General features: G+C 43.3%; 1 protein-coding gene across 2 annotated transcripts; it reads right to left on the bottom strand.

Annotated features, from left to right (window-relative positions):
• Positions 1 to 32,699: 32,699 nt before the first annotated feature.
• On the bottom strand, positions 32,700 to 69,711 carry LOC126456774 (hemolymph lipopolysaccharide-binding protein-like). 2 transcript variants are annotated; one of them, XM_050092544.1, is made up of 5 exons: positions 69,592 to 69,711; positions 53,193 to 53,326; positions 52,991 to 53,117; positions 40,409 to 40,705; positions 32,700 to 32,949 (listed from the first exon to the last, which is right to left on the bottom strand). In XM_050092544.1, exons 1-5 carry the CDS (start codon positions 69,602 to 69,604, stop codon positions 32,792 to 32,794), a joined length of 729 nt encoding a protein of 242 aa, XP_049948501.1. In that variant the 5' UTR covers positions 69,605 to 69,711; the 3' UTR covers positions 32,700 to 32,791. The 2 variants fall into 2 exon arrangements, with proteins under 2 accessions (XP_049948501.1, XP_049948502.1); XM_050092545.1 differs by having other exon boundaries at positions 40,409 to 40,702.
• Positions 69,712 to 72,089: the final 2,378 nt, after the last annotated feature.

The raw sequence follows: 72,089 nt of genomic DNA, 5'->3' as shown, positions 1-72,089 counted from the left end.
CCATTTACAGTCAGTCAGTATCAATAACATTCTCGATACAGCACAATTTTTATCCTGTGCTCCACAGTTGTCAGGATGTAATTCAGTGAACTGACGGAGGAACGCTCTGCAAAATCTTATAGAGGGATGTGCATACTTCTTTGGAGCCTTTTTTGCCAGTGCCTTTATGAGCTATGTACACAGGTGCATTACTTTTTTTAATGTCATGAATACAAAATACATGTAAAGTTTGGAAGGTAGGAGACGAGGTATTGGCAGAAGTAAAGCTGTGAGTACGGGGCGTGAGTCGTGCTTCGGTAGCTCAGTTGGTAGAGCACTTTCCCGCGAAAGGCAAAGGGTCCCGAGTTCGAGTCTCGGTCGGGCACACAGTTTTAATCTGCCAGGAAGTTTCATATCAGCGCACACTCGGCTGCAGAGTGAAAAATCTCATTCTGGAAACAACCCCCAGGCTGTGGCTAAGCAATATCCTTTCTTTCAGGAGTGTTGGTTCTGCTTTGTTCGCAGGAGAGCTTCTGTAAAGTTTGGAAGGTAGGAGACGAGATACTGGCAGAAGTAAAGCTGTGAGTACGGGGCGTGAGTCGTGCTTCGGTAGCTCAGTTGGTAGAGCACTTGCCCGCGAATGGCAAAGGTCCCGAGTTCGAGTCTCGGTCGGGCACACAGTTTTAATCTGCGAGGAAGTTTCAAAATACATGTGTTTTCAACTGCCCCACATAAGGTGTATCCTGAACAGCAATATATGGAATACGGACATGTTACATTGTAGTTAAAACTAATAGAAAGTACATGGAGCTCGTCTGGCATTTAAGCTTCTTCTTTAAGCTAAGAATAAAAGAAGCTCTGCAGTGGCACATCACTTTGCAACACCGTTAAGGTCAGGACTTCACATTCTCACGTTCAGCTCTTCACATATGCAATAGTGGTCTAATTCAGAGGATCCGAAATAAAAATTAAATTTTTATTGAAAAATATTGCAGGCAACGACCTTGCCGCAGTGGATACACCGGTTCCCGTGAGATCACCGAAGTAAAGCGCTGTGGGGCGTGGTCGTCACTTGTATGGGTGACAATCCAGGCCGCCATGCGCTCATTTTTCGGGTTGCACTCAGCCTCGTGATGCCAATTGAGGAGCTACTCGACCTATTAGTAGCGGATTCGTTCAAGAATACCATCATAACGACCGGGAGAGCGGTGTGCTGACCCCACGCCCCTCCTATTCGCATCCTCCATGAGGATGACACGGCGGTCGGATGATGCCAGTAGGCCACTCGTGGCCTGAAGACGGATTCCTTTTTTTAAATTATTTTTTGAAAAATGTTTCACAGGGTGTCATTTATCTGACGACGTTTCTCCTTAAACAACTTATGTATCGCTAGAATGTTAAGCCTGGCATATAAATATTTCAAATGCTTGCCAGTATAACTTCATTTTATTAGAAAATTTCGATGTGTTGCCGACTAGATTCTCTTGTTCCTGTTGAAAGGGCTTTCTTGACTTGCTAGAAGAGCTTCAGTCGCTGAGTGAAGGCCTAGTAACGTGATTTCTGTAGCATCTTTCCTACCGTAAGCAAGTATGTGAGTGACTGCTGCCTAACGTGATTCCAGAATTATCCCAAGACCCTCTTAGCATCTGTCTTCAGTGAAGGTATTTTAAACTCGTGATGCGTACAAAATATAAATAGTGCGTTACCTACATCTTCTTTTCTCATTGAAACTTTTCTCAGATCCACTTAGGAAATTATGTACTCCTTTCGAAGATTCAGTCCGACAGGAAACTGCCAAAATAAACCTTATCATGTCCTTCCTGCGCTGTGTATCTGTTTGGATATGATATTTGCTTGAATTTGTTTCAATTCACCATTGTCTTTTTAATACCTGGGAAAGTTTGTGAATGTAGCACAAAAGTCCAAACTGTAGCACAAAAACAATGTACATTTCATTATTTCAATACACACTGAAGTTTTCCAGGAATACTTGACATAAATGTGCGGTTCACATCTTACAGCCCTGTTACTGAGGCTCCGTTTGTGCCTCAGTGACGTCATATTGTCCGCCGACAGCAGCGCAAAAGCTTGCTGCCTAACCTTATTTCGTTTACAGAGCTTGATTTTATGTCTTCTGAGACAAAATGCGGCAGATTTATTTTTGAGGCTGTTGTGTACCATGTGCATTCGTTACTGAATAGTGAGTATTCCACGAGACTCAAAGCACCATTCCGTTACGGTCGTAAATATTTCGTTACTAACAAGCTCTCTTTCGCGCACGATCGTACCGACTCGACAGTTTTGCTATTCCTCCATTTTGCTATTCCTAACGGAGCTAGTTGTCAGTGACACGGTATTCCGAATACAGTTTCCAGTTCGCCATGTTTTCTTTCCCCTCACGAAATTCGTGCGCGATTCGGGTGGAGTCTGGAGCGTTCGTAATATTTTTAATTTTAGCGCAAAAATTATGGTTATTTGCTAAACTACTATATATCTACTGAGTCAATTGGATGTAGTTTCACCAAACACAAGCTGTTGGACATTGCTGACTCAAGTTTTGGTATTCTACAATACTTAAGGTTTCTTACCTTGTGATTGCAGCTAATGACGACAGTTGCTTTGCCTGATTGTAAAACTGCACTCACCTTTGGCGGATCGATTTGGTTGGTAACTGGGAACGGGGATGGTTCTGACAGTTTATAATCAGAAATAAAATCTTCAAATGCCATTCATTTTTTATAGCCAACTATAAAAAACACAAAACTCTTCCCAGAACAATTGATTTCAATATTAGGAAGGACTGTTACTACGGGATCCTTGTCAATTAAATGGGATCTTGTAGAGAAGGATGATGCCCACGCTGGAAGTTACATACTGTTCCAGTTAACCTATCGCTATTTTCCAAAAAAAACTGTCTGTCTACCGAAAACATTGCGAAAGAGAAGCCATTCATGGTCCACCTACGGCTACCAAAAGGGAGTGCGGTTTTTCTCTGCACATGAGAAGCCAAGATCCCTGCGTCACTTAACATCTGAGGTCATCAGCCCCTAGAACTGAGCACTACTTAAACCTAACTAACCTAAGGACATCACACACATCCATGCCCGAGGCAGGATTCGAACCTGCGGCCGTACCTATCGCGCGGTTTCAGACTGAAGCGCCTGGAACCACTCGGCCACACCGGCCGGCTCACTCACAACAACCCACAATGTAATCGCACAGCATTTCAATAGCATCCATTTATTTGCCCTATTTCTTGACAAATAATGCTTTTCGAGTCACTTCACAGTTACGAGAAATACTTTTTCACTCAAACTCACGGTTGTTCCTGTGTGGCGCCGCTCTGGAATGTTTGTTGGAGCGAGCGTCTGGTGGCTCCCACCTCCCGGCACCCGGCCCCCGTTCGCCATCGTGGTGTCTCGATCGTAGCCACGTTTCTCCCCTCGCTTGCAGCGTAGAAGCTTTCCACTGATTCTCCTCCGTAAGCCAGTTTTCAACAAATAATTCTGGACCGGAGTGCTATTGTCAGAACATTTATATATCCTCACATCACATTTAAGATCATGTCAAATATTCTTTCTTCACACACCATTACGAATGTGTTTTCACGGCGGACGCTTCGACCAATCAGTCACCCCTGCGACCTACGGATTTGGCCTACGTCTTCACGCCCACATGTGGCCACGGAAAAGTCGTCTACGATTTATGGCGTATCACAACTCATTATTTGGCTTCAATGCCACCTCGCCTTTGAGCATGACTACCAGCCAGAGAACCATTACAAAGTCACGCACCACATGCTCCACTGGTAGCCCACGTATATTTCAAAAGGCCAAAATTCACAGCTCCACATCTGTTCCTGCTTACACCTCCGTCAAGCAATCATCACACTGAGGCAATATGCTCGGTTTGGCATTCCGGTCACGCTGCAGCCACAGTTCCTACAACTACTCCATCAACTGCAGTGGCGGACGTCGCAGATGAAGACCCAGGCTCAAACGAGGACGCCGAAGCCGTGGTGTGCAACTGCTCGGCTTCTGACTGGCATCAGTTAACATGGGCCCCGCCTTTCGCCTCTTCGTCCGGACCCCATCAGCCTTATTGACGCATTCATCTGGACTTCGCAGGCACATTTTTAGGCGCTATGCGACTACTGCTGCTGAGCAGCTACTCGAAATGGTAAGCACAGCGTCCGCCACACTGGAAGCCTCAGTAAATTCGCTAGTCCTGATCCCAGATTTTGAAGTACGAATATTTTCCTAAACTTGCAAGTGGGACTTGCACCTTGCAAGGGGGACTGATTCATGGTATCTACAAGGATCGTTCAACAGAAAACCAGAAAAATTGTTTTGGACACTCTGTTATGACGATGCAATACAACACATGTATATTTAAGGAAATCCACATCAAGTTGTGTACACCTATGTCAGCCTTGGACGAGCTCCTCAGTTCCACAAGCAAGGAGTTCTTGGGGGCGTGTGCGTAACGTGTTATGCAAAGCTGCCTGGACTTCATCATCATGAGCGAACCTGAGATCTTATTTCAGCGGAATGTAACTGCACCCAACTTTCATCTGCCGCGCGATACAGACCATCTCTTCTAGTCGTGAGGCCGATGGTATCGCACCGCTGTCTGGGGCGTCTCCAGACACGTCTTCGGCCTCAAATCTCTTTGACTGGAGTAGAACTGAGCTCCGATGGCCAGCGAAGATGTGTCTGGAGACTTCCAGACACTGGTGGGATACCAAACTGACTATCGCCGCCACACGGCCAGACAACCAGGACTGATGGTCTGGGGTCCTATTTCTCCGATTGTCATCTGCAGCGTCCTTACAGCACAGCGGTGCGACGACGATATTCAGTTCCCCATTTTGTTGCCCTTCGTGACAAGCCATCCTGCGCTTACATTTCAACAAGAGGATGCCCGCCCGCACACTACGAAAGTTACTACTGCTTGTCTTCGTGCTTGTAAAACACTATCTTGTCCAGCAAGGTCACCGCATCTCTCCCTGAATGGAAATCTTTTGAGCTTACCAGGCAGTGGCCTCCAACCAGTTTGGGAGTTTTACGATCTAACATCCCAATTGCACAGAATTTGACACGATACTCCTTTGGAGGACAGCCAACAACTCTGTCAGTTAATGCCAAGCTGAATAACTGCTTGCATAAAGGCTAGAGGTGGACAAACACGTTATTTACTTTCTCGTTCTCCTTAATAAATCGTCCAGTTTTTCTCAAATTGTGATAGTTTGTTTGTACGAGTACATCACATCTTCCGATTTCCGTTACCCGTGGCATTGAATCGTTCTTTCGCTTAGTGTATTTGTAGATGAGTATAACATGTAAGTTTTAACTAAGGGATTCTTAACTAGATCAGACAGTGCCGCGCCTTAGCACGCCGCTTTCGGGATTCATGCAGGCGCGCCAACCGCAGATCCAATCCGCCCAGCGACGAGGCGCGGTTTGCTGGCCAGCTTGGACGTTGTTTTTAGGTGGTTTGCCACATCTGATTAGGTGAATACCGTGCTGGTACCCACGTCCCGCCTCCATCATACAATTCCAAGAAATTTATAAAACGTTCTCATACTTTCATGTGAACAACGCTACAAGTAAAAGTTGGAATATACAAATTCTGCCCCGGGAAATAAGGGGGTGGCTACTGAATATGTATCTGGCCACCTCCTAACGTTAACATTGTCAAATCCGGTAACAACCATGCCGATCCCTTGTAGGTACTGGATTAAGGATATAGAAAATGAAGAAAACAGAGGATGAATCAAGTGATTACCTATATCGTAGAAGTTTTAAATAGTGAGTAGTGATCAGAGTGGAAAAATATATGGCTTTTGTTTTAAAATATTTGGTCCTGGAGCTCTCATATTAACTCCGATTATCCGAAAATAACTGTAAAGTATGTAACGTGGAAAACTTTTAATTTCAAATTGAACTGATAGCGCTATCACAGTGATTCACAGAGTTTAGTGGAGCATCAAATCAAATATCATCGTTGGTAGTTACGAATAGAATAAATATTGCGATGGTTTGTGGTAAAGGCTGCGTAGAAAAGATTTTCCTTTCACACCTGTTTATCAATTGAGGCGTACTTTTAAGGAATTATCGATAAACATTGAAAGGAATAAATACCACATTAAGTTGAGTTGAAAATGGGACAGGACAAAGCCAATTAAAAAAAAAAGAAATATTCAAATGTCTGTGAAATCTTATGGGACTTAACTGCTAAGGCCATCAGTTCCTAAGTTTAAACACTACTTAACCTAAATTATCCTAAAGACAAACACACACACGCCCATGCCCGAGGGAGGACTCGAACCTCCGCCGGGACAAGCCGCCAGCCAATTCACAATTCGGATCTGATCGAAAGAGTTTTCCTCTGCACCACACCGTTACACTTCTCAAAGTTCATCCTTACCTTTCCAGACCAACGATCCTCCGAAGGTGAGGTGGAGTGTATGCAGCTGACATTTCAGCAGCAAGTGTTTAAAGCATTGGGATCGCACCTCCACAGCACTCACGAGCTCCCTGACCTCTTGAAGGGTCACAGTATTATCATGCAGAGTTCGTCCATGGGAAAGAACGCGAACGTTCTTTGCACCAGAATCTCAGGAACCCAGAACCAGTCACTTAGGTCTTTATACAACGTGATGTGGGGATATGGGCACACTTCCATACAGCAAAAGACATGTGGCTAGTCTACACCTACAGACGACACGTTAAAAGGGTTGGAGCGCAGTCATAGAAAACCAGCTCCGTGCACACCTATCAACAGCACTAACGGCACCAGCACCAGAGGTACACCAAAAACCAAGACGCCTGTCAAAGAATTACTAAATAGTTCTCTACAAATGGACTCTACCTTAGTTAGTCAGGCTTAAGTAGTTCTAAGTCTACGAGACTGATGACCTCAGATGTTAAGCCCCATAGTGCTTACTGCCATTTGAACCATTTGAACACACCACATCCAGTTCTGTACTACAAATATAATTATATCAACATCTGATGTAGCAAACGAGCAGGAGTCAGTGGGGAAGAATGCTCCAAATTTTTGGTTGTGGATACTGATGAGAAGTGGAACTGGGAGAAACACTTTACTGAGCTTCTCAATCAAATTATAATTGCTAATCTTTGGAAAAAACATATCGTACTAGCGGGCTCTCAAATAGATAAAAATGATGTGGTAGTGGGCCTCAACTACGTAACCTCACACACAGAGTTGAAATATTAAAAGTTTTGGCTGGTTTCGTTGTCTAGGGGCTGGGATACGTAGTTGCCACATTACAAGTCAAATACTGCTCAGTCTATAGTATACAATATGAATATACACATGAATCGAATGGTTGAAGGTTCCTATCACTCGGCAGTTGTGAATTTTTAATGCACCATAGTAATTTATGAATGAAAGATGGCAATTAAATAAATTATGCAGGTACTATTTTAACGACTTTAAATGATGAGTGCGATTGCAGAAGTACCTTTAAGAATGTCCTTTATTACTGTAAAACACTTATTGGTGTCGATGGTCCAGCAGTTAAATAAAATATAAGTTGAATAACAGGGAAACAATAGATTCCTACTTCACGTAATTAGTTATGAGCAACAACATAGCTCGCGAGATGTTCACTTCTAAACGCATACTACGTCTCCACTGCAGAAGCCACGGAAATCTCACAAGTGCACAAGTCGCCACTACGAAATATTTCAATCTCTCGCGACCACCCGCAAACTGCTCCACTCTCCGAGTCTTTCCCGCGACTGTGCGTTGCTGCCCCACGCCCAGCCTTTCCCGCGATTGTGTGTCCGTCGTGCCGTACTGTCCCGGACTCTCCCGTGCCTCTCCCGTACTCCCCCATTTCCATACAGTGTGCCCATTAACGAGCGCTGTAATTGGCTAAAGCGCTCCCACCATGTCTTCAAGCCAATGCACATTCACAAACATATTGAAACACATACGAAACACTGGATTTGCATTTAAATAACTTGAGATTAAATAAATATTCCTACTGCTGGACTACAAACACGCTCTAACACACATTATTCAATACATAAACAAATCAAATAAACATATATCAGAGGAATAGAACAGAAGTAGCCTAATGTCTCTCTGCTTCCTAAAACAGATTAAATAATTGACCAATTTCTTCATGAGTAGTATATATCGGATGTAAAAAAAAGACAAAGATGAATAAATATATTTGTAAGCATGCTGCTACTGTTTTTTCGTGTAACTGTGGAGTACTTATGGCCTGACGTAATTGATAGTAATCGGCCACTTTGACCTCCAATAACTCGTACTATTCAAGCTACATTCCTGTAATTTATACCAATTTAGGTTTACACTAATAGCTTTCTAAAGACATGTCGATCGACGAAGTCTGATGAACCGTTTAGATTTTGGAAATTCGTTGCTAGGTGTTACTTGTACAATTTACAGTAGATACTTAAATTTAAACTAATAAATATATTTAAAATCTGATTAGACCATTAGTTCGCCGTACAAATAATGATAATGTACATGTTTCTTTTTAAGGTATCATGATTCTTCTGGCTGTTATTAATTTCTACATGAGCTGTCACATGACTGCCATTATGGTTTCACATAGTCCGCCATCTTTGGCACTCCTGGCATACACATCTCCTTCATCGACGCAAAGCACTGTCCTCGTCGCAGCGTTAACATGGAATTCTCAGCACCACGGTCTGCTAGCAGCCACGTGGTCGAGCTATTGTGTGGCATGACGTGGTTGCCAACGAGCCACGAGCGCCCTGTGCGGCCGCCTCAGCTCCGAACACAGAATATTTCCAGGGCGCCACAACTCGCCCGTTATCTCACAAACTCCTGACATGTTTTGCATGTTTCCACTCAATCATGTTGTACTGCATAATTTTCTGGGGTAACTCATCACTTATAAGGAAACTGTTGCTTCTACAATGGCGAGCAGTAAGATTGGTTTGTGGTTTCACACAAGGACGTCATGTAGGTACCTCTTCAAGAAGCTAGGCATTTAACTCTTCCGACACAATACACATTTTCGGTCATGAAGTTCGTCGTAAACGATCCATCACATTCTGAGAAGAACATACCCACATAACTAGAGGGAAAAATGATCTTCATTACCCACTACTTAATCTGTCAGTGTCACAGAGAAGAGTTCCATATGCAGCGATAAAAATTTTTAATCATTCGCCCAATAACATAAAATGTCCGTCAGGTAACGAAGAAAGTTTCAAATCTAAGTTAAAATCATTTCTCCTGGACAACTCCTTCTACTCCACTGAGGAATTCCTGCTTAAAACTGGTAGCTAGTAAAGAAAAAATATACTTGCTTCAAGTATAGTTGTATGAGTAGGTATAAAACAATAATGTCTTCATTAATGTTAGCTCTAATCTTGTATGCATAACATGTAAACTGACTCGTTCCACATCATATCTCTCGTATCAGTAATCCGATATTCTATCGTATGTCAGTCACAATAGTTTCCATCACAGGTTCCCCAAAGCATCGACTGCGTATTATGTGGGTTATATTACAATATCCCTTACTTCTAAGCTATTGCTACTCTTTCATGTGCTGACACGCTTACAACTGCTGTCTACTTTTCGTAGAAGTTTACGATAACCTATTGCCCCCCAATATTTTGTCTCCGCTACATTTCGGATTTCAAGAGTGTATTCCAGTCAACGTTACCAAAAGCTTTCACTGAATCTACAAATGCTATAAATGTCGACGAAGATAAGTCTTAGGGTCGTCATCACCTCGCCTGTTCCTACTTTTCTTTGAAACCCACAGTGCTCTTCCCTCAGATCGGCTTCTACCAGTTCTTTCTATCCTTCTGTAAGAAATTCGAGACAGTATTTTCCAATTATGATTAATTAGACTTATTTTCGCTAATTTGGTGGCTGTCATCATATGCCTTCTTTGAAATAGGAACTATTGCATTCTTCTTGAAGTCTGAGGATATTTCGCTTGTCTCATATATCTCGTTTACCAGGCCGTGTACCAGGTGGAATAGCACACTCAAGGTATGTTCTCCAAGAATCTTAATAACTCCGATGGAATGTCATCTACACCAGGGGCCTTGTTTCGACTTAAGCCTATAACTTCTGTATCAGATTCTTTTAGAAATATCGTATCCCCCATCTCATCCTCACCTATTACCACTTCCCTTTCCCTAACATTGTCTTCACTTTCTGTCCTTTGTATAGCCCTTCCATGAATGCATTTCACCTTTCAGACCTCTCTTCTTAGTTTAGTACTGTCGTGCCATCTCAGCTCTTGATATACACGATACTATTTTTCTGGTGTTCAAATGTTTCTTTATACACTCCCGGAAATTGAAATAAGAACACCGTGAATTTATTGTCCCAGGAAGGGGAAACTTTATTGACACATTCCTGGGGTCAGATACATCACATGATCACACTGACAGAACCACAGGCACATAGACACAGGCAACAGAGCATGCACAATGTCGGCACTAGTACAGTGTATATCCACCTTTCGCAGCAATGCAGGCTGCTATTCTCCCATGGAGACGATCGTAGAGATGCTGGATGTAGTCCTGTGGAACGGCTTGCCATGCCATTTCCACCTGGCGCCTCAGTTGGACCAGCGTTCGTGCTGGACGTGCAGACCGCGTGAGACGACGCTTCATCCAGTCCCAAACATGCTCAATGGGGGACAGATCCGGAGATCTTGCTGGCCAGGGTAGTTGACTTACACTTTCTAGAGCACGTTGGGTGGCACGGGATACATGCGGACGTGCATTGTTCTGTTGGAACAGCAAGTTCCCTTGCCGGTCGAGGAATGGTAGAACGATGGGTTCGATGACGGTTTGGATGTACCGTGCACTATTCAGTGTCCCCTCGACGATCACCAGTGGTGTACGGCCAGTGTAAGAGATCGCTCCCCACACCATGATGCCGGGTGTTGGCCCTGTGTGCCTCGGTCGTATGCAGTCCTGATTGTGGCGCTCACCTGAACGGCGCCAAACACGCATACGACCATCATTGGCACCAAGGCAGAAGCGACTCTCATCGCTGAAGACGACACGTCTCCATTCGTCCCTCCATTCACGCCTGTCGCGACACCACTGGAGGCGGGCTGCACGATGTTGGGGCGTGAGCGGAAGACGGCCTAACGGTGTGCGGGACCGTAGCCCAGCTTCATGGAGACGGTTGCGAATGGTCCTCGCCGATATCCCAGGAGCAACAGTGTCCCTAATTTTCTGGGAAGTGGCGGTGCGGTCTCTTACAGCACTGCGTAGGATCCTACGGTCTTGGCGTGCATCCGTGCGTCGCTGCGGTCCGGTCCCAGGTCGACGGGCACGTGCACCTTCCGCCGACCACTGGCGACAACATCGATGTACTGTGGAGACCTCACGCCCCACGTGTTGAGCAATTCGGCGGTACGTCCACCCGGCCTCCCGCATGCCCACCATACGTCCTCGCTCAAAGTCCGTCAACTGCACATACGGTTCACGTCCACGCTGTTGCGGCATGCTACCAGTGTTAAAGACTGCGATGGAGCTCCGTATGCCACGGCAAACTGGCTGACACTGACGGCGGCGGTGCACAAATGCTGCGCAGCTAGCGCCATTCGACGGCCAACACCGCGGTTCCTGGTGTGTCCGCTGTGCCGTGCGTGTGATCATTGCTTGTACAGCCCTCTCGCAGTGTCCGGAGCAAGTATGGTGGATCTGACACACCGGTGTCAATGTGTTCTTTTTTCCATTTCCAGGAGTGTATTTCATTTAGGTGACAGTATCTTTTTCATAATAACGCAAGCGTCAACAGCTTTCCACTTATGCTCCAGACATTTCTGCTTTGCGATTTAATACTTTCAATCAATCTTATTTTTTAGACGTCTGCATTTCCTTTCGCTCATTCATTTGCCACAACTTTACGTTTTACCCTTTGGTCAATTAAACTCAATAATTTGTGTGAAATGCAAGGACTTTTACAAGGCTTTCTGTTTTTATTTGTTTCAGCCTCTGGTGCCTTCCCTATTTAATATTTCAAAGCTATCCATTCGTGTGCTATTATATTTCTTTCCCTTATTTCATTGAAACTTTGCATCTCTGTGAAATTTCAATAAACTCTGAATCTTTTAGTACTGCTATGACTTATGTCCTTAATTTCTTATATTTCCGCATCTTCTTCAGTTTTAATTTGCAATTCAAGACCAGTAAATTGTGGTGAGTCCACATCTGCATCTGGAATTATTTTGCTGTATAAAACATGGTTTCTAAATTTGTATCTTACGATTATGTGATTAATCTGAAACATTCAAATGTTTACAGTTCCTTCATGACGTAACATTCTTACAGTACACTTATAGCAAGGGCTATCGATAATTAAATTGTAGTCTATGCAAAATTCTTTTTATTTCAATGCAGTGCTGTTGGCAGATTCTGCATTAGAGTGTCAGACAATTACTGAAAAATGTTGACAAGCTCCCCGGAAGGTGAAGCTTGAGGTTAACAACCAATACACTACATAATGCCCACGTATCTGCCAGGTCGTCCGTCGGTGGCAGAAATTTGGCTCATTGTGTGCTGAATATGTGGTGAAGATCAAACTCCAAGGTAGACAACGTTGACCCTAAGAGGGAAAGAAAAAGAGGAAGACAAATTTATGTTTACCGTTGCGTCAACAACGATATCATTGAAGATAGAGCACAGTTTATTTTACAAAGGAACAAGCACGATAACTGCCTTAAGAGTTTAGCGAAAACACATAAAATCCAAAACAAGGTGGACAGACGGGAATTTGAGCCCTAATTTTTTCAAACACTGCTCCACTGTGGAAGATCCCCTCGCTTCTAAACTGATTCTCAGTATAGCCGCTAGTCCGTTGAGGGTAGTATATGTGAGGTACAGTATAACTGGTCAGCATTTCCACCCGGAATTTGCGAGTGTAAGGCAGAGCTTCCTTGATCGTCCTTGGTGGGTCGTGTCGTCGGATTTCCTCCTACCTGTTCTCGTCCCGTGCAAATTCTTCATTGGCACATTGGATGTCTCTGTCGGTGGAAGCTAATTATCTGAAATTGCTGTCAGTTAACTTTGGGGTATCTGTTTACTCGAAATTAACATTCAGAATGCCGTAAGATCACTTTTATTCCTATTAGATCAATAATGAAACACTCATGTCACAAACTACTCGTAACCGAGAGCATGGCTACCATCGAACAAGACAGGAAGAGAGAGCTCTTAACGCCGACTGCCGACTTTGGCGCGTAGTCCGTATCTCTTACTAGTTTCGTCACAGTTCGTGGATTTCGATCAAGTTCGTACTTACTAAGATATGCAATTGTTAATGAACAGGTGTGAATTTTAACGAGGCAAAATTATGATATATAGTTTTAAACATCCAGAGGCTCCTCCTGGTATTGCTGTTGTCATAAATGATTTTAATTATCAAATGTAAATAAAGAAAATCGGTGACTTTGGCGCAAAGATGGCGGTACTTCCCGTCATGTATGTTTCCCAGGCTGACGCTTGTTGCTAAGGTCCATCGCCGACCCCCTCCCCCCACCCACCCCCACTACGTGCGACATATGGTCGCCTCGTCACCTAGCCAGCCAGCGTGGGAAATGTTCTCCGGGTCATGGCCGGCTCCGGACTACAGCACTTCCTAACAATCGTGAATACACCAATAAGATACAATAATTTATTAAAACTGGTAAAAATGTCTTCCTCACGTAAGAGGCACCTTACAACAGCCACAGCTGCACCTGCACTCGAGGTTCACTATAATTATGCTTTTGGTTCTAATAGCACGAATTCTGCTCGTATCGATATGCATGCGGCAGCGTGTACTACCTAATACGTAACAAAACGCCGCATATAAAAATGGGATTTTCCGTGTCTCATGTCTGGATTCCTAATGGTGTTAGAAAGACAGGGTCAAGTGTTTTGTCTAGCCCTTCGGCTGGGTACCATTTGTATACCAAACACAAGGATTGTCTTAGAGTAACTATCCTACAGTGCAGTAAAAAATTTTGAATAGTACACACCTGCTTCAATTTACAAACATGTAGGATATCGGTTGGTTCTTTTTGCATAACGTTTGGTCTATGGTGTGCCTTTAGGGCCTTCTGGAGGCGCCATTTACTTTATGGACGGTTCCTTAGAAGAACCCAAAAAATATGGTTTTCCGTTACCAAAACCGGGTCAAGGATTCCAACACGGCAATGCACAGCCAACAGCTTAAATTTTTACCAAATGTTCCTAAGACCCCGTTTTCAAACACTGTTGAAATTTTTCTTGATATCTTTATCCGTTTCTGAGACGCAGAGGTTCAAAATTACCCTACTTGTACATGTAAAACACGCGTGTAATATCGGGTGTGAGGAGAAAACATGGTTTCTTAACTGTTGCAGCATGAAGAAACATGCTGTAAAGTATCTCCGTTATCATCAGAAGTGTACTCGGAGCTTCATGTTATAGTACTGAAGCACATGCAGAATTTTTGAAGACATAAAATCCGGTTTGAGGTGTGAAATTAGTTTTGTGTTATTTCAGTTTCACCTAAGTGAACCTTAAAAATTTTACTGAGTCATAAATTTCTTTTCATGTGAGTCACATATCTTGCTGTAGAAGGGAACAGAAGGAAACCAGTGGAAAAATGCTCGTGCTGGAGCACAAAAAGGCTAGTCAGCTCATGCTAAGACATAGAGCCAATAGTGGCAGTGGACAATAGACGGAAAAGTAATTAATACTGGAAAATGAAAGACAGTGGGTGTGGTACAGAAAGACTGAAAGAGACAATGGCAGCGTGAGAAAAAGGGGGAAGCAGTGGCAGTAGAATATAGATGACAATTACAAAACAGTGCTAGGAAAGTAGTGAAGGAGAGTGCGCCAGAGGAAGAGGAATAAAGAGAAAGTGGAGGCAGTTGAGAGTCAGTGATAATGTGTGATTGACAACGAGAATGAGGAAAAGAGAGACAGTGTTGTGAGTAAAGAGCAGCAGTTAGAAGGAAAGAATGAGATATTACCAGTAAGAGAGAGCAAGAGAGAGAATACGGCAGAGTGATGCGAACTATGGCTGTGATGCAGAAGACAACGACAGAGACACAAGTAATGAGGATGAGTTGGGTTGAATGAGTGAGTGAGAATGGGCAAGTAGGAGTCAGAGGGTATGAGGGACTTACAGCAATGGAATAGTGGGCGTGAGTGAGTTACCGTTTTGGGAGCTTGTGGGTGTGATAGGTGGATTGCGAATGTGTTCACATGCCATGAATTTTGAGATAAAATTTTAAAGGCACTGAGGAAGGTGGAGTGACGCAGCTGGTGCCACAATTTTCAGTGAAATTTTTTTTTTTTTTTTGTGCTTTGGTAGCAGCATTTTCCATTGTTAGTGTTTTCTTTACCTGCGATCGACGGGGGACTTCTTTTGTTTGTCTTAGCTTGAAGAAACCTAAAGGGGCTCTGAGCACTATGGGACTCAACTTCTCAGGTCATTAGGCCCCTAGAACTTAGAACTACTTAAACCTAACTAACCTAAGGACAGCACACACATCCATGCCCGAGGCAGGATGCGAACCTGCGACCGCAGCGGTCTCGCGGTTCCAGACTGCAGCGCCTAGAACCGCACGGCCACTTCGGCCGGCAAGAAACGTAAGTACGTCGCGGTTACAACTCATCTTTCGTTAATACATTCCTTGGCACTTCTTTGCGACATGTACAGAACTGAAGTTGTTAAAACGCAGTATAACTTTCTCTTCAGGGAACCCCAAATGTGAAAGACATTGGCGTTGATTGTTATTCGACATTCTACTGGAATAAGGAGGACTATTTTTAACAGTGCTACTCGGCAACTGGTATGTATAAAGACGATGGAACAAGATCGATAGGAATGAATTTCTGCGGTGAGTTTTGCGAACGTTACGCAAACCGTGTTCGGCGCTTGTGGTTCACCTCGCCGCCGCCTGGAGTCGCGCCGCGCTGGTCATTAGAGTAATGCGCAGTTCTTGTTTGCGCGGCCGATCTAATTAGGCAGAGTGATTTCTGCGCAAGCGGTCACGCGATGCGGCCCCGCGGTGGTTAGCGGCTCGCGAGGGCGGGGCTGCAGGGCGGCAGGCTCACCCCCACACCCCCACACCCCCACACTCCCACACCACCTCATAACCCCTGCCTTACCCTACCCCACCCTACCTACCCTGACCTCCCAGCCGGGCGTTCCGCTAGGACTGTGTGCAATGCACGTGGCACTTGAACAAGGATTTCTGCGGTACTGCATAACACAGCAACAGGGTTTTCTTACCTTATTCCTAACTAGGTTCTACGTGACCTCCGTTGGTTACAGAAGACGACTTCTCGCCAGACTCGCTGCACCAAGTCAGACTTGTCTTTTTGAGTTGCCATATTCCACCTCTGAGCTATTCTAGAGAGGCCAGTAAGAGTGGAACAAACGTTATTTCCTTGATGAATACCTAAAAGAAAAAGTCGAGAGACGTAAAGTCCGGTGAATGTGAGGGCCATGCAGCTAGTGCACCTCGGCCCATCAACCTATCTGGAAATTATTAGGAAGCACTGGATGCCAGACATGCAACTGTTTTCTTAAAACACGCCAAACACTCATATGTGGGACTCGCGGCTGTTGAGAAGCACTTGTGTCAGTTCTGTAGTACTGTTGATAAAGCTCTGTCTAACTTGCTCTAAGACGTTGTCAGACACACGGAGACAACCTGAGACTTTGCTATGTCTTACCAAACGTCCAGTTTCAATAAAACACCTGTAACGCTCATAAACAATTGTCCTCATTGGGGGATCTTTACCAAACAAAATTACGTTGAGCAGTTGCCGCCGACTTCGACGACTGAAGTGAAAACACATAGCGCGCATTATCGGAACCGGAAACGCAGATATCTGTTTTGCTCCAACTACCGCTAGCGCTTGCAGTGACGCGATTCTGTACAAGCATCCTACGTGAGTCAAACTTGATCTATTTTCCTTAGAAATATCTCTGCAATTCGCATCAAAAAGTTTGTAAGAATATTCAAAGTTGCAATATTATTTTTGATACTTTATCGAAGGTTTGGAATAAATTTTCTCCTTCCTTCTTCTTTCCCTAAAATTCTGTAGGTCGTAAGTGGTGTACCTACGTATATCCTCCAAGTAAAGGAGCACTTTCACTGATTTTGTACTTTGTTAACAAGATTTTTGAGAAATAACATTTATGGATTCAAAGATTTCTAATAATTTTTCCATGTTGCTATGTAGTTTTTTGGATAGTGATTTATACTAAGGATGATTGTTTTTAGTTCTAACGAAATTCATTTTTGTATCTCAAAAGGTAGAAATCTGTAAACCTAAACAGTAGAAATCTATGAAGGGAGCAGGGAAACTGTTCGCTACTTGACAAATGCTGCAGAAAGACTGACACTTGCTAAGGAACAACCGTCAGTTGCTACGGAATAACCGAAAATTGCTGCGGAGCATCCGACCAATGATTCTGAAAGAACACGTAAATACCGGGATGTGTTCACTGCAGCGAAGGCTGTTCACGAACGCAGTATATTAATTCGACCTCTCGGGCTGTAAGATCTTGGACTAAGATTGTTGCAGAACCGATTAGCACGGCGTTCAGAGTGATACGGAAACACGTCTGCAAGACGTCATTTGAGTCGTTACCATCTTGGACTAGCAGTTGGACGGATAGAAGCCGATCAAAGGGTGTTCATAGTAATGGGTGTTTCCGAAAGTGTCTCTGCCAGAATCATTTCGCAGCGATTAAGTCAGGCTGGTTTCTACTTCCCCGAGGCCTGTTAAATGCATCCTACTTCAACCACGCCATTGTCGAGCAAGAGTTCGTTGGTGTAGGGAGCATGCTGGTTGGTGTCAGCTACAGTGGTCCACATTGATGTTCTCTGACAAATCTCGCTTCACTGTGGCAAGTGATTCTGGCCTCCGGTTAGTGTGGAGAGAAAGGGGAACACGTTGCACATCACATGGTGTTTATGAACGCCACTGGTACGGTTTAGGCGCTATGGCGTGATCAGTCATTATGCACAATGGCCCAACACCCGTGAATATCTTATAGCACAGTGCTATCAGTGCTATTGCAGAAAGATTATTCTGGATCGTATAAGTCTGTTTAGGAGGGCGTTAGGGCCTGACTTTCTATTTATGGACGACAATGCCCACACACACATGTCCGTTGAGGTATCGGACGCAATGGAAAGTGAAGACACTGAAAGTATTGAATAATCTACCTCTATAGGGTATAGACCCTATAGAGGTCACCCGGGATGCTTTTGGTAGACGTGTTTTTCAACGAACACCCTCTCTCCAGTCAACATTCGTGTTAGTAGGTGGCAGGGGTAAAATACAGGGAGCGAAAGGCTATTTACAATTTGTACAGAAACCAGATGGCAGTTATAAGAGTCGAGGGACATGAAAGGGAAGCAGTGGTTCGGAAGGGAGTAAGACAGGATTGTAGCCTCTCCCCGATGTTATTCAATCTATATATTGAGCAAGAAGTAAAGGAAACAAAAGAAAAATTCGGAGTAGGTATTAAAATCCATGGAGAAGAAATAAAAACTTTGAGGTTCGCCGATGACATTGTAATTCTGTCAGAGACAGCAAAGGACTTGGAAGAGCAGTTGAACGGAATGGATGGTGTCTTGAAGGGAGGATATAAGATGAACATCAACAAAAGCAAAACGAGGATAATGGAATGTAGTCGAATTAAGTCGGGTGATGTTGAGGGTATTAGATTAGGAAATGAGACACTTAAAGTAGTAAAGGAGTTTTGCTATTTGGGGAGCAAAATAACTGATGATGGTCGAAGTAGAGAGGATATAAAATGTAGACTGGCAATGGCAAGGAAAGCGTTTCTGAAGAAGAGAAATTTGTTAACATCGAGTATAGATTTAAGTGTCAGGAAGTCATTTCTGAAAGTATTTGTATGGAGTGTAACCATGTATGGAAGTGAAACATGGACGGTAAATAGTTTGGACAAGAAGAGAATTGAAGCTTTCGAAATGTGGTGCTACAGAAGAATGCTGAAGATTAGATGGGTAGATCACATAACTAATGAGGAAGTATTGAATAGGATTGGGGAGCAGAGAAGTTTGTGGCACAACTTGACCAGATGAAGGGATCGTTTGGTAGGACATGTTCTGAGGCATCAAGGGATCACCAATTTAGTATTGGAGGGAAGCGTGGAGGGTAAAAATCGTAGGGGGAGTCCAAGAGATGAATACACTAAGCAGATTCAGAAGGATGTAGGTTGCAGTAGGTACTGGGAGATGAAGAAGCTTGCACAGGATAGAGTAGCATGGAGAGCTGCATCAAACTAGTTTCAGGACTGAAGACCACAACAACAACAACAACAACCCTCTCTCCGAACCGTGCAGGAACTAAAAACCGCTTTGAGACGGGAGTGGGGTAATGTCCCCAGGGATTCCTCCACAGTTATGATACCCAGCATGAATAATGGGTGTAAAAGTGTATTAGAGCTCGTGTCCGCAGCTCGTGGTCGTGCGGTAGCGTTCTCGCTTCCCACGCCCGGGTTCGATTCCCGGCGGGGTCAGGGATTTTCTCTGCCTCGTGATGAGTGGGTGTTGTGTGATGTCCTTCGGTTAGTTAGGTTTAAGTAGTTCTAAGTTATAGGGGACTGATGACCATAGATGTTAAGTCCCATAGTGCTCAGAGCCATTTGAACCATTTTTTGTATTAGAGTCCGAAGAGGCATATTCCTTACTGAGGGTCCGATAGCAACCTTTCCGTTGGAAGTCTGACCTGTGTCAAACATGAAAGTTATTTTTATCTGTTATTCTGCATTTCCATATGGTGAAATCTGTACCATTTTTCCATATAAAAATACCACTCCCCCTCTATTACGCCTATACTGTGTTTCATACTTGTGATTATCGATCGCCGAAATATTATTTTTACGGTAGGATATAGAACTGTACAGTGTTTTTGGTAATGTACCGATCCTGAAATAAATGAGGTCAGGTAAGGTCCAAGGGGATGCCCCTGAAGCCTTTTTCTGGCGAATATGATCTTCCACAGGCGTACCTGTTCCCCAAGGATAGCGGCCGGAAGAAAAGCTCCTCTAAGAGTGGTGCCCTAAATTCATACGGCACAGGTCGCTGATATAACACGAATGGTTTCAGACACCGGTAAACAGTGCCGCATGAAGAGGACTCCACTAAGGAGTGTGCGTAGCGTGGAGGTGTGGATTTGCCCTCATTCTCCAGCTCGATCCCACCACTGGACAGCCTCCATCAGCCTCACACTCGTGCTGCACAGTCAGCACGCGCTGCTGACTCCACTACCCAGCGGATGTTGTTGGACATGGGGCTCCGCAGTAGGCAGCCCTACGCGTTCCCAAGCTGACTCAACGACATTGTTAGTTCTGATTGTAGGAGTGATGGGATGATCGAGATTTTACCGTGGATCACTCGAAACGCATCGCCTCATCGGATGGATCACGTTTCTTGTTACACGAGGTCGCTGATCGAGAACATATACGTAGTTATCCAGCCAGACGGCTGTTCTATAGACGCACCACGCCGCGGGTGATATGGGGAACATTCAGTTGGGCGTCAGGCTACATGTGGCAGTAATCTAAGGGACCATTACAGCTGTGTACTGCGTCAACGTGATCGCGGACACCGTACATCTCACGAGTCTATCGTCGCTTGTAATTCGAATGAATCTTGATGCCTGCCCCGGCGATGAGGGCACATTCCAGTAGGATAAATGCTATTTTTAAAAAGCGAGAAACGAATTACACTGGTTTGAGGATCCCGGTTTTGTGTCTTGGTCAGCAAATGCGCCTGATCGGAGGCTTGGTAGATATGCTAATGCATTAATGCGGAACTGATTTACACTATAGGAAATGAATTCCTATTACGGCCACGAGGTGTAAATCTGGCGCTGTACTGCACCTCATCGACGTCTCTGGTGCTCATATGGAACAAATAGTGTAATCAGCTGATGACAATAAAACAAACATTATACCTTTTTTCGCTTATTTGACCTTTCCTGCCCACGCCCCACTGCTAATACATTACATGTGGAAACATTTCTATACGTCTCTCTTGCATTCACAGTGCCGTGTCTGCATCAGGTGGTCAAAATTGGGAAAAAAATTTTTACAGCGTAAGTCTGTTCCGCATTAACGCAATACAATATCAGTATCTAAGTTTCGCTGCCGTATGATAATTACAGCCCACACAGAACCTCTGCGAGTAACTGCACTTTATTTATAACCATCCGATACCAAATAAAGGTAACAGTACGCATCCCCACGTAAATTACAGTCAACTCCAACCTCGAACAGTGACAGACCACTATCCTGTCATGCTCATTGAAAACTTTACCGTGAGTATCTATGGCAATCAGTTGTATTCGATGCTCGATCTCTTCGACGCCTCCTACCATGCAGAAATTTCCCCGTATAATGTTCTAAAACCGCATATGCGTAACAGTCAGACCATTTGAAATTATCCATATTTAATTAGGATGTTATAACGCCGTACAAATATTTTAGTGATTGAAACTTCCTGGCACATTAGAACTGTGTGCCGCACGAAGACCCGAGCTGGAGGCCTTTGCCTTTCGTATGTAAGGGCTCCACCAACTGAGCTATCCAAATACGACCCACGACCCGTCCCCACACCTCCACTTCCACCAGTGCCTCGTCTCCTATCTTCAAAGCTTCACAGATGTTCTCCTGCGAAACCTAAGACTGTTGGGACGGGTCATGTACTTGGTAGCTAAGTTGGTAGAGCACTTGCCCACGAAAGGCAAGGTTGCCGAGCTCGAATCTCAGTCCGGTACACAGATTTAATCTGCTTGGAAATTTCAAATCAGCACAGACTCCGCTGCAGAGCGTAAATTTCATTCTGTATTATAGCGTTTCGCAGGTGACACAAAGGTGATCTAGTGTTCCCCTACGTATAGACTGATGATATTCTCATGACTATACCAAACATCTGTACCACCTTCATCTGATGATTACATCATTAAGCCAACTCGGTCTGCTCGATAATCCACCGTAACGTGCCTTTCTAGAAACGCAGGACTAGTGCAGTTTCTGGGCAACTCAATCAGCGGGAAAGGAAAGAGTCACAAGTATTACCACGTTGTTAAGTCCCATAATAATCCGCAGTGTTCGGAGATTCTTGATTTAGTTCACTTATTGGCGGATTAGTCCGCAATAACTGTCGCTCCACCCAGTGAATCGCTTAAACGTTCTCGGAAGTCAGGTGTCACATAACAGCGGACAGCTGCAACCGACACTGCCTTTAACGGTCTCGTGACCACCACGCTGAGTGATGCCCATCTCATGCGTAAACACTCGCAGCTCTACCTGTCCCAGTAGATACGTCCTCAACTCCATCAGCAGCTGCGTTGCAACAACTAACTGAAAGTTAACTGCAGCGTCTCGCACTTTTCAGGAACAATTTATCACTTTCACTTGCCTGCGGCTCAGCATATGACAGAGAAATGTACCTGCAGTATGCTACCAGCAAAATATTTCACCAAATGCTTAAAGGAAGCCAGTTAACTATTTACACAGACCGCAAACCCCTAACATATGCTTCCCGTTAGAAACTGTAGAAATCATCGACATCCAAAATATATTGTCCCATACACTAAAGGTACCAGGCACGTTCGTGGCGCGCCGAATATACAAGCAGATGGTCATTCCCGTATCCCACATCGACATAACAGCTAAGTTATAATGTTTTCGAAGCTCTTACTACGGCGCAGGAGTAATGTGAAAAATTAAAAGCAAACGCAAGGTTATGCGGCAACGTCTCAACATAGAATTCACATTGGTTTGTGTTAGGTTGGCAGAACAGCCAACACCGTGTTGCTAGAGGAGGCCGAAACGCACACGTTTTAGCGCACGCAGGCTGGCGTGAGGCGGGAAGAACTATACTGACGTGAGGTCTGATTCACAATATTGTCTGTTCAGGACTTCATTCTAATTACTGAATATGGCGCCTTGCTAGGTCGTAGCAAATGACGTAGCTGAATGCTATGCTAAACTGTCGTCTCTGCAAATGAGAGCGTAAGTAGTCAGTGAACCATCTTTAACAAAGTCCGCTGTACAACTGGGGCGAGTGCTAGAGAGTCTCTCTAGACTAGACCTGCCGTGTGGCGGCGCTCGGTCTGCAATCACTGATAGTGGCGACACGCGGGTCCGACGTATACTAACGGTCCGCGGCCGATTTAAAGGCTGCCACCTAGCAAGTGTGGTGTCTGGCAGTGACACCACAGTTTGTTACGGCTATGGTCCAGTGGCAGGCCATCTCCTCGCATCACAGGCAGCTTTGTGCTACGATTGTCCTGATACATTCACACTTAAGTACTGCTACATCTATAACTAAATATCTTTGCTGCTAAAAACATCCCATAATTACTGCACATGCTACCGCGCGGAACCTATCACTCATTCAGTATTTTGTAGTCCCTGAGCCAAATCCTGTTTCATCAAGTTACTGCCAAGGGGAAGTCGTGTCACATAGTTTGTAGCAGGCAGACGTCTATGTTGCACTCAGCCTGTCGATTACGATCTGAGCCAATAGGCGATCGCCAAATGCTGAACGACAATTTAGGCTTTTTCCTGTGATGCTAAATAACAATATTTTATAACTTTTAAATCGAAGTATACGTCTGCCTTTAATAGGAGTGCATTTCTTTATTTTGTTTTCTTGAATAAGATTGCTCACCGTGCTAATTTCCTGTTCTAGTAACTAGTGTCTTTCCAAACACGTTTTGGATGAATTTATTTGATCGTCTAAGTACACTGTGACCTTACCCTCCAGGCAGTGACCCGACACGTCTCGCAGAGCCCTTACAAACTCTGATCTAGAGGCTGAGCCCAGTAGGTAACCCCTTCACAGAAAAGCTGTGTATCAATCAAATGGTAACTTAAAGTGCCAACACCCAGATGTAGGATCGAGGGTAGTGAACATCTATACCCACAGAATCACTGTAGCTCTTAATGTATTAATTTTGGCCGACATCTCTCCTCCGCCACAATTTCATTCAACTTGTTAGAGTTTAGAGCTAACAGCAGTATTCTTCCTTTATTGGGGACAGCCGCCGTGGTGTTATTCTAACGACTTACTGCTGGCTCTGTAATTCCACCATCCAGCATTTGTTGAACTTACTTCTGTCTTTACAAACGTAATTGTACACGGCTTACTGTAGAGTGGCATGTTAGGATTTATTATTCAGACTGTGTAATTGCAACCGACTGTAGCGAAAACTCCTGTGAGCAACTGTACATCACCTGACTTAACTGTTCTTTCCCCTGAGTGGGTTTCTTTGCTAGTTCTACAATATATCGTTCCGTTTCCCTGACTTTTTGAATGGTAGGACTACAGTGAGTTACTGCCTATTCTGCTCTTACGTTTTAGGTCAGCGAGCACTGTATCTCAGACTTTAATCATCTATATAGTGCGTCGCGGCCCACTCTTATCAGAGCTACAGGTGCCTGTTACGCATCAGGTCTAGTCGTGAGTAGTCTCTACTCTTGACCCAAGCCGGTTTCTGCACTTCGTAGCCAATTCCATCGCAGTGGAGTCAGAATACATAACTTCAGAATACCAATCATATTGCGTGTAAACATCGAATTGCCCTTCGGAAATTCAGGTCAAAATTGCTTCCTTAAAGGTTTATTTCTCTTCCCTACAGAATCTACGATTCTGAAGCCTGGTGGTGCTAACATCGGAGAGCATCCTTTTCTACCACTAATGCGTTAAGTACGTTCCTTGAAAGCGGAGAGACCGCTCCCAGAACCTCTGGCAGCAAGTAGTTCTCTGTCTTCAATCACCACCAGCAACATGGCAGGTATGTATCATCAATATCTATATTATCTATACTTCTCTAATTTCTTTGTCTGTTTAGGTTTAGTGGGATTTATGCATAGATATGCTCTTTGAGGCAACATCTATGTTAATAAAACTTTCATCCATTATGCATGAGGATTATTGCGACTGTGATGAGTAAAGGTTTCTTGGAATTACTGTAACTAGCCGCCTTTTGTTTTGTTCTTTAGTTTTTATTATCTTATTACCGGTATCGAACAATGTAGCGATTCATCATCGGATGGTACATATTTATTGATTGTTTGCAGCAGTGTGGGAGCTGTGTAGCGTTATTAGTATCCGTTGGTTAGTTGTTAGTGCACACAGTATTCTGGAAAACATAAGGACTCTTTACCAGTGGCGTTGAAAGGAAATGATCGTATGGCATAGTTGGCCGGGATGTCCCATTCAGGCTCGGTCGCCAAGTGCGAGTCTTCTTTCATTCGGCGCTACATTGGGCGACTTGCGGCCGATGATGAGGATGGCAACAAAACACCCAGTCCACGAGCGGAGAAAATCTCCGACCCGCTCGGGAATCGAACCCGGGTCCAGTGCATGAAAAGCAAACACGTTACCATCCGGCTAAGCAGGCGGATTTCAGTGACGTTAATTTTACTGCACTTCACACATTTCGCTACAGGCATCACGTACCACATGATTTAGGTTTTGTAAAGCATTTCGAACGTGTTACCTTTGGCCACATGCTTTACGTTATGTGGTTTCTTATCTAATAATATGTTGTCTTGAGCACCCGTATTTTATCCTTAGTAATTTACCTAGATAGTGCCCTATTACAAGCGCTGTTATATTCCCGATTATCCTATTTTACTGAACTGAAAGGTGATTGATTTCTCTTACATCGGATACTAATATTTGAGAGTAGCAGATTTCTTTATCGTGTGGTAAATCTTGTTTCAGAAGTACACCACATATTTTTCCTAGATGAATAGTTCAAGTTTCACTAAAGCGTAACTGCCAAACAAAGGCCTGAAGTGCTTTACTTAAATGCCTTTGCTGTTGAAATCCCAGTACAACATTAAAGTTATATGAATAAAAATCGGATTATTCAGAATAGCTACTCGCTAGTAAAATTTAAGTGCGGCTCTGCAATAATGTTTATATTATCAGGTGTCAGTAGTTAAAAGTTTTTTTAATATTTTACTGTAACATAACTATTCAGTCTTGATGAGAGTCTATTGCTAAATTAGTTTCTGGGTCGTTATGTTAGTTGTTGAGCCTATTTTGTAATATATACTACAGCAGTATACTAAAGAAGTACTGCTTTCATTCCTATAAGTTGCGTGTGCTATAACAACTAACTGGCTTCTACTATTCAGACTGTAACAGATGTAGGTACCATATGTTTCATTTGAGCTATATAGTGTGAATAAGTGAATGCTAATTCAGAAAACAAATAGTAATCAGAATGTAATTATCTAAACACTATGTCTATGCCAGTAAGCTCAATAACTAAACTGCTAAAAGATAATCATGTCAGTGTTAGTTGTGCTCCTCTATCTGTAATCAGCTTGCTATAATGGTAATTACCTTTCTTACTGTAATGTACAGGTAGTAAGTATTATTGAGAGCTAGTTGTTGGTGAAATGTTTAATATTATTTCTATGTCGTTCATGTCAAACCAGTGGTAAATTGCACATTACTTCATACTTATAGAACCTTACATCGATTCCCGTTTCCTCTGCTACTATTTCCTTTCGACAGAAGTATTTCGAAAAAATTAGTACGATACCTTCTCCATTACAGACCGCCACAGTTATCTTCAAGTCGTTTCATAGGAGGAATATGGTCGGTATGTCCTGCAGTGTTGTGTCAGGCTTTTCTCTTGACAGGACTAACAGTATTGTTTGGGAGGTACTTGTCAGTTGCTCCCGCCCCTTTCCCGACAGTTAATAGTGCTTCGCTCACCTCCTCGTGTTAACTCAGCATTTGTGTTCCGTACGGAGCTTTTTGTCTTGTCAGTCCTGATGGAGCCCTTCCAGGAATCATTCCCTGTTTCCCTTATAGTGTGATGCGTGTCTTTGCGGTACCACTGACCCTCTGGCCTTCTTGCTGGGTCCACCTGTGTCACCTAGCTAGGCTCTATATTTCCTCGTCTGCATATCCCCAGAAAGTTCGGCGAACCGTCCTCTCACCTCAGCGAGGTGGTCTGCATCCCACGCCAAGAGCACTGAAAGCGACTATTGCACTCTCTCGACTTTTCCTACCTCGAATGGGTATCGTTATCATACTCTCCTGCACATCTTCAGGCAGCTTTATTACAATTAAGGAGCCCGTTCCTTAGGTCGAAATTGCTCCCATAAATTACTTATTTTTCGTCGCTGCATTTCTTGCAAAAGCGAATATTCATTTCACTGCCTCGCTCGAATGGTCTCCCTTATATGCCATTTCTTTCTCCTCCTTGCGCAGCAATACACCGGAATTTTGCTATGAACGCAGCTTCAAATTTTGCGAACGGCTATCGGTACTCTGTTATTCTTAGCCCACGTATTTAAGCTCCGACTTGTAAACGACGTGCAACATACGACGCTCACCCCACTTTTTTGCAGTATCCCCAAAAATAGTTTGATAAAGGCAACCAGATGCACCTTGTCTATGAATGGAACGGATGAGGTGTGCAGATAAAAATCTCTCTGTCTGCTCATCCTCTTGCCTCGTTCCCTTCTCGCTGCCTAGTCGTCTACACTGAATGGACTTTCAGGTGGGTCAGACAGTACAGATCGACGTGAGGAAGGAAGTAATTTACCCTGCTCCATAACGTCGGTCATCTGTCTTTGTATAGCCGGCCGAAGTGGCCGTGCGGTTAAAGGCGCTGCAGTCTGGAACCGCAAGACCGCTACGGTCGCAGGTTCGAATCCTGCCTCGGGCATGGATGTTTGTGATGTCCTTAGGTTAGTTAGGTTTAACTAGTTCTAAGTTCTAGGGGACTAATGACCTCAGCAGTTGAGTCCCATAGTGCTCAGAGCCATTTGAACCATTTGTCTTTGTAGCCGTAAGATACTGTTCGACCAAATGATCCATTTCTGCATTATGTCAACGACTAAGACTGGTACTCTGGTCCTTGTGACGACTGCTGGTTGTTTTGAGTGCTCATCTAGCTTTCCCCGTACTTTAGTCGTTTGTGTCAACAATTCGGCATTGAAAGAGACTATTCATGCCGCATGTCCGAGGCTACTCCTGCAACTTTCCCTTCTACGTTTTCTGCGAACCGACTTACATCTTCAATCTGGTCCTCATTCTGCTCCCCAACGTCATCAAACAACCTTTTCCACAGTATGTAACTTCACTGCCAGCATCGGAATTTCGTCAACTGATTCAGTTTGATTTTGCAGCGGATTGGTGCCTACTGCTTTGCACCTACCGCTTTGCTTACTGCCTCGAATATTTCATACATACATTCCTGTTCTTTGTCCATGTTTTTCATGCTAGCTGCTTCATCTTTAATTACAGGATGTATATGCAGTCACACTGATTACATAACATTTTTGTCAGTTGACCATGGTTTCGATTGCACTAGGGCAATCTTCATCAAAATAAAAATAATTACATGGAATACATGTAATCACACCATGGTTAAAAACGTCTGAGCAAAGATGCTCTCGTCAAACAGGAATTTCACAGGAATGAAAACTAAAAAGTGAAAGTATAACATGATTGTCAACTAGATAAAATACTCCATGGAAAACAAATGACTGCCGCAAGGTCGCTTAGGAACCGGCATAGCACAATCGCTACCGCCAGACTAACATCTTTTCCTCACATTATCCTAAACGCACATAGCCTCAAGAATCGCTACTACCGATTTAATCAATTGTTGCAACACTCGCAGAATCGAATGTAACCAGTTCAAATCAACGAGAGTCAAGTCGTAGTTACTGCACTCGGCTGTTTGATTAGGCCTGTTTTTTAACAGATGCACTTCTACGTTTTCTGAATAACCATCCATACTTGTTAATTATTTAGAGGGCTGAATGAACGAGACGAAGTTTTTCCCACAACATAAATTACAATCGTTCATTTTATGTCTTGCGTAAATCAAATTCAAATTACCCAAAATAAACCCCTCACACGTAGTCATCACATGCGTGTTCTCCTTCTAGCACAACGCTGAGCGTGCACTATCTGATCAAAAGTCTCCGGACACCTGTTACTGGTTATTAATATGGCGTGTGTCCATGCCTCGCTTTTACGACGGCATGGAATCTGCTGGACATGGGTTTGGTGAGGTGTCTGTAAGTCTGTGCAGGAGTCGAAACCAGAGATGTGTAATGCTGGTGTCTGGAGCAAAACTGACATTCCAACTGAAAAGCGTTTCGTTCAGTTCAGGTCGGGATTCTGAGTAGACAGATGAAAGATCCATTTCAGGAACGTTATTGTCCACAGACAGTTGCAGCACAGATGCTGCTTTACGAAAGGGTGTTCTCCCATGCTGCTAAAGGGTCATATTTTTCGAAAAGCTCCTCTACTGTACACAGTACATATCCTATCGCAATTATCGGTTTATTAAGTGCGAAAAAGGGACCACAACGTACCCACAAAAAACAGCCCCCTACTCTTACGCCATCTTCCTCGTAGATAACTGTGGGCACTGATGGCAACTAACTTTCTCCAGGCATTCGTCGAACCCAGCCCCTTCTATTGGACTGCCACAGGGTACAGTGTGGAGCACTCGCTTCTAGTCAGCCGTGGTCCAGTCATGTAGCTCTGTACATGACCTCAAGCGTCGCTTAGCGCTGACCACAGTAAAGTGTGACGTATCAGGAGCTGCTCGATCATTATACCCGACTCTTTCTACTCTCCTAAGCACAGTCATTGTCCTATCTGGACTGCTGACAGCAATTTGGCACTCGCAAGTGACTCCTTTCGCTGATTTCGTGCGATTTTTGCCAACCACCCTCCGCAGTGCTCGACCATTCCTCTCCGTCAGTACGGGAAGTCTGCCTGGTCTTGGTTTAGCTGTCTTTGTCTCTTCGTATTTCCACTTCGCAGTCGCATCACTGCACTACTGTGTGTTGCATGTCTACAGGCACATCATGCCTTGTTGCGTCTGCTGCCTTGTAGTACCGTTCCGCATTCCCCCTCGTGCATCAGAGCATACTCGGGTAGCTTCGCGGTATGCGTCTCCATGTGTGGAGTAACTGGATTTTCCTAGCTCTTTGTGTCATGTATTCTACTATACAGTGTGATTTTTTTTTATTACCTTAGGATCTTCCTTTCATTCCCATGTGATTTCAAACCTTGTAGCCGGCCACTGTGGCCGAGAGGTTCTAGGCGCGTCAGTCCGTAACCCCGCTGCTGCTACGGTCGCAGGTTCGAATCCTACCTCGGGCATGGATGTGTGTGATGAACTTAGATTAGTTACGTTTAAGTAGTTCTAAGTCTAGCGGGACTGATGACCGCAGATGTTAAGTCCCATATTGCTCAGAGCCATTTGAATCATTTTTTTCAAACCTTGTACATACTAACATTGAAGTGAGGCTTTAATACAAGGTAACTCGTAACGCTGGAACATCATGTATTTACATTAATTATTCAATAAGAAGTTCGTCATTTGGCTTCTTCACCTAGAAAAGACTACATTAAAATTTTACCACATTCGGCAACACAGCCACCCCAGGAGTAGTTTGCTGAAAGTTCTCAACTACTGCTTGGAAGATTTCTTCAATTTGTGGTTGATTTGGGGAGGTGAGCAAACTGTGAGGTCATCGTTCCCATCGATTTAGGAAATAATGGGGAAGGAAGCGACCGTGCCCTTTCAAACGAACCATCGCGGCATTTTCGTGAAGCGATTTACGGAAATCGCGGAAAACCTGAATCAGGAAGGCCGGACGCCTGTTTGAACCGTAGTCCTTCCGAATGCGAGTCCAGTTTGGTAATCACTACGCCACGTCGCTCGGTTTCAATTTATGATGAAATTTAAAGTCACTGTATACATGCTAAGGGCTGCACACCTTATTTCGGCGCTAAGGCACTCATCGATCTCAGAATCGATTCACTTATATTTGATTTTTGCTTTGACTACTGTGTTAACCCTTTATGAAAACAATTCCAGTGTTCTTGTAGTTCGACACTCGTGGCTACAATATTAACTCATTTTCCTTCGTCATACTGGCTGTAAAGGGCACTAAAAAAATAGAATAAGAAATATAAATGTAGATGGAAAAGGCTTTCCAGGAGAAATAAAATGTTGCAAGAACATCTGTTATGGCATCCACGACTATTTAGCTGTTGAAATTGGAAGCTGAGGCTGAATATGCAGGCTGAGTCAAAGAATAGTGTATGCATGAATAAATCGTTCTCGGTTTTCAAGCTGCCTCAATTCGAATAAAATCCTCGAGCTTTCGATGTCTATCTCCGCCATCGTCGTCAGGAGTTCACTAACTGCCGGGACTGCTACGGTTTCTCGCTTATATAGGCATGATGACATCATCAGCAGCCAATCAGATAGACCCAATGTGGCGCGCGAGCGTTTTATTCATGTATGCCGTCGTGAAAGACCCTTTGGACAGTAGTACACGCAGATTGCAGAGGATATTGACGATAGTAAGGTGCGAAAAGGAAGCACTTCAGGGAAAGATGTATGTGTGCCCTCTGTTTTGATTCTGCAGACAGTGACCGTACCGAGTTTAGAGATGGACATTATTGGCAACATTTATTCTAGTGTACAACCGGGCCCCACAGATTAGTGTGTACTGCTGCTGTAAAACTCCACTAATTTGAATGGAGTGGGAGTTTTGGTCTGCGGGAAGGTGGATGGACATATTGACGGACTGTCGCACATGTTGAGCACAGTGTATCGGCGTTGTGTTTCTCCTTTCAACAGTGGTTTGTGGAACATTCCCATACGTGCAGACCACGTTCTGGTCTCCGCGTATTACAAACGGACGTTAAGACTAGCTAGTTGTGGGGGCACCAGTGGTCGACTTAACGTCATCTAGGGAAGAACTCTGGGCACACATTGGATCTGCTGTGCCACCGAGAACAGTTGAAAACCATCTGCTTGCAGCAGGACTGAGAGCACGTGTGCCTCTGGCCAGACCACCACTGACACAAGGCACAGCCGAGCGTGGCTGCTCTGGTGCCGTGAAAGAATCGAATGGAGAGTGGAATGGCGCCCTGTTGTCGTGAGTGTTGACACTGGGTTCTATCTGTACGCGAGTGATGGCCTTAGACGCGTAGGGCGTAGATCTGATGAGCTGCCTAGGCCAGAGTGCACTGGCTCCGTTCCATGTTTCACAGTGCGAGAGTCCATCAGTTACAACTCGAGGTCACATTTGATTTATCTACTGGTTAAAGCAACAGGTGCGCACTACATTGCGCATAACATTATCCCTGTGCTATTGGCAAATCAGGACAGTGCACATACACATACGGCTGCTGTGATGTAATTTGCTTTCTGTGGTGTACAACAACTGGCCTTGCCAGCAAGATCACCATATCTCTCGGCAGCTGAACATCTGCAGAACATGGTGAAGCGGGAGCTCATTCGTTGTCTAGAAGGAACATTTCAGAATTTCAACAAAAGGAGGAAGAGACTGCGATAGACCAGTCTATCGCAGAAGGCCATTATGATCGTTTGTATGCGGGAATACACGCCTGCATTGCCGCCAGAGGAGGTGGGTGGGCTGTGTGTTGACGTGACTGTTTCTTTATCTTTCACTGTGACCTGTGAGTTTCATTCGGTCTGAATTTGTTGTCGTCTACTCTTACAACCTGGTCAACAAAATGACCTTGTCCTTGATGGTGTTGCATTTTTATACTTTTCACCAGTCTAAGTCATTTATTGGGTACTTACTCTGGGCTTTTTTTTTTCGGAAGACATATATCCACGTAGTCAGAAATATGCGCGAAAGAGTACTTTCTGTTTATTTGACAAAAGAGATTACATCATCAGTAGCACAAGAATACCGAAGCACCTGACAAGAAAGGCTTTTGCTAGGCTGGCAGCTCACAGACGAACGGGAGTGGGACTTTGCAGCGAATGTTCCTGACTTTGCCCGTTGCCTCCCACACGGCACCGCATTCACCTTCCATGGACGGTGGACCAGCGCTCTCGTCCCAGTGGATGTAGCCAACGGAGTCGAGTGGTTCACCTGAAGGCACAGAAGAAGAGCAGTCAGCAAACGGAATACCAGGAAGCTCATGCTGAATCAAATGGTTCAAATGGTTCTGAGCACTATGCAACTTAACTTCTGAGGTCATCAGTCGCCTAGAACTTAGAACTAATTAAACCTAACTAACCTAAGGACAGTACACACGTCTATGCCCGAGGCAGGATTCGAACCTGCGACCGTAGCGATCGCTCGGCTCCAGACTGTAGCGCCCAGAACCGCACGGCCACTCCGGCCGGCATGCTGAATCGATTTGAGTTACCCAAACATGATGTTCACTGGCGATCGTGGGACTGAATGCTATTTGGTGATGTTGTGGGCATGTAAGGCAATATAGGTGAAGTAATACACTGGCGTCCAAAGCTAAAGCTACATACGGAAATTTTGCAGACTTGCGTTTATTTTGCAACATTTAATCTAGGTGGTAGTGAGCTAGAAACAATGTAAAGAACGGAAACGAAGTCCCATGCTTCTTGACAGAGCGTATGGGAACGATGCGAGAGACTCGCACCGCCGTACTAGGCAAGGTCCTAATGGAGGTGGTTCTCCGTTGCCTTCCTCCGACCGTAATGGGAATGAATGATGATGATGAAGACGACAGAGCAACACCCAGTCATCTCGGGGCAGGTGAAAATCCCTGACCCCGCCCGGAATCGAACGCGGGACCCCGTGCCCGGGAAGCGAGAAGGCTACCGCGAGTATATTGCTCGACGCATTTGTAGCAGTTCTGAAGCGAACGCCATGATGTGTTTCCTTCCGTTTAGAAATCGAGTTGAACTCAAGAGGGCTTAAGTCAGGCGAGTGCAGTAGGTGGAATAGCACTTTCCAGTCCCATAAGTCAAACAAATCAGTAAGAGCTTGCACTGTACGTGCTTGAGCATTGTCCTGCAAAATGATGGTTAGGTCCTGCAGAAAGTGTCATCATCTCTGTTTCTAAGCTCGTCGTAGGTTGTGTTCCAAAAATGAACAACTGCTACAAATTCGTCGAGCAATATACTGCGCCGCACGAACTCTCAACACAACTGGCACTGCGAAGAGTATCCTACGACTTCCACATCGCTGGCAACGGGTTATACACAATGCTGGTGACTACTTTGAAGGTCAGTGAAACTATTAAGGTATACCGGAGGTAAAAGAGTCCCCCCCATTCGGATCTTCGAGCGGGGACTACTCAGCAGGACGCCGTTATCAGGAGAAATAAAACTGGCGTTCTACGGATCGGAGCGTAGAATGTCAGATCCCTTAATCGGGTAGTTAGGTTAGAAAATTATAAAGGGAAATGGATAGGTTGAAGTTGGATACCGTGGGAATTACAGATGTTCGGTGGCAGGAGGAGCAAGACCTCTGATCAGGTGAATACAGGGCTATAAGTACAAAATCAAATAGGGGTAATGGAGGAGTTGTTTTAGTAATGAACAAAAAATTAGGAGCGCAGGTGAGATTATTCAGATAGTGAAGGGACACTAAAGATTAATAGTCATGGAGGACTGGAATTCGATAGTAGGAAACGGAAGAGAAGGACAAGTAGGTGAATATGGAATGATGGTAAGGAATGAAAGAGAAAGCCAAATGGTAGAAATTTCCACGGAACATAACTTAATCATAGCTAACACTTGGTTTACAAATCATGAAAGAAGGTTGTATTCGTGGAAGAGGTCTGGAGACACTGGAAGGTATCAGATATACTATACAATGATAAGACAGAGGTTTAGGAACCAGGTTTTAAATTGCAAGAGATTTCCGCGGATAGAACCAGAGGTTGTAGAGAGTTTAAGACAGCACTAGGGAACAACTGACAAGAACGGGGGAACTAGATAGAGTAGAAGAAGAATAGGTAGTAGCTTTGGGGGATGAAATAGTAAAGGCAGCAGAGGATAAAGTAGGTAAAAAGATGAGGGCTAGTAGAAATCCTTGGATAACAGAAAATACATTGAACTTAATTGGAGAAAGGAGAAAATATGAAAATGCAATAAATGAAGTAGGCAAAAGGAATACAATCGTCTCAAAATGAGATCGACAGGAATTGCAAAGTGGCTAAGCAAGGATGGCTACAGGACAAATGTAGGGCAGTAGAAGCATATATGACTAGGGGTAAGATAGACACTGCCTATAGGAAAATTAAAGAAAGCTTTGGACAAAAGAGAACCACTTGTATGAATATCAGATTAAAAACCAGTACGAAGCAAAGAAGAGAAAGCAGAATGGTGGAAAGAGTATGTAGAGGGTCTACACAAAGGCGATACTATGGAAATGAAAGAGGACGTAGAGAAAGATGAAATGGGAGATATGATACTGCGTGAAGAATTGACAGAGCACTGGAAGATCTAAGTCGAAACAAGGCCCCGGGAGTAGACAATATTCCATTAGAACTATTGACAGCCTTGGGAGAGCTAGCCCTGACAAAACTCTACCATTGGGTGAGCAAGATGTATGAGACAAGCGAAATATCCTCAGACTTCAAGAGGAATATAATAATTCCAAACCCAAAGAAAGAGGTGTTGACAGGTGTGAAAATTACCGAACTATCAGTTAAATAATTCACGGCTGCAAAATACTAACACAAATTCTTTACACACGAATCGAAAAACTGGTAGCAGCCGATCTCTAGGACGATCAGTTTGGATTCCGTAGAAATGTTGGAACACGTGAGGCAATACTCACCCTGCGACATATCTTAGATTTAGGAAAGGTAAACCTACGTTTCTTGCATTTGTAGACTTAGAGAAAGCTTTTGACAGTCTTGACTGAAATTCTCTCTATCAAATTCTAAATGCAGCAGGGGCTAAATACAGGGAACGAAAGGCTATTTACAATTTGTACAGCAACCTGATGACAGTTATAAGAGTCGAGGGGCACGAAAGAGAAGCAGTGGTTGGGAAAGTATTTGTATCCTATCCCCGATGTTGTTCTATCTGTATATTGAACAACAGGTAGAGAAAACTAAAGAAAAATTTGGAGTAGAAATTAAAATCCATGGAGCAGAAATAAAAAATTTGTGGTTTACCGATGATATTGTAATTCTGTCAGAGACAGCAAAGGACTTGGAAGAGCAGTTGAACGGAATGGACAGTATCTTGAAAGGAGGACATAAGATGAATATCAACAAATACAAAACCAGGGTAATGGAATGCAGTCAAATTAAATCAGATGATGCTGAGTGTATTAGTTTAGGAAATGAGACAGTTAAAGTAGAAGATGATGTTTGCTATTTGGGGAGCAAAATAAATGATGATGGTCAAAGTAGAGAGGATATAAAATGTGGGCTGGCAATAGCAAGGAATGCGTTTCTGAAGAAGAGAAATTTGTTAACATCGAGTATAGATTTAAGTGTCAGGAAGCAGTTTCTGAAAGTATTTGTATGGAGTATAGCCATTTATGGATGTGAAACATGGACGATAACTAGTTTAGACAAGAAGAGAATAGAATATTTCGAAATGTGATGTTACAGAAGAATACTGAAGATTAGATGAGTAGATGACGTAACTAATGAGGAGGTACTGAATAGAATAGGGGAGAAGAAGAGTTTGTGGCACAAATTCACTAGAAGAAGGGATCGTTTGGTGGGACATGTTCTGAGGCATCAAGGGATCACCAATTTGGTATTGGAGGGCAGCGCGGAGCGTAAAAATTGTAGAGAGACACCAAGAGATGAATATACTAAGCAGATTCAGAGGGATGTAGTTTGCAGTAGTTACTTGGAGATGAATATAATCTTGCAGATGATAGAGTAGCATGGAGGGCTGCATCAAACCAGTCTCTAGACTGAGGACCTCAAAAACAACAACAGCGTGAACCTTCTCCTCTACCGCAGAGCCACTTGAACGAGGCAGTGTTTTGCGTTGCTGTCGGTGAACAATTACGATCAGCATAATGAGCAGCACTGGCGCGACAGGGCTTTTGTTGATCTGCACTTGGAGCAATCAGTACGATCACCTGTGTCATTTTCGGCTTTGCTGTAGTGAATGCATGGAAAATTGGAAATCTGTGGTAAGTTCCTGTGGGACCAAACCGATAAGGTCATCTGTCCCTAGGCTTACATACTACTAATCTTAAACTAACTTACGCTAACGACACCACATACACCCATGCCCGAAGGAGGACTCGAACCTCCGGCGGGGGTAGCCGCGCGAACCGTGGCAAGGCGCCACAGATCGCACGGCTACCCCGCGGGGCGAGTGAATGTGTGAGTTCATCAAAAACTATTAGGGTGTAGGCACTGTTTTCCATTGTAGTCAACGAGTTTCGCGCATAATTTTCATATTGTTATTAGCACAGAAGGAATGGCGCAAATCAACAACAGAAACTGTTTGTGTCAACTCTTTCCATTCACATGAAATAACTTCTGTGTACAATCGTCCTCATTAAGATTTATAGCTAGGACCTTCAATCATTGGCGTTATCCATTAAAGATCTGCATATTAAATTACAGCTCAGATCTTAGACTTGTGTCTGGCTCTTAACTAGTGTCCTGTGTCAGGGTAACATTTCACAAGCACAGAGTTTCACATGGACTATATTCAGCATGCAATTAAGACGTTTTTGAGTAAGAAATTCTTAAGGTTATGAATATCTATTACACCATAATGTATGTCCTACAGTAAACAGTTCAAATTAAATAGAATAGGTAGTTTATTGATGTAAAACATTAATGACACAAGGTGAAAGACTGAATCACTACACGCTTGTCCTCCTGCAAACTTTCACTACTTTGAAGTTCACTAAAGTCACTTACTACGTATCATACATCTCAGGCACTTCTAGTTAGATTTAACTAACAGAAACAACTCAGTATCAGAAAGGCCTTTGCAACAGTAATATATTATCAATGTGATGGATATAGAAATATTTGAAACCTCCTTAACAATGAGTCTAAGTAAAGTAAGTAATATACAAGTAGAATGTTAAAAGATCTGCACCGCACAGCATTTATAGTTGTAGAAGTAGCAGCGTGTAGATGATCACTCGCATAGGTAGTGTGCAACAACATGTTGGCGAATTTACGCTTTTGGAAAAATATCCAGCTGTATATTATTTAACCAGCAATAATTACAAAGAATGGAAGTATATCGTTGGACTGAAACTTTTACCCCAAGACTGCTTCAGTGAGTGAGAATTGTCATTACTTGACAACCGGTGATTTACTGCACTTCAATGTAACTAAAACAGAACAATTTGTCTTACATGTTGGGTGAATGATCGGTTTCACCGCATTGTGAGTTAATAACTTTTTCTCTCATTAACATCCACTTCCAAAGGCGGAAATATTCATTGATGACAGAAATATAAATGAATTACCAAACTACGTTTACTTATATGTAATAACGGACATACTTTTTATTTAAGTACTTTAAATCTATCTACACGTTTCGAAAAATATTACTATGAAGAGTGCCACTGTATTTAGATGGCAATAACGTTGCACTGAATGAGATTTGATTTCATATTCCATGTTTCTCAATAACACAGATCACAAAAACAAATAATCGGTATTATTTAATTAGAGAGGATATAAAATGTAGAATGGAAATGGCAAGGAAAGCGTTTCTGAAGAGGAGAAATTTTTAACATCGAGTATAGATTTAAGTGTCAGGAAGTCGTTTCTGAAAGTATTTGTATAGAGTGTAGCCATGTATGGAAGTGAAACATGGCCGATAAATAGTTTGGACAAGAAGAGAATAGAAGTTTTCGAAATGTGGTGCTACAGAAGAATGCTGTAGATGGGTAGATCACATAACTGATGAGTAGGTACTGAATAGAATTGGGGAGAAGAGAAATTTGTGGCACAACTTGACTGGAAGAAGGGATCAGTTGGTAGGACATGTTCTGAGGCATCAAGGGATCACCAATTTAGTATTGGAGGGCAGCGTGGAGGGTAAAAATCTTGGAGGGAGACCAAGAGATGAATGCAATAAACAGATAAAGAAGGATGTAGGTTGCAGTAGGTACAGGGAGATGAAGAAGCTTGCACAGGTTAGAGTAGCATGGAGAGTTGCAACAAACCAGTCTCTGGACTGAAGACCACAACAACAAGGTGCTGTGTTACGTAAGGTAGTGGTCACATGACCAGGTTCTTAAATGGGGAGATCGAGCAGAGCTCATAGCGTTTAGTTTTCATCTTCTGGTCGGTGAGGCTGGTTTGGCAAGGTCTGTGCAACTGGAGTGTCACATCTACAATTCTTTATCACCCTCTACATTTCTAACTCTGAGGAACCTGCTGAATCGCTCTTTCCATTCCACCCAACAAACAATTTGCACGATATCTCCTTTCAGTGATGCCTCAGGCTCACAGATTTCTACAGGAACGTTTCTGAGTTGATTATGTACAGGCCCGTTTATCAATATATATAGACTTGCCTTCCAAGCTACTCAGAAATTATTCTCAATGGCTCATCAATTGACCAACTCTGAAACCGATCAGTTTAATTACTCAAATTTCGTCCTTTTGGTGTACATTGACTTCCATTAACACTATAATCGTTGTAGACATTGCATTGAGCTTCACATTTCCCGAAAGTCTGTGCCCTTTGTTCCAACGATTTCGCCTAATCGCTCATCCTTGGCCACCACTGACAGTATGATTTACCACTGCAGGCACGGATCAAAGCTCTGTCATCTTTTGTTTCTCTTAAGTCATTAACATTGGCGATGTGCATAAACCACTCCCTGCTCTATTGGTTTCCTGAATTCCATTAAGCCGATGGCACTGTTTGATCGTAAATTAACGTACAGACCCCGCATACCAACACATATCCATCAACAGGCTGAACACACTCTCGTCAGTCATGCCATGGCCTACATCCTGTTTATCCATATCCCCTGCCTCTTCCTGCAAACTCTCCCAATCCACACATCCAAATATACCAACACACCAGCGCTCCTCACATTGCCACACCTCTACATGCAACACAAACATCCCCTCCCACTGCTGGCTAATGGTCCACGTCCTAAGGCTTGCAGCTATTCATTCCCAAAATAAAGATCGCCTTTAGCTCGTGTTTTTGTAATAAGCGCTGAACATTTTCGACGTGATCAATGAACAACCAAAGTATGTTTAATTGTTTGTAATAATGGGCATCTTTTTTGTTTAAGTACTTTAAAACTATCTATACGTTTCTAAAACACTTCTGATGAAAAGTGACAAGAGTACAATCCCCCCCCCCCCACCCAATCTCAGGAATCAGCACGTTGTAATGGAGTTACAACAATAATAACAGATATATAAACAACAAGGTACAACTAGGTAATGGCCGGGTCGTATTCAATAGACATCTCAATAAAATTTAATCTGTGGACACCCCTCGAAGCTAGAAAACAGTTTATGAAGAAATGGTAGGCTTTTATAAATGTGACATTAGCTGTTTGTGTGGTGAGTTTCAAGGATATAAGCTTCACACTTACATAAATCTTAAATTCATATTTATTGAAGGCGGTTGCAACTTACCGAGAACTGTCTCGTAGTAGCCTTTCTGCGGCTCGTAGCGGTATCCAACCCTCGCCAGAATCTGGCCGCAAATCACTTTTCTAATGACTTCTTCCTCCTCCTTGGAATTAATAATCACCATGTGGCCACCGTCTTCTTCACAAATACTTTTCGCCTCAGACCAAGTCGCACGTAACTGGGGCACTTTGTAGTAACCCACACCATCATATTTCGTATATCCAGCACGAACGTCCCTAGGTGTTCCAGTCGTTGCCACGGTGTCGTTATTGCAGGCATTAGAGCGAAGAGTGGGAACTTCTGCAAACACATCTATTTTACTACAGAATACAGATAAAATGCTTACGCTTTCTGTAAAAATCAACACTTACTTTCTGTTATATATATTTTATCTGTCAGTTCGAAGTTTTGTGTAGTTGCTATCTACCTTTAATTTGTTTATGTTATTTTCCCCAAGCCCTGTGAATGTCATCAACAACTAAAAGAGAATTACTGTCGATTTTGCACTTTCACTAGACAATTTTTTTATTCGTCTCAAAACACTTACAAAAGAAGCAACAGACCGCTACTGAAAAGTTTTGAAAATTGATCGTCCAACAGTCTGATTCCGGATCCATAGTAGACAGCGAACACACAGTCTATCTCCGGACTTACAGCGTTCTCTAAACGCAGCTCTTTTGTGTTACTGTCATGACCGAATACAAACACCGTTTCATTCGTGCCTGTTCGCTGTAAATTTCAAACCATCAGCACGGATCCAGCCGCACAGCCATGTACAGCAGAACTGACCTGTGCATATCACTTCAGCTGACGGAATTTATGAGAATGTTCTGTTCCAATACCATCTGACGCACACCTTCATATTACACAGGTTTTCTTATCCTACAGTTTTCGCAACCACCTATATGAATTAATAAAGCCACTGGATTTCATATTTGACTGTTGGGGTTACCCATCAATAACTTTTGATTCTAAACGTTCGACGCAGGCTGCTCTGAAATTCATAAAGTTGCGCTTGAGTTTCAGCATTGAAAGTTTATCCTAAATTCTCTGGCACACTGCGTACCGTATATGAAACTTCGGGTAGTTTTGGATGCAAACGGGAAGAGCTTCCGACGGCGCTAGGTGTGGTGCGATGTGCATACATGTTTTACAGTAGCAATTTTCTGTCTGTCCCAGTTGCTACGCTCCGGTTCAAAAAGGTAGTAACGAGCAGTTTATGACGTTACTTTCAGGGCAACCTTCATAAGCGTGGACCACACAATATATTTTACCCACGTGCACTTAGGTGGAAGAGCAGATATTGCTAGGCAACTGCTGCGTCTGCAGACTCGTGTCATATGCAGAGCGAGGCATAATGGCGACGCAGCGTATGTAAACACATGTAATTTTTCTGTTGGTCACAACATGTACGATGGGGGAGGCTGATGCGTAGAAGATGACACCTGAATTTAAACAATGGATTTTAATGCTTGCGAAGTACTTTTGCAGCTTGTTGGTCATGGAAGGGATATCTCCTTACAATGTTAGTCACCAGGGACCGCATATGGTTAAACTACCATGAACCAAAGAATTTGCAAACACAAGCACCAGAATGGTGAGGTCAGATTTGAAATCCACACATCGCGAGGGAATACTATCAGTGCTGTGTCATACTAGGACCACGTAAGTAAATCATCATTCTGTTTGCAGTTGTTCTAATGATAATGTATGACTCCAAGCCCACCGCTTTGCAGTTACGACAGTAACAGACCTGACTGACGTCTTCTCCGTCTATCTCATGCTTGACAGATCATTCCATAAAAGTCTACAGTTAGCTCCATTAAAACTCTGACGTCTACCCTTGTCCATACGCTAGTCATGTTTTCTGTCTGTAGTACACAGAAATCCTTCAATATCCTTCTACGTGTAATAGGACAAACATGGCAGACACATGTTCAGTCAATAACGATATCAAGCTATAAAAGCTCACAATATGTAACAAACTCAGTCCTGTTTTTCCGTAACATCAAATAACACAAACATCATTTCTAATATCACAACCTTTTAGAAAACTGAAAATGAAAGGAAGTAAATAATAATTTGATACAGCGGGATGTGAACCCGCTACGCACAACTTTTCAACTTAGGGCCTTCCAACTACGCCACACTGAAGTTCTGCAATGAATGACCTTGTATTTCATTTTACGGTCCTCTGAAGAAAAATTTAATCGCCCATATGCTATTAACTGGCATTTAATTATAACAAATCTGACAAAGAATGGCACGTCTTCTAAAAATATCCACTGTGACATTGCATTAAAACGGCTTAGTTTCATGATACGAGAGGTATAACACGAAAATAACAATATGGAAAGTCTTTAACTAACGATATAACGTTTACCGTCGTTTTATTACAAAAAATCATACAAATAAAAGTGCATTCTCCAGATGTTAAATGTGCTGATGCTTAGGAACAGCATATATGCGGAGACTGAAAGTTTGTAACATAAAACCCAAAGTATACATTTCAGCTGAACTCGAAAAATACAATATGGCGCCTCAAAGGATGTGCTTTCGATATAGAGATCGTTCTTGCATCTTATTGCTTCCACTTTAGGAGGCACGCAGAATTTATTTGTGTTCCACGTGGCGAAGTGACTTCTCAACGTGATATAGCAGGAAGTGACGTAACCAAATTCGTAGAGCGCCACGTCAGTCTTAGCTAACAGGCCGAGGTGGCGACAGTTTAACGCTTTGGTTGCGCCCAAGATGCAGAGTCAATGTGCAGGCAGTCTGTCTGGCCTCGCCCATTCACCCTGTGAATGGACTGGTGACTTCTGCTTCGGCAGCATCCGAACATACGCACGAGGGGAAGAGTTTGCTGGTTATCGTGCGCTCTAATGTTGGGCGCATTATGCAGCCTCTTAGGTAAATAGCGTCCAGGACCAGAAAGAAATCCAATGTACAATCGGTCTGGCGGGTACCACAGGAGGAGGTTGGTTTTGAGGCCGTCCACAGTTCGTACCGGCGGCTGGTGGAAGTGATGCAGCGCTGTGATCGCTCGCAGAGTGCATCGTTCCCAGGACTGATCGGGGTACTTCGGTTTTGAGGAGAGTGAAGGTACTCAATCAAAGGCTCCTTTTATTCTGTTACGGTATTGGCTGCAGATTTCCGGACCTGGTATAGGGGTAGAGAACTGCAGAACCCTCCTTAATAGGTCAGGAGTGCAGTACAGAAAGGAAGCAGCTACTTGTGTATTGTACTACTTGTGGAACGTACATGGATGTTTCTCAGGCTGGGTGCTAGTATGAGGTCGTTTGATGAACATTCGGTTGTCGATACGTAGAGAGCGAAATAGACTACATAGACAGTTAAGACACTTCGGATGTCAAAATTTTAACAGCAAATGCACTAAGTATTCGTAAGTGTCCCTCTTGATAAGTATGGAGGTGTGATTACACATGTCAATCACATCGCGATTACGGGCAGCATGGGGTTCACGCCTGAGCCTCAGGACGTGCGCTGCCAGCGCATGTCGGGTGTTTCAAGCGTCAACTTCGCGTCTCAATATATCGGGATGTAATGGGAATATTGCGATGCAATCAACGCCATTGTGTATGTGCTTTGTTATGCTATGGATAGCTGAAGAAAAAATATAGGAGGTCCATTTAAAAAAAAACATAAGTTTGTGTTAAAAAACACATATGCTTTCGTTTTAGAATGTTTCCGAATATGTACATTCATGGGCCCCAGCCCTACATTGATACCGGTGAAAGTCGTTTTCCAATAGCTGTTATTGTACCAGAGATATTTTGGGTGGACAAGATAGCTGGGACACCCTGTATATTTACTAATTTCCATTATTTCAAGATAGTTAATCTTCCTTTCTCTAATCTAACATTAACATTTTTCATTTCCGAAAATGGAGGTACTCTTAAATGCACTAGTTTTAAATCTTTGATCCTAAAATATTTCACTGCACCATGTGTTTATCTTTGTACCTAATAACGGCGTAACAGCCTTAAAACGGTTTGTAAAATGAATAATAAATATTGTAGAACATTACACAAGTGTTGCGTGTGTTTTCATTCAAAAAGTAAACTACATATATTTATGCCCTCCCCCCCCCCCCCCCTATGAACCATGGACCTTGCCGTTAGTGGGGAGGCTTGCGTGCCTCAGCGATACAGATAGCCGTACCGTAGGTGCAACCACAACAGAGGGGTATCTGTTGAGAGGCAAGACAAACGTGTGGTTCCTGAAGAGGGGCAGCAGGCTTTTCAGTACTTGCAGGGGCAACAGTCTGGATGATTGTCTGATCTGGCCTTGTAACACTAACCAAATTGGCCTTGCTGTTGTGGTACTGCGAACGGCTGAAAGCAAGGGGAAACTACAGCTGTAATTTTTCCCGAGGGCATGCAGCTTTACTGTATGGTTAATGATGATGGCGTCCTCTTGGGTAGAATATTCCGGAGGTAAAATAGTGCCCCATTCGGATCTCCGGGAGGGGACTACTCAAGAGGACGTTGTTATCAGGAGAAAGAAAACTGGCGTTATACGGCTCGCAGCGTGGAATGTCAGATCCCTTAATCGGACAGGTAGGTTAGAAAATTTAAAAAGGGAAATGGTTAGGTTAAAGTTAGATATAGTGGGAATTAGTGAAGTTCGGTGGCAGGAGGAACAAGACTATTGGTCAGGCGAGTACAGGGTTATAAATACAAAATCAAATAGGGGTCATGCAGGAGTAGGTTTAATAATGAATAAAAAAATAGAAATGCGGGTAATGCTACTACAAACAGCATAGTGAACGCATTATTGTGGCCAAGATAGACACGAAGCGCACGCCTACTATAGTAGTACAAGTTTATGTGTCAACTAGCTCTGCAGATGTCGAACAAATTGAAGAAATGTATGACGAAATAAAAGAAATTATTCAGATAGTGAAGGGAGACGAAAATGTAATAGTCATGGGTGACTGGAATTCGGTAGTAGAAAAAGCAAGAAGGAAACGTAGTAGGTGACTATGGATTGGGGCTAAGAAATGCAAGAGGAAGCCGCCTGGTAGTATTTTGCACAGAGCACAACTTAATCATAGTTAACACTTGGTTCAAGAATCATAAATGAAGGTTGTATACATGGAAGAAGCCTGGAGATACTGACAGATTTCAGATAGATTATATAATGGTAAAACAGAGATTTAGGAACCAGATTTTAAATTGTAAGACATTTCCAGGGGCAGATGTGGACTCTGACCACCATCTATTGCTTATGAATTGTAGATTAAAACTGAAGAAACTGCAAAAAGGTGGGAATTGAAGGAGATGGGACCTGGATAAACTGAATAAACCAGAGGTTGTACAGGGTTTCAGGGGAGGCGTAAGGGAACAAATGGTAGGAATGGGGGAAAGAAATACAGTAGAAGAAGAATGGGTAGCTTTGAGGGATGAAGTAGTGAAGGCAGCGGAGGATCAAGTAGGTAAAAAGACGAGGGCTAGTAGAAATCCTTGGGTAACAGAAGAAATATTGAATTTAATTGATGAAAGAAGAAAATATAAAAATGCAGTAAATGAAGCAGGCAAAAAGAAATACAAACGTCTCAAAAATGAGATCGACAGGAGGTGCAAAATGCTAAGCAGGGATGGTTAGAGGATAAATGTAAGGATGTAGAGGCTTATCTCACTAGGTGTAAGATAGATACTGCCTACAGGAAAATTAAATAGACCTTTGGAGAAAAGAGAACCACTTGTATGAATATTAAGAGCTCAGATGGAAACCCAGTTCTAAGCAAAGAAGGGAAAGCAGAAAGGTGGAAGGAGTATATAGAGGGTCTATACAAGGGCGATGTACTTGAGGACAATATTATGGAAATGGAAGAGGATATAGATGAAGATGAAATGGGAGATATGATACTGCGTGAAGAGTTTGACAGAGCACTGAAAGACCTGAGTCGAATCAAGGCGCCGGGAGTAGGTAACATTCCATTAGAACTACTGACGGCCTTGGGAGAGCCAGCCCTGACAAAACTCTACCACCTGGTGAGCAAGATGTATGAGACAGGCGAAATACCCTCAGACTTCAAGAAGAATATAATAATTCCAATACCAAAGAAAGCAGGTGTTGACAGATGTGAAAATTATCGAACTATCAGTTTAGTAAGTCACGGCTGCAAAATACTAACTCGAATTCTTTACAGACGAATGGAAAAACTAGTGGAAGCCGACCTAGGGGAAGATCAGTATGGATTCCGTAGAAATATTGGAACACGTGAGGCAATAGTGACCCTACGACTTATCTTAGAAGCTAGATTAAGGAAGGGCAAACCTACGTTACTAGCATTTGTAGACATAGAGAAAGCTTTTGACAATGTTGACTGGAATACTCTCTTTCAAATTCTGAAGGTGGCGGGGGTAAAATACAGGGAGCGGAAGGCTATTTACAACTTGTACAGAAAACAGATGGCAGTTATAAGAGTCGAGGAGTATGAATGGGAAGCAGTGGTTGGGAAGGGAGTGAGACAGCGTTGTAGCCTCTCCCCTATGTTGTACAATCTGTATATTGAGCAAGCAGTAAAGGAAGCAAAAGAAAAATTCGGAGTAGGTATTAAAATCCATGGAGAAGACATAAAAAATTTAAGGTTCGCCGATGATTTGTAATTCTGTCAGAGACAGTAAAGGACTTGGAAGAGCAGTTGAACGGAATGGACAGTGTCTTGAAAGGAGGATATAAGATGAACATCAACAAAAGCAAAACGAGGATAATGGAATGTAGTCGAATCAAGTCGGGTGATGCTGAAGGTATTAGATTAGGAAATGAGACACTTAAATTAGTAAAGGAGTTTTGCTATTTGGGGAGCAAAATAACTGATGAAGGTCGAAGTAGAGAGGATAGAAAATGTAGACTGGCAATGGCAAGGAAAGCGTTTCTGAAGAAGAGAAATTTGTGAACATCGAGTATAGATTTAAGTGTCAGGAAGTCGTTTCCGAAAGTATTTGTATGGAGTGTAGCCATGTATGGAAGTGAAACATGGACGATAAATAGTTTAGACAAGAAGAGAATAGAAGCTTTCGAAAAGTGGTGCTACAGAAGAATGCTGAAGATTAGATGCGTAGATCACATAACTAACGAGGGTGTACTGAATAGGATTGGGGAGAAGAGGAGATTGTGGCACAACTTGACTAGAAGAAGGGATCGGTTGGTAGGACATGTTCTGAGGCATCAAGGGATCACCAATTTAGTATTGGAGGGTAGCGTGGAGGGTAAAAATCGTAGAGGGAGAGCAAGAGATGAATACACCAAGCAGATTCAGAAGGATGTAGGTTGCAGTAGGTATTTAGAGATGAAGAAGCTTGCACAGGATAGAGTAGCATGGAGAGCTGCATCAAACCAGTCTCAGGACTGAAGACCACACAACAGCAACAACATTTAGAACAAACGTGAAACGAGAGCTGCTATATGGGTGTGAAACTGGAAGGTTAACACTACAACCACCAAGAGTTTGCGAGTCTTCCTCACTCGATGTCTTAGGATAATTTTTAAAAATCTTTTGGCCAAATGTTATATCCAACGTAGACCTTTGGAATCGACTTGAGAAGAACCTATCGTCATCCAAATAGAGAGAATAAAGTGGAGCCGTTTCGGACACATCCTCCGAAAAAGCCTGGATGCTCTATAGAGATTAGCTATCTGCTGGGATCGTCGGGGTAAAAGAGGACGAGGAAGGCCAGGGACAGCGAGGAGGTCGGCTGTGTAGGAAGGGGCCTACGGGAGGGGAACACGTTTGCACATTTTCAAATAACTTCCGGGAATTCAACCAGGCAACACTTTCAGCGACCGCCGATATTTCGGCGGGAGAACACCCCGCCATTTTCAAGGCAAACTGCAACGGACAGGCGGCGTACATGCAAATTTAAATCCTAGGTTCTCGGACTGAAGCAGGAGAGATAACACACACACTGAACACTAGTGCCACCAAAGATGACCAACGTCAGAGTTATCGATAGGGAGACTACGAATTCTCAGGTGAAGTAGCGTTGACTCTGTCTCTCTGTTTCTTGACAAGGGAGAGAAACCTCCATCCCTGTTAACGAGGTTGCTCGCTAATTTAATCTCAATTGCCTCCTTAATAACACTGTCCCAATAGCTGGACGTGCATACCAGTATCTCGGTGTTATTATAAATCATGGGGCGACCTGTATCCAAGCAGTGTGTGGCAATAGCAGATCTATTTGGCTGCTGTAATCGTGTGTGCCATTTATGTTCAGTACATCGGTCCTCCACGGTCCTGATAGTTTGACCAATATATGCCATGCCGCAGCTACAAGGAATACGATATACATCTGCCTTACGCAGACCAAGGTCATCCTTAACAGAACTCAAAAGCGCTCTAATTTTAGATGGAAGTCGGAAAAAATATTCACATCGTATTTACGTAAAATACGACCGATCTTGTTAGACGTGTTCCTACGTAAGGCAAAAAGGCAGTAGACTTAGGTGTCGACTCAGAACTATCAACAATCACTCGATGTATAGATGGTCGATAGCGCAACGCACGTTCAATCTGTCTATCGCTATAAGCATTTTGACGAAATGTAACTTCAAGATGGGACAGCTCAGCTGGCGAAGTCTCAGCGTCAGAAATGACATGTGCCCTGTGTACCAAGGTACGTAGTACCCCTTCACGCTCAGCCGGATGGTGACAACTATTAGCCTGTAAGTTCAAGTCGGTGTGAGTACGTTTCCTGTAGACTGCATGTCCCAATGATCCATCATCCTTCCTCCTAACCAACACGTCAAGAAAGGGAAGGCAACCATCCTCTTCCATCTTCATCGTAAAACGAATGTTCGGGTTAATCGAGTTCAGATGTTCTAGAAAGGAATTCAGATTCTCCCTACCATGGTGCCAAACAACAAAGGTATCGTCAACATATCTAAAGAAACAGGCGGGTTGCAAAGGCGCCGACTCCAATGCACGTTCCTCGACGTCTTCCTTAAACAAATCTGCGATCACAGGAGACAACGGACTACCCATCGCAACTCCATCTGTCTGCTCGTAATACTAGTCATTGAATAAAAAGTAAGTGGATGTTAACACATGCCAAAAGAGATTAGTTAATTCAGCACCAAACCCAGCCTCAATTAACCACAACGAATCAGACAGAGGAACATGAGTGAAGAGAGAGACTAGAACGAAACTCACTAGAATATCAGAGCCATTCAATCACAGTCCTTCCAAACGACGTAAGAAATCAGCGGGGTTCCTGATATGATGTTCACACCGACCTACTTGTGGTCTCAACAGAGAAGCAAGATGCTCGGCTACACGATATGCCGGAGCGCCGATGTTACTCACTATAGGACGGAAAGGAACCCCATCCTTGTAAATCTTCGAAAGACCATATAACTTAGGAGAAACAGCACTATAAGTGTTAAGATTCTTGATAGTGTCCTGCGACAAACCATTTTTCTTCAGGAGGCTGTTGGTCTTTCTCTCAACACTCTCTGTGGGGTCAGCATCGATTCTGCGATACGCTAGATCGGATAGTAAACGTTTCAACTTTTGAACATTATCCTGTTTATTTAAAACAACGGTGGCATTGCCCTTGTCCGCAGGTAAAATAGCAATATCACGATCAACTTTGAGAGAGTGTAAAGCAGCCCTCTCTGCTGCTGTTACATTACTCTTAAGTGGACGAGCCCTAGTCAACACACGGCATGCCTCCCTCGTAACCTCCTCTGCAGTGTCAGCAGGTAGTTTGCAAATTGCCTTTTCAATTGAACCAATTTAATCAACTACCGGCAAACTCTTCGGAGTGGGTGCAAACTTTAAACACTTCCCAAGCACAGATAAGGTGCGTCGTCAAAAGTTTTCTCTGTGAGATTCATCACAGAACGTCGAGATATAACATCAGACTCCGCGCGATGGAAACGTTCAAACTTTTCCAAATACCGGGCAGTAACGGAATTGTATTCCCAGTCATCTTGAGTCCATGAGGTACCGTCCAACCAATCCCAAGTGAAATCAGACACTTCCGATGCAACCATTAAATGAAAACGATACAATTCTTTGGAAACAGAATCCAAACGTCGACGAGTATAACGAATCCTTTCACGAACAAGAGCCAAGCCAGCAAGTTGCTTGATGCGATTGGTGGCAGGAGAATTAATACGGTGCACAACCTTGGCAAATCTTGGGACATGATTTTCGTCTCGACACCTCAAAAAAAAAAAAAAAAAAAAAAAAAAAAAAAAACGACAAAGCACATTGCAATCTAACTCGACAGCTACGAAGTTTATCCAATTTACGCGAACACCGATACATTTCCTCCCCGTAGAGGTAAACAATGTGAAACCTGAGTTTCTCTTGGCGTATACAACTTTCAAATAACTTCCGGGAATTCAGCCAGGTAACACTTTCAGCGATCGCTAATCGTTGTAGCTGCGGCATGGCATATATTGGTCAAACTATCAGGACCGTGGAGGACTGATGCACTGAACATAAATGGCACACACGATTACAGTAGCCAAGTAGATCTGCTATTGCCACACACTGCTTGGATACTGGTCACCCCATGATTTATAATAACATCGAGATATTGGCATGCACGTCCAGCTATTGGGACAGTGTTATTAAGGAGGCAGTTGAGATTAAATTAGCGAGCAACCTCGTTAACAGGGATGGAGGTTTTTGTTTAAACTCTGTTTGGAATCCGGCTCTCTCCCTTGTCAAGAAACAGAGAGACAGTGTCAATGCTACGTCACCTGAGAATTCGTAGTGTCACTATCGATAGTCTGACTTTGGTCATCTTTGGTGGCACTAGTGTTCAGTGTGTGTGTTATCTTTCCTACTTCAGTCCGAGAACCGAGGTTTTAAACTTGCATGTACATCGCTTGTCCGTTGCAGTTTGCCTTGAAAATGGCTGGTCGCTGAAAGTGTTGCCTGGCTGAATTCCGTGAAGTTATTTGAAAGTTGTATACGCCAGGAGAAACTCAGGTCTGACACGTTTGCACAGTTTGTGAACCTTGTCCGAAATCGAGTGTACTCTCGCATCTTCGTCGAAGTCCTATGCTCTGCATGCGAGAGACTGAAAATAGGTCACTGTGGGGCATTCTGAAAAAAAATCCATATTTTCGAGATGTCTGGAGACATACCTGTGCGATATTAGCTGAGTTCGAGAACCATAACTGCGAATCACAGAACGCTATTGGCACAGATATTGTTTGCAATATTAGTGCTCATATGTACAATTTCTAGAGCTGCTTGACGAAATTTGAGCGCTCCCTAATGAGGACTGTGAGCACTGTGAATATTAATATGCTTAATGGACGCAACAGTTGTGTTCAGTATATGGCAATACACTCGCTAAGACAGCGATCGCAGATGTGAAATAAATTCATGTGCGACATTAGTCAGTAGTACTATAAAACATGTTTCAGACAAGAAACTGAAGTGGAAGATCGAATACTGTAAGAGACAAGCCACTAGTCAAAATAGTTTCGATAAGCTCATATTTCAGAAAAATATATTTATTTAATTTTATAAATATCTGGGGTTTGTACTGTGTGCTTTATATGGAGCCTGACATTTATACAACTGGATATGTACCTTATAGCACACAAATCACAATTTTAGTTCATTTACAAATTTTGTACCTCTTATTTTATTACTATGGAGCTGATAAATCAAGAAAATATTGCTCTTGAGGTAGGAATCTGTAATTCCAGGGTTTACTAACAGTTGGAAATGTAAATTGTTTTTCATGTATTAGTAATTAAACAATTTCAGATCAAATCTAGTAACCTCAGTTTGTTTGAACATGTTTATCCTTCCTAAAAACTGATTATTGCACAAACCTGTATTACTCAAAAATTTGTTACACGACTGGTTCCAGTCGTTACCACACCTTTGACGAGGTGTTCTATACTACTGGTCGCTTGTTAACGCAGTTTTGTCATGTGGCTCGTCACTAAAGTAGGAGGAGGTCTTGTTGACTACTACATTTACAGTTTTCGTTTATGATGTACTTTGGTTTTCTGTTGTGTTGCAGAGAACAAAATATATTTTGTTAACGAATATAACCGGTTGTGTCGTAACTTTTTCAGTAATATAGCTGTGTACGTATCCTAAAAACTGTCAACCATCACCTCCTCAAAATAATGCATATTTTTCTTTACCAGATTGGTATCTTTATAATCAGGGGAAGGACATGGTAGGTGAAGCTCTCTAAGCAGTTTGTTCAAGAAGCTTACGAGTGTTATCAGTTGCGAGTTTGCGAGTGGCTGTCTGTTCTCCAGTAGGCTTATGCTCACGACCAGAACAAGAAATTTTATACAAACTGTGTAAGAGCACTGGAATATTTACACGTGTGGCACAGAGCTGCAAAGTAAGGGCAAAATAAGTCAATAAATATGAGAATTGTATTGTAGGTTGTAACTATAAATAACACGATAATGAGAAACACACTTTTCTGTGGATGTGCCACGTACTTTGTGCAGACAACTACACGCGGCAAATTAATTTAATAATAGTTATTTTTATTAAAAATGTCTATAATACCTTATTGCTTAAAGAGCGTTGGCGATCATAAAGAGCTGAGTTCCTCTTACCTGTCGTCACCGCCTCTGTCTCCTGACTGTGGTGCTCTATTTTAATATGATTCGTGACCTCCACATCGTATTTCGAACAGATGCTTGCTTTGTGGCCATCATGATCTGGACTGCATGTAACGGTTGTCTGTAAATGGAACAGATGAACTGGAATAGTCACTTCACTATTAACTTTAATCAGAGTACACATTACATCACTTACTTTGACAATTATTGCTGCGTTCCCATAAGGATAAGTTGTTTCTGCAGTACACGGTGTCTGATCTGCCAACGTTGGAAATATCGGAATCCCAACTGTTAGAGCTAATGCAATTACTCCAGCATTCAGCACAAACGCTGAAAAAGAAAGTGATAGCAAGTGAAGGACTCTTAACAGTACCGCTGATTTGAGCAGAGTGCATTCAGAACTTATATATTTGAGATATAGGGTCCTCATAGTACAGAACCAGCAGGTGTGTGAACTGCTGGAAGAGCAGAAGAATTTGACTCTGGAGACAGTGCCTTGTTCCAGTTACTTCGACTACTGCAGTATCCATCAAGACGAGGAACGCATAATTAGTGATTTATATCCTGCTTTAGATGCCCTCAGCAAGATGTGGATAATCTCTCGCAGTCCCTACATCCTGTACATTCAATATTCAATGCCATTAGGAGAATGAACTTCTTGTAGGTAAACGCTGTATATTTATGTACAGAATACAGAATACAAGCATCATCACAATGTTAATCTCTTCAAATTCATGTGTTGCACTATATCATGTTTTGGCAGAGACTTCTACACGTCCCATTACGAATGGCAGTGTACAGACAGTACAGTACTTCTTCAAATATAGCTATTGTTGTTTGGCAGCCCAGGGGAAAGTGGTAATAATTTTAGTTGTTAAAACAATTTTTAATTCCGACAAAAGAAATTCACTCTTTCGTGAAACTGGTCATTGAAAACTTGCGAATCTGTTTCATTTTCACTTTCGCAGTCTTCTTTGATCGGGCATAGGTTGTCGAACGATAAATAAAAAATGCAAAACGATAGATACACTGCTCGTACCAGAACGAAAAATGCTCCTAACATAGCACACAAAAGACGAATAAGTCCTAGCCAGTGTTAGGGGTGTAAAAAAAGAGGAACTAGCATCTCGTCTTATCTGACAGTTGCAAAGATATTTAAATCAATAGATTTTGAATTATTCGCGCTTTTTTTGTTGATATGAATACCCATGTCCTGTACTAATATGCATCATGTCAAGTAGTGTAACATATACGTTACGTCTTGTCGTATAACATAACACATTCCATCCTGTCTTCCAAATTCAAATGGTTCAGAGCACTGTGGGACTTAACTGCTAGAACTTAGAACTACTTAAACCTAACTAACCTAAGGACATCACACACATCCATGACCGAGGCAGGATTCGAACCTGCGACCGTAGCGGTCGCGCGGTTCCAGACTGTAGCCCATCCTGTCTTCCAACATGGCTGTTGTCATGCAGTGCAATATGACATGTGTCAGTAATGCTTAGGGTGCATGTATCCTCATCCGCGATAGTACCTATTGAAGATGCATCCCATTCTCTGGAAGCATATAAATTTTTGTCTATTTGCCCTTACACACCTCACCATACATTTAACGGGGGATGGGTCTAAGAGAGTTCACTGCGGTGGGCAAGTAGGGTTAAAACTTAAAAAAAAGCGCGAATGTGTTAAAATTTTCTGATTTAAATGTCTTCGAAGCTGTCAGATGAGTCAAAGGACCAATTCCATTCTTTTTCATCCCTAACTGTGCCCAGGACATATTCGCCTTTTTTCGCTACAATTTTTCATTCTGGTTCCCAATTTTCCCAACGATATTTTTGACGTCTGACTGCCATATCTTGGCAGACGAAGCAGATTTTTGTTGACTCGGACGAAGTCTTATCTGGTGTAGGTCTTTTATTGTCTTCCGAACAATGTTGCTTATATCGTAGCAATGGATATAGCTTTCACGAAATAACAGAACGACCACAAAATATATGTATTTGTCTGTCTTCTTACAAAAGTTGAACCGAATCGCAAAACTCTGAAACGTAGATCTGTTTTTTGCACTTATAATCCGAATTAGTCTAGATATTTTAAAACGAGTTTGCAATTATATTGTAATACTTCATTATTTATTTGATTCACTTTAAACTGTTTCTGTTCATTTAGCTCTACTTTAAGCCATCGTATGTCCACAACGGACAGAGATTATGAGATAAACGAAATAGTTTCGACTTTATCCATTTCTCTACCTTAGTGCAAAGTCAGAACTGATTTGTACAAGTTTAAAGTAGTCTATAGAAGTGGCGCTGTTCAAAAACCTCCAAGGAAACCGTATTCCGAACGTAATATCGAAACAACCAAGACACTTTCAAACGGATAAAACTTGTCTTAAAGCGAAAGTGGACCTAATTTCAACCATCACTTTCGCTCCAGTCCAGCGTTATTTATGGGTGACGGTTTTTAAACGTAAAATTTGAAAGAGGATGGCAGTTTTTGCATGTAAAATCCGAACGGCGCACGTAGAAATGGTGCCATTACCTGAGCATTAATTTCAGGCCAGTTAAAATCTTTTGCAACAGGAATTAATCGCGCTGTAGCGGTACTATATGTTCTGCGTTGCTAAAATTAATTTCACAACAGCCACCAACAAGCAACAGCTACAACGGAAACAGAAGCCATTCACGAAGTACGACTGGTAGCACACATTGTAACAGCACATATACTCACGGATAAAAACACCATGGCACAAACAACATAGGCTAGCGACAAACAAGAAATAAAAAATGTTTAACATTATCAATATGCATTCCAAAAACCAAACAAACACCCTAAGACCAGCCCTGAAGAACCAATGGTACCGACCGGTCGCCGTGTCATCCTAAACCCAGAGGCCATCACTGGATGCGTAGGGGCCCGTGGTACGCACCCTGCTCTCCCAGCCGCTATCAGTTTTCGTGACTGGTGCTGCTACTTCTCAGTCAAGGAGCTCCTCAAGAGACTGGCCTGAAAAGGTCCGAGTGGACCCCGTTTTCCAACAGCACTCGGCGGTGACCCATCCAAGTGCTAACCAAGCCCGACAGCGTTTATTTCGTTGAGCCGACTGGAAACGGTGTTACCACTGCAGTAAGGACGTCGGCTAATATACATTCCAACCAACTCAAGAACGATTACAAATAAATATCTACCCAACTGACAATTGTCAAATAAAGTTTAAAAAGCATAACAACACTCCTTCTGTAATAACAATAATCAAAAAAATGGCTATGAGCACTATGGGACTTAACATCTATGGTCATCAGTCCCCTAGAACTTAGAACTACTTAAACCTAACTAACCTAAGGACAGCACACAACACCCAGCCATCACGAGGCAGAGAAAATCCATGACCCCGCCGGGAATCGAACCCGGGAACCCGGGAGTGGGTAGCGAGAACGCTACCGCACGACCACGAGATGCGGGCTAACAATAATCAACCTAACATAAATAAAAATATAAACCTTCTCAATCGTTTTTTAACTGTAGGATTTCTGGCACCCACCTCGCGAGAGAAGTGTTTCAACGATAAGTCAAGTAAAGGATCTCGCGTGGCCTCCCTAGCGTTTTCAAATTAGGTTCCCCGCCGACTAGTCGATTCAGGTCTCCTGTTGACACAGCAGCATAAAATTATAACTGCCACGGGAATGAGACAGCTTACGCATTTTCATGGAGTTTTCGCGTTTAATATATTCCGACAATAGACCGTACTTCAGAAAGGAAAGTTAATGTGCTAGGGTGTCACGCATCTCCTCCATTTCCATGTGTTAAGTACGCCGCCAAAGTATGACATCATTACATAACGGGTCAAAGACGAACGCCCGATAGCGAAAGCTTCGGTTGACTAGCAACAGTCCTACTCCCGGCTACGCATATTCCATTCGCTTGAGAGCTTCACTAGTCGTCTACACTCATTTCTCGGAATGCCCCGTCTCCTCCAGAAACAGGCACGTCTCTTGGAGTAGAACTCTCAGGAAAGCATCAAGAAAATCTTGACATCGTTCGGGATCAGACGAGTTTGTAACAGTTCAGTGAGGCGAATAAGTGGGCCCGGCCCGGCTGAATCATCCGACTCGTTGGCGAGCGCGAGGTCCCAGTGCGTATTTACAGGTCGTCTCTCCGTTTAGGACCTCTGCCTGTAGTTCTCGTACATAACAACGCATCTACGTTAGTAACTTAAAACCTTAACCCGATAACGGCGTAACGAACGAAAACGTTTTAGGCACACTGACTACTATACACTTAGGTGGCCTGCGACTCCGACTAGCCATCACAGACGAAATATTTAAAAAATATGGAGCGAACAGATGCAAATGGTCGTTCATAACATGCAGTAAAAAGCATTAAGCAAATAGCGAGTTATAAGTCATTTGAATTGATAAGTACAAATGGTCGTTTCAACTTTGTTATATAGCCGGCCGAAGTGGCCGTGCGGTTAAAGGCGCTGCAGTCTGGAACCGCAAGACCGCTACGGTCGCAGGATCGACTCCTGCCTCGGGCCGTTCAGGCGCTCAGTCCGGAACCGTGCGACTGCTACGGTCGCAGGTTCGAATCCTGCCTCGGGCATGGATGTGTGTGATGTCCTTAGGTTAGTTAGGTTTAAGTAGTTCTAAGTTCTAGGGGACTGATGACCACAGATGTTAAGTCCCATAGTGCTCAGAGCCATTTGAATCATTTGAACCTGCCTCGGGCATGGATGTTTGTGATGTCCTTAGGTTAGTTAGGTTTAACTAGTTCTAAGTTCTAGGGGACTAATGACCTCAGCAGTTGAGTCTCATAGTGCTCAGAGCCATTTGAACCATTTGAACTTTGTGATATAAAACACTGGTTAAGCAAATAGGTAAGTTACAAATCATTTGAAAAGAGAGGAAATACAATAAAAAAACAACGTGATTACAAGAGAGAGAGAGCTGATCATTCAGCAGATCTTTGGAGCTAGAACGGAAATGCTTATAAATTTCTATCTGTTCTAAAATATTCATTTTGCACCCTTTATCCATTATGTGCAAGATCTACATATTAAATAAGGAAAGCTGTGGGTGTAAGTGCTTTTCAGCCTTAAAATGTTGTACAGAGTTGACTCGTAAGCAGTCTCGCGTTCTTCATTCAATAAATGTTCACGGAACTGAGTCTTAAACGCCCTTCCTGTTTGTCCTGTATAAAAGCTTAAAAAAAACTTCAGTGTGGCGATCACCACTAATAATCTCACTACTCTTTTTATACGTAACGAGAGACATCGTATTGATGAGTATCTACAGTCAGGGGTATAAAAGTTCAGTGCAGCGTATGCCCAAGCTTTTATATAGGACAAATAACAAGGGCATTTAAGACTCGGTTCCGTGATCATTTACTGAATAAAGAACGCGAGACCGTCCGAAGTAAATCTTAAAGCCGAAAAGCACTTACCCCACCGCTTTCGTTGCTTATTGTGGAAATCTTACACTTAATGGATACAAGGTGCAAAATGAATGTTTTAGTTCGGAGAGAAATGTATAAGCATTGTCGTCCGGGGTACAAATATCTGCTAAATGATCAGCTTTATCTTGGAAACAGATTGTCTTTTGACTGTATTTCCTCTCTTTTCAAATGATTTGTAGCTTGTCTATTTTCTTAACCAATGGTTTATATCATATAGCTAAAACAACCGTTTGTACCTCTCAATTTAAATGACTTGTAACCTCGCTATGCTTTTTACTGCATGTTAAGAACGACCATTCTTATCTGTTTCCTCATGTTGTCTTAATGATTTTTAATGTAATTCATCTTTTATGTATCTTTTAAATGGTTTACCTGTGATGGCTAGTCGGAGCGGCGAGTCACCTATTTGCACAGAGGTCAGTGTGTCTAATACATTTTCCTACGTTACCCCGTTATCTGTCTGAGACTTAAGTTACTAACGTAGACGTGCTGTGATGCAGATTTCCAGTAGGCTTTCGACACCGTTCCTCACAAGCGTCTTCTAACCAAACTGCGTGCCTACGGAGTATCGCCTCAGTTGTGCGACTGGATTCGTGATTTCCTGTCACAAAGGTTACAGTTCGTAGTAATAGACGGAAAGTCATCGAGTAAAACAGAAGTAATATCCGGCGTTCCCCAAGGAAGTGTTATAGGCCCTCTGTTGTTCTTGATAAATATTAACGACATAAGAGACAATCTGAGTAGCCGTGTTAGATTGTTTGCAGATGATGCTGTCATTTAGCGTCTTGTAAAGTCATCAGATGATCAAAACTACTGCAAAATAATTTAGATGAGATATCTATATTGGTCGAAAAGTAGCAACTGACCCTGAATAAGAAAAAGTGTGAAGTTATTCAAATGAGTACTAAAAGAAATCAGCTAAATTTCGATTACGCGATAACTCACACAAATCTGAAGGCGATAAAATCAGCTAAATACTTGGGGATAACAATTACAAATAACCTAAATTGGAACGATCACATAGATAATATTGTGGGTAGAGCAAACTAAAGACAGCGACTCATTGGCAGAACACTTAGAAGGTGCAACAGGTCTACTAAAGAGACTGCTTACACCACGCTTGTCCGCCCTACTCTGGAGTATTGCTGTGCGGTGTGGGATCCGCATCAGGTGGGACTGACGGATGACATCGAAAAAGTACAAAGATGGGCAGCTCGTTTTGTATTATCGCGAAATAGGGGAGATAGTGTCACAGACATTATACGTGAATGGGAGTGCCGATCTCTAAAACAAAGGCGTTTTACGTTGCGACGGGAACTTCTCATGTAATTGCAATCACCAGTTTTCTCCTCTGATTGCGAAAGCATTCTGTTGGCATCCACCTACATAGAGAGAAATGATCATCACCGTAAAATAAGAAAAATTAGGACTCGCCCAGAAAAATTTAAGCCCTTGTTTTTCCCGCGTGCCTTTCGAGAGTGGAACGGTAGAGAGACAGATTGAAGGTGTTTCATTGAACCCTCTGCCAGGCACTTTATTGTGAATAGTAGATGTAGATGAAGCTATTGTTCATAAAAGTCCTAGGTAGATGCCCTAACTAGACAACTAGTAACCACTACAACATTTTCTAAGTTTAATAATGATTTGTTTAGGCATGGTGTACATTTTTTAAATGTGTTCAGGGACTGACAGACATTACGCGTTTCAAAAGAACATAATTTCAGTCCTAATACTGAATACACGAACTTCAGATTTTATTCCTATTCGCTCAACCTATTTCATACTCTTTGTTATACAGGAAAGCAGAGTTTCCGTACATGAGGTCTTACCTGAACATTATAAGCGAAAAATATGTAAGTGTGAATAGGATACGAATTCCTTTTTCACGACGGATAGTAGGTTTAGAATTATTAGGCAATCAACAGGTAAAAATATCCTGATTTAATTTAACTACTACGTTGTTGTACAACGAAGCGAAGGGAGAACAGATTGAAAAGGAATCGAAATTTTGGCTTTCACGAAGATGGTTGCACCTCTAACACAAGTCACGTTTAATGGCGTTTTCAAATGTATTTTATGGAGTGACTTAAAGACGTCACAAAGAACTTTACGTCTGTACAGAATTCATTGCTATAATGCTGAATAAATACTTTGGGGTCACTACATGAGATATTAACCACATTGTTTAAAATACTTAAAAGCACTTCTAGAACAAGTTCTGTTTACTGAATAAAAATTTCGAGCAACGTGCAAATATAATTTCCTCTAATGTGTTGCAAATGATACGACATATAAACTGTTACTTGTAATATCTTGATTGTCTTCACATTCTCGAGTGAATCTCCATAGATTACGGGTTCATTAATATCGTCTTGAACACTGCAAAGAGGACGCAAGTGAAGATCGGAAGAGACGTACGATACTATGAGTAGGATTTGACAGACTACCGCAAGACCCAAGTGGAAACAAGGTCTATGGAGTGGACGAAATTCCCTAAAAGTTACTGTTATCCTTGGGAGGGCCAGATATGACCAAATTTTTCTACCTGGTGTGCAAGATACATGAGGCGGGCGAAATAGGCGCAGACTTCAAGAAGAATGTAATGAAATTGCAATTCCAAACAAGGCGGGTACTGACAGGTACGAATACACTGACACGCTTTATTTACAGAAGAGTCGAAATACTAGTAGAATTCGACACAATTAGCATAGATACAGAGAAAACTTTTGGCAATGTTGACTGAACTACATTATTTGACATTCACAAGACAGTATGGAGAAAATATACACTCCTGGAAATGGAAAAAAGAACACATTGACACCGGTGTGTCAGACCCACCATACTTGCTCCGGACACTGCGAGAGGGCTGTACAAGCAATGATCACACGCACGGCACAGCGGACACACCAGGAACCGCGGTGTTGGCCGTCGAATGGCGCTAGCTGCGCAGCATTTGTGCACCGCCGCCGTCAGTGTCAGCCAGTTTGCCGTGGCATACGGAACTCCATCGCAGTCTTTAACACTGGTAGCATGCCGCGACAGCGTGGACGTGAACCGTATGTGCAGTTGACGGACTTTGAGCGAGGGCGTATAGTGGGCACGCGGGAGGCCGGGTGGACGTACCGCCGAATTGCTCAACCGTGGGGCGTGAGGTCTCCACAGTACATCGATGTTGTCGCCAGTGGTCAGCGGAAGGTGCACGTGCCCGTCGACCTGGGACCGGACCGCAGCGACGCACGGATGCACGCCAAGACCGTAGGATCCTACGCAGTGCTGTAGGGGACGGCACCGCCACTTCCCAGCAAATTAGGGACACTGTTGCTCCTGGGGTATCGGCGAGGACCATTCGCAACCGTCTCCATGAAGCTGGGCTACGGTCCCGCACACCGTTAGGCCGTCTTCCGCTCACGCCCCAACATCGTGCAGCCCGCCTCCAGTGGTGTCGCGACAGGCGTGAATGGAGGGACGAATGGAGACGTGTTGTCTTCAGCGATGAGAGTCGCTTCTGCCTTGGTGCCAATGATGGTCGTATGCGTGTTTGGCGCCGTGCAGGTGAGCGCCACAATCAGGACTGCATACGACCGAGGCACACAGGGCCAACACCCGGCATCATGGTGTGGGGAGCGATCTCCTACACTGGCCGTACACCACTGGTGATCGTCGAGGGGACACTGAATAGTGCACGGTACATCCAAACCGTCATCGAACCCATCGTTTTACCATTCCTAGACCGGCAAGGGAACTTGCTGTTCCAACAGGACAATGCACGTCCGCATGTATCCCGTGCCACCCAACGTGCTCTAGAAGGTGTAAGTCAACTACCCTGGCCAGCAAGATCTCCGGATCTGTCCCCCATTGAGCATGTTTGGGACTGGATGAAGCGTCGTCTCACGCGGTCTGCACGTCCAGCACGAACGCTGGTCCAACTGAGGCGCCAGGTGGAAATGGCATGGCAAGCCGTTCCACAGGACTACATCCAGCATCTCTACGATCGTCTCCATGGGAGAATAGCAGCCTGCATTGCTGCGAAAGGTGGATATACACTGTACTAGTGCCGACATTGTGCATGCTCTGTTGCCTGTGTCTATGTGCCTGTGGTTCTGTCAGTGTGATCATGTGATGTATCTGACCCCAGGAATGTGTCAATAAAGTTTCCCCTTCCTGGGACAATGAATTCACGGTGTTCTTATTTCAATTTCCAGGAGTGTAGTTAGCGAAAGTTTATCTGCAACTTGTGCAGTAAGTAGACTGCAGTTATTAGAGATGAAAGCTATGAAAGGGAATCAGCAGTTGGTGTTGTTGTGCGACAGTGTTCTAATCTATCCACGGTACTACTCAGTCTGCACGCTGAACAGACTGTCAAAGAAAGTAAGGAGAATTTTTGAAAGGGATTTTGATGTCAATGGGGGAAGAAGAAACGTCTTGGCTTGATGATGAAATCGTAATTATGTCAGAGACAATAAAGCAATTTTAAGACCACTTGAACGGAATGGATTTTGTCCTGGAGATGTGTTAAAACATGAACATGAACGGAAGTAAGACAGGGATAATTGTATGTGATCAAATTATATCAGTCGATAATGAGGAAATTAGTATATGAAACGCTGTAGGTAGTCTTTGGACAGCAAAATAAATTACATTAGTTTAGGAAGAGAGAATATAAAACGCAGACTGGAAATAACAATAAAAGCGTAGCTAGCAAAGGTAAATTTGTCAAAAAAGTATAGAAATGTAAATATCAGGAAATATTTTCTGGAGGTACCTGTATCGAGTGTAACATTGTACACATATGAAATATGGCCAATAAACAGTGCAGACAATATTAAAATATTTTGTAATGTGGTGCTACAATATAATGCTGAAGATATGATGGGCATACTGAGTAACTATTTATATAATGAATCCGTGAGGCATCAAGGAATCATCTCTTTGGAAGCAGAGAGACGAGAAGGGTACCGAGCGAGGCTGCTCAGTGGACACTATTCGCTGCTCGGCCGCAGAGCTGGACGGACGTGTGGCGGCAGCGCTAGGAGGGCTGGCGTACACGGCGGCTGTGTGGCTGTTACGAAGGTCGGTAGAGCGCTTTGTTTACTTTGCATCTTTCAGTGATTTAAAATGACAAAATGAACGAAATTAACTGTGAAAGAAGAGATACGGTTAGATTCACCTTTGACTGGACCTGCAAAAGACCGAAGGCTTTTAAGATCAAAAGGTGGCTTTCAGAAACAGTTAAGATCACAGGAGACGAAATTGTTGGCGTTCATCTTTCTTTTGTTTCCAATTCTGTCTTTTTGAAATTGATTTCCTCTGATTTGTGATCCTCGATAGTTGACAAGTGTGGTGGCAAAATGAAATTTAATCATGCAGACGGAACCGTTAGTGACGTTCTTGTTTCCCATGCTGGGCTAGGCATTCGAACAGTGAGAGTTTTCGAACTGCCGTTCGAGGTCCCTACCGGAGCAATCAATGCTGCTCTTCAGCCCTATGGCAGGGTTGTAACTAATATTGCAGAAAAATGGTCGGAGCAATATATGTTTCCGGTTTTGAATGGAGTTAGACGGATTGAGCTCGTACGACATATCCCATCTTACTTGAATATCTGTGGCCATCGCGCTCTCATAATTTATGATGGGCAGCCACGGACTTGTGCGTTATGTGACGCCACAGGGCACGTCAGAAGTGAATGCAGTAGAAGGCGGGTTCCTCAGTTACCGACTAACGAGGCGGCTGTCCCAGGACAAGTTGTTAGCATGCAAGTGACGTACGCTGCCGCGGCAGCTAGCCGGGCCCCCTATCAACAGAATATGGCCGAGCAGGCGGGACCTTCCGACGCGCGCACGGAAACGGGAAGCACCGCGGAGTTGACTAACGATGACAATCAGAATCTGGCCAGTAATGACGTCACTGAGGGCGCACCACGCTTGCACTCTGAGTCTGACAACTCTTCCAACGGGCGACAAGCTTAATCGATAATACCTGATGTAGACATGGTAGAATACGAAGCAGTAGTTACACACGACAGGACCAACATCCCAGAGAGAACTACAGTGGATGGACATAAAGAGGAAGAGATGCAACAAATAACTGACGACCATACGGATGACAGGACACCACAGTCAGTTTCACGAAACGTCAAAGGAAAAGGCGGGGGGGGGGGGGGGGGGCGCAAGAAGACGAACCAATGACACCACCCATCTCACGTGTCGTAGAAACAGCAGCAACAGCCCACTCCGAAATTAACGGAGCTGAAAAATCTTCCGCCACGAAGGCGGGACAGGTGACTTCTCCTCGACCTTCCATGGAGTCGCCAGGAAGTTCACCAAAGGTTTCACCGACGATTTCAGGGAAATCATCAAAAAATTAAAAGGGACGAAGAGCGCATCAAGCTGCAGAGAACTTGGCCCCTTCTTTAAGAGAGCGGCTAAGGAAGATACAGGAGACCGAAAAGAAGGACAAAAATACACAAAAGGAAGCGGTCGGCGAGTCTTCGGATCGGAACAAGAAACAAGAACGGGCTGACACGCCACACGGAACATTTGAACCCTTGCATGACAATACGACATCAGATATGGACAATGAAACCCGACTTGGACAAGGACATAGACACCACATCACCGCGCCACGATTTAACTGGGCGGACGAAAAGGAGGATCAGACCGATGCAATGGGGGCGGAAGGGGTTTTTGAGGAAGAATTTTTTTATTAAAAATTGTCACACTGAACTCTAACAAGAAAGAAAAAAAGAAAAAAAGAAGGAAAACCGTCAATGGAATGAAACTAAAATAAAATAACACTATATATATCTAAACAGAAGTTATTGTACGCGGCTCCAATAACGCGTCCACTATTTACTGTCTTGTAGCGTCTCACAGTGGAACATACATATAACGTGACCACCCTAAACATAAACAAAATTCAGAGTCAAGCAAAGGTAGCTGCACTGAAGTACTTTCTGTATCAGTCAGATACAGATATCGCCTTCCTGCAGGAAGTTAATGTCAAAGAATTGTATGTTTCAGGGTACAATGAGGTGTTGAATGTGGCTCCAGAAAACGCGTGTGGAACAGCCATTCTTGCCAAAGAAGGGATCGAGATGGCAAACGTGTGCCTTTTAGAGTCGGGGAGGGGAATTAGTTGCAAAATTTTTAACACCACTTTTATAAACCTTTACGCACCATCAGGCAACAATGCGAGACGAGAAAGGGCAGCCTTTTTTAAAAGTGACATTTTATTTCTACTCGAAGAAAACCCTGCAGAAATTGTTATTGGTGGAGATCTTAACTGCGTTTTAAATAAAAAGGATCAGCGACCAAATTTTAACTTTTCCCAAGAACTGCAGGCGTTGGTCACAAACATAAAGTGGTTTGACGCGTGGGAAATAAAATATCCGACGCTGGTTCGCTTCACATATAGCACTGGTGCTACACAGATCAGAATCGACAGAATATATGTGACCCCCACTTTAGACACCAAAATCAGTAGTATCGAGGTGATACCGGCTGCCTTCTCTGACCACCTCGGAGTGAGGTGCAGCATCAAATTAACCAGTCAGAAGACATATTGGGGTCGCTCACTATGGATATTAAATATCAATACCCTCTATGAAAACGCTCTAGCTTTAAAGATGCAAGAAACTTGGCAGTCTGTTTTAAGGATGCGTACTAAACACAGAACAACTATTGAATGGTGGATTATGGGCGCTAAGAAAAAGATAACAGCAGCGCTGATATCTTACGCCAAAAAAAGGGCACTGTGGTCAAGACACAATGGAGTTTTACTACTCTTGCTCAAGAGACCTTTACGACCAACCAGTGTCTCAAGACGTCTTTATCAATATTAAAAATGTTAAAGCCAAAATGATATGTATCAAGAGGGTGCATTTGGATGGATTACAAATCAAATCACACACTAGAACGACGGTGGAGGCAGAAAACACCTTCATCTACCGCTTGATACAACACACAAAAAACAGAAGAAGAAATTTTATTGCCAGCCTCAGAACGGAAGATAACAGAGTCCTAACAGATATCTTAAATGAAGCACATAGATTTTTTCAGCAATTATATTATGGAAATGCTACTGCCGACAACTCAGTACAAGAGTTTTTACAGAACTCCTGAATAGAGGCAGTTGTTACAGAGGAGGAGAACAGAGGTTTAACGTCAGAAATTACGAATGACGAGGTTTTTGATATACTCAAATTTTCACCTTCACGAAAGTCTCCCGGCCCAGACGGCCTGCCTGTGGAGTTTTATAGGACCTTTTGGCACCTTAGGTTTCCAATTCACGGAAGTAGTTTATGACGTCTTGAGGGGAGAGGAAATTCCTGATGCTTTCAAGGAAAGTGTAACTGTACTACTTCCAAAGGGAAGGAGTACGGACACGAAAGATATTACTAAAATGAGCTCGATCAGTCTAATGAACTCAGATTACAAGGTAGTTGCGCGTGCAATTAAAGAACGAATGGGACCGATTTTAGAAAAAGTCATTGGATGCCACCAAACGTGTCTCCCTCGATGTACCATTTTTAAGACTGTATGTGAATATCGAGACATTATTTCTATTTTCTCATCATCGTCAGCGAATGGAGGCATTGCCTTCATTGATTTTACTAAAGCGTTTGACAGAGTTAACTACGGATATCTGTTCAGAACCTTGAAACACATAGGTTTGAATGACGGCAACTTAGCGGTTTTAATGAACATCGTCAGAGGCATACGAACCAAAATCTCAATCAATGGACAATATACTAATGAAGTATTGATATCTAGTGGAGTTCCTCAGGGAAGTCCCCTGTCCATGTTGTTTTATGTGATTTCTCTGGAACCCCTTTTATGGCTTTTGAACACAACCTTAGAAGGCGTAACAATAGCTGGGCTGAAGACGGTTGCAAATGCATACGCTGACGATGTGGGAGTTCTAGTAAGGAGCGATGATGACTGTGCCCAGCTAACGGACAAGTTATTGCTTTATAGCAGGGTAACTGGTGCGAGGATAAATGAAACGAAAAGTTCCTTTTTAAATTTACAGGGTCTTGTCAATGTACAGCTACCGTGGGCAAACAGGGTGGATCGTCGCACTGCTTTGGGCATAACTTTTTACAGTTGCCCATTAAGAACAACGGCTGCTAATTGGAAACAGGTGTTTGGAAAGATCAGAGACAGCTTAATACTGCATGAAACGAGAGACTTAAATATCAATCAAAGAATTAAACTAATAAACTGTGCAGTTCTTTCGAAAGCTGCATATGTCGCTCAGGTTTTACCAACACCTCCAGACATAGCGAAATCTATAATGAGCACAATCTGTCGATACGTATGGAAAGGCCATATTTTTAGAGTAGCAGTAGGAACGACTACATCGAGACCCGAAAACGGAGGCCTAGGGCTGACAGACCTTCGGAGGAAAAATACTGCAGTCTTCATTACAAGAATGCTAAAACTTATAGAGACGCAACCGAACAGCATAACTGCCGCTCTATTTCACCTTTTTAAACCCGGAAACATGCAGCCGCCAGTAGAAGTTCACAACATAAATTACAATCTAAATCATATTAAGGTATTTATGTAGAATTAAGCTACTTGACATGCATTTTAACAAACAAAAATAAGAGGACAATTAAATATATGTAGAGAAGTTACAATCACCCGAAAACCAAAATAAAATGGAGCTGAAGTATCCCAACATAAACTGGGAAAAAAGTATGAACTAATATAAATAACAAAACACTGACTAGGGAAGTGCAAGCGTCATGGTACAGAGTTGTCAACAACATAATTAGTACCAATGAAGAACTGTACTCAATAGGACTACATGCAACCAATGTGTGCCAAAAATGTCACAATTTGGACTCCTTAAAGCATCGCTTCATCTGTAATGGATACAAGAATATTTGGAATGACATTGTATTGCAAGTCGCTTTTCTCAAACGGACCGATGGAAGAGAAATCACACTACACGATATACTCTTCCCAGAAGAAGTTTCCTTTCCACCACAAAAAACAATGTCATCTTGTGGCTATTCGGAAATTTTGTCAATTATGTTGTCAACAACAAAGGCAATGACAATCTACAAGAATATCGAGAATACTTCAAATATACCGGAACAAAGACCATAAAAAGAAGTTCGGGAATATGATACAAATTTTGTTTCAGAAACAAGGCATCTGTTAATACCTAAATAATATGAAATCAACGGAACAAGATAGACTGCCAAAGTAGTGGATTGCTGTTGAGGGTGAAGTACGGTGGGGACTTCGTGTGTCCCGGGGCCGATACGGTAGCCGTGAAGCCCTCAACAGAACCCCGAAAAAGCATGTTTTCCCAAAAAGTAACAGGAGTGAAGCCACAGCACAAGAATAGTAGGGAAAAACTATTGTAATGCATAAGACGTGCATCACTGAAGAAGTTTAATTTCCTCTCTTAATTTTTACTTTTGCTTCTCTCTCATTTTTGTTTAAATTCTAATGGAAGAATAATTTTGCGTTCCGTTGATGCAGTCAACAGTATTATAGAGAGAGTTATTTTCACAGTAATATATTCGGATTACAATTTTCTAACATTGTCTTCAAGATGCAATTCAGTTTAGTAACCCATTAAAAAAATTAAAAAAAGTGGGGCGTTGAAGCTCGCCCAAGAAGGCGAATGAAGGAGAGCGAATGGAAGGGCTAGAAGGGGTGATGAGAGGCCCTAACATAAGAAAAAAAAGAAAAAAAAGTGCTTATCGCACTGGACTCGCATTCGGGAGGACGACGGTTCAATGCCGCGTCCGGCCGTCCTGATTCTGGTTTTCCGTGATTTCCCTAAATCGTTCCAGGCAAATGCCGGAATGGTTCCTTTGAAAGGGCACGGCAGACTTCATTCCCCGTACTTCCACAATCCGATGAGACCGATGACCTCCAACGAGAAGGATGGGGTGAGTGCTGGTGTCGTAAAAAGTGAGGACGGAGACTGTGGGTCGAATACAGTAAGTAGGTTGAGATGTGTGTAGGCTGCAGTTGTTATTCTGGAGTGTAGAAAGTTGCACAGGGTAGACTAGCGTTAAGATCTACATCCAACAGTCTTCGAACAGAACAACACTAAAACAAAAGCTGTAAAAATTTACTCCTCCAAATACTACCGGTAACGCACTGTACCTGTGGAGGCCATGTCGTGGCGCTGGAGTCAGCGGAAGACTGGATACTGAATTGCAGAGACAGCTGTGGGGTCAGCTCTCGCCACTTTCGGCACTGCTGGTTGCTGTAACACTCCTTATGGCAGACGGGATAGCGTAATCTGAGCGACGCCGTCTTTTCCAAAGCCGGCACAGTTACATAATTTATCGCTGGCACGTTCTACGAACAATTAGTTGGTAATTGTTGATAATGCAGCCGGTTTGGGCGCAGAAAGGATGCCGCTGATGACTTCGTAGAATACTAAACAAGTAAAAAACAAAATGGATTCCAAGACATCGCATCTCTGAAGCCGCTACGGTGATTGATTATGCAAATTGAAAAGCTCGTCACCGACAACAAAATAATTCCACTCTGCTCACGGTAATGAAGCGAGCACACTTTCTCAGCGACCTCTCTGCACTTAAAGGAGAAACTGAAGAAACTATGATCCACTTCCTGATCAAACGACTACGAAAACATAAAAATTCGCGTCACTGAAGCACATGCAGTACGTCGATTGAGTTAGGTGAAAGATCAGTGCCGAGGGAGCATTTAGCAAAGCAGCAACGAAAACAGAGATTTTTTGTGCTCCACAAAGTATGCTGCGAATACACTGCCGACACCTGGAGTGTGAATTTTTTTGAGAGAAGTTGATGTACTGATGCACTCCTAACGGAACAGGAGAAGTCCAGTTGTGCAGACACGTATATAAGTGTGATTGGTCTATCAGCTCAAACGAGAGTGCCCGCATGTTCGAACACTGCAGGAGACGAAACTCGTCTCGGAAAATGGCAGAAAACCCAAAGAGATTGTGGTCATATATAAAGCACACCAGTGGCAGGACGCAATCAATACCTTCACAGAGCGATAACAACGGTGAAGTCACTGATCATAGTGCTACCAAAGAAGAGTTATTAAACACGGTTTTCCGAAACTCCTACATCAAAGAAGAAGTGAATATTCCTGAACTCCAATCAAAAACAACTGCCAAGATGAGAAACGTAGAAGTAGATATCCTCGGTGTAACAAAGCAGCTTAAATCATTTAATAAGGGCAAGGCTTCCGGTCCAGATAGTGTACCAGTCAGGTGCATTTCAGAGTATGCAGATGCAATACCTACATATTTAGCAATTACATAAAACCACTCCCTCACAGAAAGGTCCGTACCTAAAGACTGGAAAGTTGCTCAAGTCACACCAAAACCAAAAAAGGGAAGTAGGAGTAATCCGCTGAATTACAGGCCCATTTCACTAACGTCGATTTGCAGTAGGGTTTTGGAACATATACTTAATTCGACATTATGAAGCATTTCGAAGAAAACGATTTACTGACACATAGAAAGCACGGGTTCAGAAACTATCGTTCTTGCGGAACACAACTAGCTCTTTATACTCACGAAGTAATAAGTGCTATCGACAGAGAATGTCAAAGTGACTCCATATTTTTAGATTTTCAGAAGAATTTCGACACCGTTCGTCACAAGCGTCTTCTAACCAAACTGTGTGATTACGGAATATCGCCTCAGTTGTGTGACTGGATTCGTGATTGCCTGTCAGAAAGGTCACAGTTCTTAGTAATAGACGGAAAATCATCGAGTAAAACAGAAGTAAAATCCGGCGTCCGCCAAGGAAGTGTTATAGGCCCTCCATGGTTCCTGATCTACACTCCTGGAAATGGAAAAAAGAACACATTGACACCGGTGTGTCAGACCCACCATACTTGCTCCGGACACTGCGAGAGGGCTGTACAAGCAATGATCACACGCACGGCACAGCGGACACACCAAGAACCGCGGTGTTGGCCGTCGAATGGCGCTAGCTGCGCAGCATTTGTGCACCGCCGCCGTCAGTGTCAGCCAATTTGCCGTGGCATACGGAGCTCCATCGCAGTCTATAACACTGGTAGCATGCCGCGACAGCGTGGACGTGAACCGTATGTGCAGTTGACGGACTTTGAGCGAGGGCGTATAGTGGGCATGCGGGAGGCCGGGTGGACGTACCGCCGAATTGCTTAACACGTGGGGCGTGAGGTCTCCACAGTACATCGATGTTGTCGCCAGTGGTCGGCGGAAGGTGCACGTGCCCGTCGACCTGGGACCGGACCGCAGCGACGCACGGATGCACGCCAAGACCGTAGGATCCTACGCAGTGCCGTAGGGGACCGCACCGCCACTTCCCAGCAAATTAGGGACACTGTTGCTCCTGGGGTATCTGCGAGGACCATTCGCAACCGTCTCCATGAAGCTGGGCTACGGTCCCGCACACTGTTAGGCCGTCTTCCGCTCACGCCCCAACATCGTGCAGCCCGCCTCCAGTGGTGTCGCGACAGGCGTGAATGGAGGGACGAATGGAGACGTGTCGCCTTCAGCAATGAGAGTCGCATCTGCCTTGGTGCCAATGATGGTCGTATGCGTGTTTGGCGCCGTGCAGGTGAGCGCCACAATCAGGACTGCATACGACCGAGGCACACAGGGCCAACAC

Source organism: Schistocerca serialis, chromosome 2 (genome assembly GCF_023864345.2).
Source record: "Schistocerca serialis cubense isolate TAMUIC-IGC-003099 chromosome 2, iqSchSeri2.2, whole genome shotgun sequence".
Lineage (NCBI taxonomy): Eukaryota > Metazoa > Arthropoda > Insecta > Orthoptera > Acrididae > Schistocerca > Schistocerca serialis.
This window is presented reverse-complemented; position numbering and strand designations above follow the sequence as displayed.

Excerpts from the sequence above, each read along its gene's own strand:
- LOC126456774 (XM_050092544.1), bottom strand. Across the intron at positions 40,706-52,990 it reads GACAGAGGCGGTGACGACAG|AAGTTCCCACTCTTCGCTCT; the intron begins GTAAGAGGAACT and ends ATGTGTTTGCAG. Across the intron at positions 32,950-40,408 it reads CTACTACGAGACAGTTCTCG|GTGAACCACTCGACTCCGTT; the intron begins GTAAGTTGCAAC and ends CTGTGCCTTCAG.